The sequence below is a fragment of the Phaethon aethereus genome (genome assembly GCF_964289735.1).
Source record: "Phaethon aethereus genome assembly, chromosome: 12".
NCBI classification, from domain to species: domain Eukaryota; kingdom Metazoa; phylum Chordata; class Aves; order Phaethontiformes; family Phaethontidae; genus Phaethon; species Phaethon aethereus.
Genome location: NC_138588.1, coordinates 12,497,666 through 12,569,754, shown reverse-complemented (window position 1 = coordinate 12,569,754; position 72,089 = coordinate 12,497,666). Strand labels below are relative to the sequence as shown.

Genomic DNA, 72,089 nt, shown 5'->3' with positions numbered 1-72,089 from the left:
CCTAGTGGAGTGTGTTTGCAGGGTTGGGTCTGAGTAAGGCACATTCTCAGAAACTAAGTTTGTTCAATGTCTATGCAGAGACTCTTGCTCTCAATATAATAGTCTGCCTTCACAATACTGGCTGTAGCTATGCCTCCTATGTTGTTCTGGTTTATTTTTTAATGAAAGATAGTTTAGAAGACTGCATTAAGTTCCAAAACTTAAGTTCCCAAAAATATATATTAAGAAAAAGCTGAATTAACAACTCCTTGTAGGCTTATATGCAGGCTGCATGAGCAGGTTTGTGAAGGGTGTGTACATGCTGATCTTGCAGAGATTTACACCTGAGTGTAACCTCTCTCTCTCCTCTAGTAGTTCCAAAGAAGTGGTTGTGAACCCACAATATCAGTTAACAAACTTTTACTGTGGTTTAAGACATCACTGCTTTACTTTCCCCAGTTACCAGTCCAGTGTCAGAAATTTCGCCACGTTTATTCGGTAGAATGGTCTCCAAGACTTCTCGCTGTTTTTCCTGTAGGCTGTCATGGGTTTAAAATTACATCAGGTTTAAATGGTTTAAGCAGGTGGTTAAGCTGGCTGCCTGATTTTGCCCAGACAGCACAGGGATCCATTCTGCCAGCAGAGTTACAGGGGCAGCCACGGCTGGCAGAGGGGCAATAAAAAGCAGCTGGGCCTGGTAATAAGCATCAGCACGCAGAAGGGGATGCATGTGCCCAGCCTGAGCACCTGGTCCTGCACCAGCCCTGGTGCTGGCAGACTCCTCTGCCCAAGCAGAACCCCAGCAGCTGCCTGGGACAGGTTTGGAAGTCCTCTGGAGTATCTCATCACAGGACTGGGAACTGTGGTCTCAATCAGGAAAACTGCTCAGATCATTAATACTTCAAGTCTACGTCAGTGGGCCTTAAATGCATGTTCAAGGCTTAGCCATCTGCAGGTGGAAGGGAACATGTCCAGGGAATTTATCTAAGCCACAGGACTTTGGACTGAAGCAGCTACCGAATGCTTACATGGCCTGCTCCAGCCACTCCTTGGCGGGATGCAGTGTCTGACAAGCAGGTGGTAAAAAACAGCTTGAGGAAATTGCTGCATCTACTTTGTTAAGCGAGTATGTGTCTGAGCCCTGAATCCATCTTTCAATCAAGCTTTTAATAGGAAAATATAAACCTGAAAATTATATTTCTGAATGGGACCCGGTAAGGAATAGATGGAAACATAGGCATGGTTTAGAGTGAAATCAAAAGAAAAAATCAGAGTGCTGTAAAAAAGTCACACGGTACTTATGGAAGACATAATTTCAGCCAATTATGAAACTGTAAATTGAAGTTTGAAGCTGGACAAGTCACCTGTCTAGATTCACTTACAAGGTTGAGTCTAGCTTGAACAAAGAAAATCAACAATAAACCAAAGAAAAACCATGGTGAGACATGGATTCCAGTGTTTACATTTCTATCCATTTCACTCTCACAAAAGAGAGACTAGAAAAAAACAAATGGTAGAATACAATCTTATCTTGCTATTCCCCTTTCAGGATCAATGAGTAATACAAGCAATTAGCCAGAAATGTTTTTAAAACCTGTCAGATACATTATTTGACAAATATATTAATAAATCATGTATCTAGTCACAAACTATGTGAGCTCTAAAAGCTACCTCATCATTTTAAAAAAACTTGAAAATCTCATTTCATCCATTGATGAATCACCTGCTTGCATTAGCAATAAACTGGCACAAGCAAGACAGAGACATTTTTATTGTCACATCATATGAAGTGCATTTCAGGACACTGAATTTATCAAAGGCAAAAAAGGCATGTGTGTGTGTGTTCTGAGACAGTGGATGCACACATATAGGTTTGGGGCAATTCTCTACATCTGTGCCAGCTCCCACTCTGGTTTCTCTGCAAGGATTCTCCTTGGCATAGGGAGCTGTGGAGGCCCATAGGCACAGGGAAAGCTGAATCTCTCCTCTCGAGTGATCCCCAGACAACCTGCAGCTTATGAATTAGGAGAAGACCCACTTAGTCCTTTAGGCACCCTGAAAAAGAAACTATTATAGGTTGAACTTTACATTCTTATAAACAGCAACTTTGATCTTAAAGCGGTCAGATAGCTCCATGCAGATAGCTCATGCAAAGAACCCGTGTCACCTCTAATAACCCAAATGCATGCCTTTAGAAGAGCGCCGTTCCTCCACCCACCCAGATGGCACTCGCTGAGGTTGAGAAACACATTGCCCTCTCATTCACCTCCCTCCCTCTTGCTGTAGGCCTTGACAACAGCTGAATTTGATAAAAGTGGGAAGAACTTTAAAATTTATATTTATTTGACTGTTTGTGTAATTGAAGAGTGCTTCTCCTGCACAATTAACTGACAGCAGCTTTCAGACCTGGTGGATGCTTCATCTGGCAACTGTGTTTTGCCTCGTATACTGCTTGTGACCATGCTTTGTCACTTAATTAGGTTGAAATTGAATGAACGGATCCAATGCAATTCTCCAAGGTTATGGATTCATATCTGCGTGCTGGACTGTAGTAGCTGGTTGCTTTGCACTGCCAGGGGATGTAAATTGTGTGTTTGGTTTGGTACCTACACAGTGTGTACAGCCCTGAGCTCCTGTGTGCTCCTCAGGAAGTCCCTAGAGCTGTGGTCAAACCCAGCTTCACCAGGTACATCTCCAAAAGAAAAATTAAATTCTCAGCTCCTTGAGGTCTAAAATACAGTCATTCACAAAACATTTCTGAATCACGGTCAGCTCATGGTCCTTCTATTATCCATTGTCAGTAAGCTGATTATACTTCTGTGCTTTTTTTGCTATGTACTCAGTGACATTTGCAGATGAACTGGCTGGAAGTATGATGTTTTGGTGAGGGAGAAACAGTTCACAGAAATGCACTGAATTTCAGCTGGAAAAGATTTGGTTCTAGGAAGAAGGGAAAGAGAGGAGGAAAAAAAAAGTCCTTTATTCAAAATGAAATATCCAAAAACATTGCTTTTGGTGCAGGGCTGAGTGGGAATGCAATACTAAGCCTCAGAAGTTGCTGCAAAATGGAAGTATTGCCTGCTGGATCATTTTCTGCATTTCACAGACTGAGAATGTCAGGTCTTAGCTGAAAAAGGAACCCAAGTCGTCCCATCTTGAAGTCAAGGTACACACTCTCTCTTGCTTTCTCCTAAGCATTGTTCCTGCTCATCTCTATTAATTCACAAGAAGCCATACCGTATATTAATAGACAACTTGGCCTTGGAATTTATTTTGCGTGAGATTTTGTTATTGCCTCATAAACATAAAGCTCCCTTAAATTGTCATCAAAATACATCACCATAAAATTACTGAAGCAATAGAAGAAAAAACCTACAGCACTGCTACACCAAAATCTGCTTCAAGTATTATGCTGCTTTTCTGTGAAATTCACTGTACTTGCAGGGATCTAACAGCTTTGCCATACTCTTTCACTGTTACGGGTAGTCCGAAGGAAGCAATAACACTTTCAGCAAAAGATGATTTCATTTCCATGGGACTGTGGGCTCCAATCTAGTAGGACCATCTTAACCCTTCTTATATGCAGCCAGCACTAACTGCTGTTCTTCACTACTTTGCACCTTAAATAGACATTTATGTCTGAGTAAAGTACCTGTAATTTCTATCTGAGTAAAGCAGAGCTCTTGATTTGGAAGCACTTTCCATGGGTGTAAATGACAAGCCAAAGGAAGCAGCAAATCCAGCCCAGGAGATACCGTCAGTTCATTTCAGGGAGGAGGGGAAATGAGACTTTGATTATTGTGATCTGTACTGGCTAGATGTTAAAGGCTGTGTGACACTTTGCAGGAGAGGAAAATCCTGTTTTTGCTGAGCCACAGTGCCTTCTTTCCCACACTTGGTGCGCAACATGAAATGCACACAGGGAGCCCTGCGCATGCTGCAGGTGGGAGCATTTCCACGAGGCTTCCTGCACCTCACTTTGTGAAGGGTTTTGGGAACCTCCAAGATGTGCAGACACAGATGATGCTATAAGCACTGCAATTCTCAGTAAATAAACTGTTGGAAAATGGCAGTACCAAATTAGATGGCAATAAAGCTTTTGTTGTTTCAGTTTTATGCAGGTTTTAAGACAGAATCTGTGATGAACTGCATTGTGTATGCTTGCACCAAAATTAAGAGGGTAGCATGGCATATAAATATTTAGCATTAGACTAGTATCTTTTTCAAATTATGACTCACTAACAGAGTTTTACAGAAATTTGATTGCAATTCTACTGCATGGAGGACTCTTGCATCTGTTTCACAGATATCCACCTTTTAAATTTTATTTAATTTTTATTGATTTTTCCTGCACTTTCATAAGCAAGCATCACACATCTGAGCACACACAAAAATGATTACTTAAGTGATGATTTAAAAATAATGGATGTACATTAGCACATGAATGATTAATTCCTTTTTGTGAGTACAAGCATCTAGGCTATGGCTGAGTAAAATATTGATGGTACAAAGGAAATGAGCTGTTTCTTAATTTAGTTTTGTTCTGGTAATGTGTAACTAATGTTGTTTCCTTCTAGCAATATGCATTTAGTGATCCTTTTAAATTTTAATACCTAGTGATAGCTAAACTAATAGCTTCATGGGACATATAAGAGGGAATTTTGAAAAGATGCAGATATAGTTTACATGCATTAATTTGAGACTCTCTGTAACACGTTTGATACAAATAGGTACTATGGAAGAACCTAGATAAAGACTCCACACACAGGCTGACATTGCAGTAGAAAGCTGAGGCTGTGTTTGCACAAGATGCATTGAAAGCTGGAGATTTCATTGTCATATTAGTCTCATGAGGCTGTGGCATATGAATCCCAGTTCTTCAAGGCCTGATGCTTTTGTGGCGCACTTGAGAGCATGGGGATTTCTGAGACTAGTACAGAAGGACTGCTCTTACCACCTGATACTTGGGCATATGTTTACACTAAATGCAGGGGGACCTGAGCACTGAGACTAACCCTGTGCTGGACTCCTACAGCCCAAGTCAGAGATACCTACATCGTGGTTTCTCACTGTTCCCACAGCTGTTGGGATGTTTCTGGAAGTTTTTGCCATGACTACAGCATCCTGAGGTGTCTTCCCACATATTTGCTGGGAAATGCCAGAGCAGGGAGAAGGGCACTGAAAGACAAGCACTACTCACATGGTCCTGCCCACACCTTCATTGCAGAGCATGGCAGGCCAAGCTCACCCATCCAAAACTTAAACCTGGTGCCCGATTGAGCCGACTGGTATGGGCTCAAAATCAAATAGAAACATTTTAAATACTCTGTAGATGTGGTTGGACAGCAACGCTTGTAAGGACACAGGTTATGGTAGGGCACAGCTACAGGCTTTGACATTCTCAGATGGGAATACAACCTTGTTACTTAAGGTTGATATACCGACTGAATCACTGGCAATGCCTACCCACTGCCCATCTGTTAGAATGGCACTTTGCCCACCGACATAGTGACATGCCAGGTTTCATTTGAAGTAGGTGCCTTCTAACAATGGGTTTAGAAAGCAGCCTGTTGAAGACAGCAACTGACACGTCTTTCTTCAACTGGCTATTTTTGGAGTGGGAACACTTGCTGGCAGCAAGTGTAAAGGGCTGAAATCTGCTTCTGTTAGTCAGCTGCAGAAAAAAATCTCATTTGCTACAGTAACAGCAGGTTTGGGCTAAAAAGTAAAACGATTGCTTCCATTTGCACTTGCTGGCCTCGCATGGGTACGTTTATTGTGGCTACTTAATCCCATTTTACCAAACTGAATGGCAATTTGCAGGTGAGAAAGGAAAAAAAGGAAGAGGAACAGCATATTGCTTTTGAGACAAGAAAGGGTGCTTTTTTTGTTTAATTTTAAACCATGATCCTCTGATATTTTCCACTGCTGCAATGGATATTATATGGTAATCCTGCCAGGACATTTTATATGTGAGGAAGAGTTTGAGGGTTGGCTCCCCTGGATGACATTTGAAAAATATAGTTCACATTTTTTCCTTTGGCAACTGAAAGAAAAGAGGAATCTTCATGCAGTCACAACAAAAATCAACAGGCTTTCTGTCATCAGGTCCTTTTGAAAGGGTTTTGAAGATCCAGGGGAAAACATAGACTTTGACTCTGTCAAAAGTCCATGAAGGGGTGTAGATCAGAGAGCAAGTTAACACATGCAGTTCTCCCTGGTGACATTTTGGATACAGGGTGCCTGAAACGTGGGCAGGGTGTAAAACCACATGGCTTTAAGAGCAGCCCAGATGGCCAGCAACCCCAGGAAGACATGCACACGTGCTATCCTGATCCTTCTAGGAAAGATTTTGAATCTAAATTGTCAGCCTGACATCAGCGCCATGACATTACTGATGGGCAGGAGCGATATATGATTCACCTTGCAGACAGCTACTCATTTGGGTCTGTAGTAAGGAGTAATACGGCCTAACATCCCTCTTCTGATGTGTCCAAAGCTCACCTGAGCTTGAGTCCTGGCAATGTGAAGTGATGGGAGTCTGAGCAGACTCTGACCTGCTCTCAAAAGCACCTGTCACCTGGCTGAGCATTGGACAGTCTGTTTTCTCCCCCTTCTGCCTCTATTGTCTTCCCTCAACTCCACTCCCTTTGTCCTTGCTATGCCAGGACAAAGTGCTGTCCTACCTTATCATTAGATAAGGCACTCTGAGCCCGGGGCAGTGCAGGGAGACTTGCCAGGTGGCAGGGTGCCAGCTAAGCCTGTGCTTCACACAGCTGGGTCCCCCAAACCACATATGGAGAGTGTTTCTGTATGGTCTGGCTACACGAGGACATGGAGACCTTTCCATCCCTCTCTGCTTTAGTGTTGAGCTCTTGGCCTGATGCACATATATGGCTAACGATGACAGGGAGAGAAAGGACCAACTAGACATTCTCCGCTAGCATGCAAAGTACATATGAACAAAATAAACAATCATTGAGATTATTCTGAACACAGAAAGTTATTCGGGCAGCATCTGAAGTACTCAGATAAAACATCCAACTTTGAAACAGCTTTTGATAGGAAAGCCGAGAATAACCTGTAGTTATCTTTGGCTACTGGACAGTAGAGACTTTATTATAAAATTATTTATTTGCTATAAAATGGCTGCTGAAATCCTGGCACCTTGTTATGCAACTAGTTAAAAAAAGTCAAATCTATAAAAAGAGCTGGAAAACTTTGGCTGGAGCCACAAATACTGTTTCTTCCATTGCTTCCCAGATAGAGAACCACTTTTCCTGCCCTCCTGTTATCCACAAAGACACAGAAAAGAGGAGCTTTGTAGCTAAACGCCACAGCAGCTACAACGGTATCACTCCAAGTGGCAGAGGGAATAGAGCACCCACAGCAGTCTCTGTGCTTTGCCAAGAATGGAGATGTCATGCCTTACTTTTTTTTTGAGCCACGTCAGATAATAGTGTTGGCATTCCTACCTGTGCCTGTTTTTCCAAGTCAAGCACTGTCCAGAGGATTTAGTAATAACTTGATCACTGGCTGTTTCTTGGTTGTATATTTTTGCTGTGTTAATTCTTCCAGTATGTGCTGCAAATAGGAGATTTTGTGGGATAGAACAGATGCTACTGATAATTTATATTGCCTCAGATCTAAAGTGCTTTCTACACTTTTGACACCTGCCTCCCCTTCTAGACCAAGCTTCCTCCCTGACAGCTCCTTTGCATGACTCTTTCCTGCATGACCTGTCACAGACAATGGTATTTCCCCAGACTCCGTGGAGCTTTGCATCACTCAAGATTACTAGGCTGATATGCACAGTCATACAAGCAGCTGGCAGACTGTGATCAGTGAAACAACATGAGGGTGAAATGGGCCACCCATCTCATTGTCACCTACCGTCACCTCAAAGGTGAGAATATGTCATCTTGCACCCACCAAAGAAAAGTAGTAAGATGTGTCCCAGGATCAGTAATATGAGAGTGGCTCTCAGACATGGTGCACCATTTCAAAAGTTAATGAGGGGCAAGGAGTAGCAGTAACGCCAAAGGATCAAAGCCACCTGCACTCAATTTCACCTCTTAGTTTTGATAATATGATGTATAGAGAATAACAATTGTTTGTACTCACTCACCTTTTGTAAGTGGAAATTTTTCTTCTGCACTAACATGCAAAGCACAGAACAGAGAAAAGCAAACCTTTCAGGGATGGCTCTGTTATAGCTACTCAGTAGAAAGGATTTTTCAGCCCACAGCCAGCACACAAGAAAGAACACTGAGCTAGAAGTCACTCTTTCAAACAAACTATAATATTAGATAAGGCCATAAGTGTTGAAAAAATAATTAAAGGTATCCACCTTTGTCTAAAGAACAAAATATCCTAGGCTAAAGTCAAATACTGAGATGCCAAGGGGTATACACTAAACAGAAACTCAAGTTAACACGCCAAAGGCAGCAGCTCCTGTCATTACTGATTGTGTGTGGGCTATGAACTTTCTGTATGTGTCACAGAGGTAAGAGTAAATAGTTTGATGAGAGAATGAGAGTCTACCCTCTTGCTTGATAGGAATGCACTTTAGAAATGCAGTAAGGCTTTATTTCAGAGTTCAGGCAGATACAAATTTACAAGCAGCTTGTTTGCCTTTCTATTCTTAGTGATTACTGGTATTAACTATTTTCTAAGCACCCTCCCTACATCAGCCATGAATAATGTCTGTCTGATCCTTTACAACTGTTTTACTGTCGCCCAAATGGGGCAGGTTTTTGGCTTCTGAGTCAGTGTTAGGCTGGACAGCTGCTTAGCTGTGACAGCCCAAGGAGCTACCTCAGGCTTGCCCAAGGGAGATTCAGACTGTACTAAGTCGCATTCTTAGAGTCATATTTAAGGCCTTAATCCATGAAGTTATATTTGGTGGGACTGTGAAGGAGCAAGGTTTATGTGCGTCTGTGGATGTGTCTGTGTGAGTCTATACATGCACGCATGCCAAATTGCTTGTTTTCTGTAATACTAAAACCTCCACAACTATAAAATGTCATCAGCTGGTACCTGTGGAGTCACCTTTGTGTAGGATGTGATTGTTGGTATAAGAAGCCAAGCTGATTCATGTTGGATTTTATGGACTTTGGAATGAGTAATGTGATACTGATCTATAGATAAACTAATCTGCTGGTATTTATAACCAGTGAGCAATTGCCTCACCCCTTAACTGCAAGTTTTGGGTTGTGACAGTTACAGTAGATAGTAGCTTTACTGTAGCTCTAAGCTGTTTGGGAACCTGTATGAGTGGCTAAATTTCTAACGTAATGTTTTATTTACCTTAAAGAAAACACCAGTGTTGTCTGTGGTCATTCTTATTGATAGGGAGTAATTTTTCTTCTGGGCCAGGACATAAAACACTTAAAGTCTGAGCCCAGGGAAGTAAATAAAAAGGTAAAATTATGATCTGTTCCCATCCTACATTATCTTGTAATTTACACATAAATAACAGTGGAATAAGAGAATGTTTTCGGGCCTGTTCCTGTTCTGAAGGTCACTGGGTCTCCATAGGACAAGGGAGACTCATCACACAGAATCAATTAGGTGATCTCCTAAAATGGGACTTAAAAGTGATTTTGTGTAACAGAAGTTGCTATATATAATATAAATAGATAACATTAAGTGTCTTGTCATCTTGTGATTATATGCCATGAACAAAGATTTGTTACTAATATGTCTTTTCATCTGTCTATGCCTGAAAAAGGCAGCTCATTTTACTACTAGTGAGGAAAAACGTAGGTAAACATTGCAGATGGTGAATCTGTACTGACTGAGTAGCAGTATGACAAATGAAATTTTGGAAATTAAAATTGTAGGCTGTGAGGAAGATCGCCTATTAATCTTGGAAGTATGCCATTGAATCTAATTACAGTATTTTGTTGATATTACCTTAGGTGTTTGAAATGAATTCCCCATCAAATGATAGGTGATGTAATATACCTAACTGAAAAGCTAATCATTGTACAGAAAATGGAGTTTTCTGGCTTTCAATGACTCCTGTAGACATTTGAAGTGCTGAGGGCAGTTAGCTACCACCCTGCACCTAGCTGCAAAAGGTACTATGGCAATGCCTTCAGTTTGGCTTTTCTATTAGCTGCACTTTGCCCTGTACAGCTGTCCCTCTCTGGGATTTTTTTCACAAGATTATTGTCACATTTTACTATTGCAATGATCTCTGCAGGAAAGTACCATGGCCAGAATTGTTGGCCTGAGAGAGTTTTTTTTTCAAAGTTAAGTCTGATGGGGAGTTTACAGGAAGGACCAGTTTTACAAGACTGTGCCCACTTATGTTTATTGCTGGAATCCCTTTTATTAGCTTTGACATACAGTCATCCAGATTTCACTCTAAGCACATTTCAAGTAGTAAAATATACAGGACAGTCCATGACAAACATGGTGTCTACATCTTTTCTGTCTCTGTTGACGCAGTGTTCTCTTTACCAGCCCCACAGCCTCAGCAGAGGAGGAATTTCTGGCCTTCCACTGCCTCAGGTTCATCTGCACAGGATCCCATGTGATCCCTGCTGGCTGACCCATTCAGTATACTGCCAAAGCACTAAAAATTTTATTTGTTTTCCAATTATTTTTATTAATTACTGGCACATCTCTTCTACCTTCCCAGAGGTACATGGGGGAACTGGAGAGCCAGCATATTGAAATTCCATCGGACTTTTGCCCAAGAACTGAGTGCAGCTATTACATTTATCACTTAAATATTCAATATAGAGACAGTGTTCTGTATGCTTCTCAAGGTAAACTGATGTCAGATGATCATGGGTGGGCATGGAATAGTAGTGTGGACCTATTTCTTACACCAGACGGAAAGATAAATGACAAGAGTGGAAGCATATGCAGATGCTGATCCTGTACAGAGCCAGGATAAAGTTGCCAAGTTCAGATGCACAGCCCATCAGTGTTAGCAGAAAATTATCACTACACCTTCAAGTGACAGGCATACAACCTGAGATTTCTACACATCCCTCTAAATGAGGAGCCATATTAGAAAGATATAAAAAAGAGAGAACAATAATGTTAAATTGAAGTTTTGACAGTCAGAAATACTTTAATTAACTCTCAACACAGTACCCAAGAAGATGCTAAAAGAAAGTGTTGAAACTGTTTTGTGTCTTCCTGTATTTTATAAAATGCTAAACTCTTAAAAGCACCTTCTATAATTTTCTGACAACTAACAAGGGTGAAAAAGGGGGTTTCACATCATTTGGAAAATATGAGAAGATTATTTTCTTTCCTTTAAGCATTATAAAGAACTACACTTATGTGCTACCTGAATTGGATACTATTTACAGAGATGAAATTACGATGTCTTTTCTTAAACTTACCACTCTTTATACAGCACTTGACTTATAACCAATTATTTGCCTGTATCAAGCACAGGCTTGTTATATTAGCAATTTGCTATTTTTAGCCTATTGGTGTAAATCATGAGCAACAATGTTCTGAAATGTCTCACTTCTGACTTGCGTTGATACTGCTACAAGCTCAGGACTCAGCGAAGGAAAATGGTTGGCTCAGTTTTATTGCTTTGCCAGCCAAACACTGGGATTTTCACCTGTATTTCCCCAGGCAACAAGGTTTAGGGTGATTGAACAGGGAGAGGATCTAAATGCACTCCAGGCAGATTAAAGACCCATCTTCTTGGGATCTAAAGCATGGGGGATGGGGGTGAATAAGTGGCTACAAATAGGTCAATAACTACAGTCAGGGTTCATGAAGACTGGATGCTAAAGCCAGGAACAGTAGGCATCCATCTAACACAGATGAGCATTAGAAAACATGTAATTCTGCATTGTGCAGGCTAACAGTGGAATACCGTAATGAGCTATCAGTTTCAGTTTATGTGGCTTTAACCCTGTTCTGGTGATGAGCTGTGAAGCATTATAGCTTGAGCTTCTTGTTTTCTACATTTATGTTCTCAAAAAGCCAAAGGAGAGAATCCTTCACCAATCGATAGGGGTGAAAAGCCTGTTTTTCTTGGAAATTTTTCTACATTTATTCACATACTATACATGCCTGCCCTGCCCTGTGCAATGGCTCCCCAGATATTGAGAAGGCACAAAGGCACATAAAACCAGAGCTGTTTGAAAATAACTTTTCTAGGTTGTTAATAGAAGTGAATATTATCAAGCAGACTAATATTTACCCCTGCTATGGGAGCATTACTCATTGAACAGCACCTTAAATTGTCCAACTAATTTTATGCACTCATAATAAATAAATTCTGTTCTCTTTTATTATCAAACTTAATCACAGTCAAGGTAAGTCATAACATCCACATTTTGCAACTTAGATTTAAGGACAGAGAATATAAAAACTGTGCATGTCTACTTCATCAGAAATTATATATCAGATCCATATTAAATTACCTACCAATTCCTTTATACAGTGCCATGCAGTAGGCAGATGTCTGTATGCACTGGTGAAATGTGATGCTTTTTGGAAGAAAAAAGGAGAAAATATTTAGCTAAAATATAACGACTCTTAGGATACAATATCATCACATCCTGGCACTACTGTGATTTGACCGTCCTTCTGTAACTGACGTTTGCTGTTTTTATTGGAAATGACACAGCTTAAATGAACATGTCCTCAAAATACAAGTTTCACATTTCATTCGGAAGCCATCATGTCTGTGCATTAGTGTGCTGAGTCACTGATTCAACTGTGGCTCAGGCAGAGGGAAACTATCAATACCAGCACTTGGCATTTCCTAGGGATGTGCCGTTTGAACAAACTTTCCCGGGCAACAGTGCTCTGAAGGTGGCTTCCCAAACATGCAGACTGCCTCGCACTGTGTGCACTTGCACTTTCTTACCAAATCACTGTGTGGTTAAAGTAGTGGCTTTAATGAACAGTTGTGTTTGCTGAAATCAATTCAGCCTTGGTTATAAACCCAACGGAGGCATTCAAGCAGAATGAAATGTCTGGTTTAAACACATATTAGTTTAGTATTATCTTTAGTATTTTAATGAAGCAAAACCTCAATTTGTTGTTCTAACCAATGGTGGTTCTTTTATCTGTATGTAAATTTTGAATATTTTGCTTACATTTTCAAATTTGTGAACAAGTGTTGCTTAAGTCTGTAAAACACTTACGGGGTGAAAAGTCCTTTAGACAACAGGGATAATCCATAAGCTCCACCTATGAGATAGGGTGAGTAAGTGCCCTCATTACCATCTGGTACACAGGAACAGTCTCATGGAGCCAAAGTTGGTCCTCGGGCATTCCTGGCTCTTGGGCTGACACTCAGTCCATTTTATTGTGCCTCTGTACTTTCAGATTCTGATGATGTGTTTCTTTTACAAATCAATCATTCTAAGGGTAATTAACATTTAAAAGCCAGGTTTCTTTTAATTCCATTAGTATATTTGTGACAAGAAATGCGTTGGCAGAATCCAAAGGTTAAGAGTTACAATGAAGAACAAGTTTTAGGATACATGAAAGTTAAGGCCTAAAATAGGCTGACAATACCCCATTAATCTGCACACTATTGACACAATAGTGGTCTGTTGTGTCAATGAGGATTTAAGAAGCTTTGCAGCACATGTTACTGATAGTTTATCATATCAATGGGAACCTGCATATATTTCTGTTTAAAAACCTGTAGCTGTGTAATTCCCTTACTGCACACACATTGTAAGTGCACATACTTTAAGTCCTTACTTAAAGTGTTTTGTAGCCATGCAGCAAATTTTGAAATGGTAATGAACTACCGTATTTAAGTGTAGGTACAAGATACTAGTCTTGGCTGTACCAAAATCCTCCAAAAAGCTGTAATTCAAACTGAAACCCTTTGCCCTACAGGAATGTGATCCGATTCTCAGCATTGTGTCATCTGTCTAATTGAAGCAGAAGGAGACTTAAACCATATTAATCTCCCATCCTGATATATGGAAGCTTTGAGGCAGCTTGTGGCTGGGATGTATCGCAGGGAAGAAATGTCCCTTCCCACACACAGCCCCTCTTGGAGCAGAGGGGAGCGTGCAGCCACAGCCCAAGCAGATGCCACAGGCTGTGCCATGCTTCCCATGCCCTCGCTGCAGGGATAACCCAGCAACATTGCTGAGTAATTTCTACATGCCAGTCACAAAAAGGATGTAGCAAATGAAAATATGGGTGGCTTTTCTAGGACTGCAGTTTTTCTGGCTAGTATCACCATAAGGCATTTAAAAAGCTGAGAAGCAAATCCTCCCACATTTGTAATGCTCTGGCCTGGGTAGCTTGCACCTAGCTACCCGCACTCTATATAAATCCACACTACAGCGGGTCTGCTCCGAGGGTTTGACTTCCAGTGAAAAGGCCACAGAGCTATTCTGTGAACCGAATCCTTCTCTTTGAGGCACTCTAAGCTTTTTTGTCTTCAGGTTGCAATTTGATTCTTAACCAAGCGAGTAGTCTCTATTGCAGCATTTTCATGCACTGTGCAAATTTTTATTGTTTTCAGATTAGGGCTGTTCCTGAGAAACAGAGCATCATGTCTTTACACGTTTAACTAGGCAGCAGCTCCTGGGGTGCAACACAGCCGTGCTGCGTTTGCTGTGAGGAAGCCCACAATGATCTTGCCTTTAGCCTGTCACTGCTAGGAAACATCCGAGACAGACAGCCAAGGGCCTGAGTTGCCAAAAATGTCCTATTCCCATGGCTGGGAGATTTTGCTGGCACCATCTCTAAAGAGAATTTACTATGGGCCAAATCCTGGCACCCTTGCGTAGATGAATCAGTTCTCAAGAGGCAAGGCTCCCGCTGTGAGTGGTGTGTGCGTAAAAACCTGCAGAATCAGCCCAAAATACTGCTTGGGAGTACCAAGTGCTTGACTCCCAGAGGGGCAGGAGTGCTGTGGGGAGCGGCCCGCCCAAGAACCCACGGTGGAGGCCGTGCACAGCTGAAGGGCAGGGATTTTGGAACTGCATGTGAATGACAGAGATGTTTTCCCAGCAAAAATCTCTAAATTGTTTTTACTCAGAATTTTTGTGATTTCCCATAAAACAAGCACAGATGATAGAGTTTGGCAAGTAATCCTTTTTTTTTTTTTACTTGCAGAGGCATACAAAATACCTCATGGCACTTTAAGCCTTAATTAATTTATTTTTCGTGTGAAGAAAAATGAATTAGTGACAGCTATCTCCTAGACTCCATTTCTGGGATTAAACCCTTTGTTTCTGGAGTATCTGAAGGGATTTTGGACAGGCACTTAAAAAGATGTCATTTCAAGGACACCCCCCCACACACACGCGAAGTACTCGTCTGCAAAATTGAGTCTCATCAGCCTGCAAAATCGCATTGCTCGCAATGACTTTTTCCTTGGCGGTAGAAATGAAAATTACTCTGTTACGAAGCGAAGGTGGCGTCGGCGACGAACAAAACGCTTTCTCCATGGCTTCGCCCCAGCTGTTTACCTCCGCGGCCGCGGGGGCGGGACGGGCGCGGGGCTGGAGGCAGGGGTCGGCCTCGCCGCGGCGTTTTGGGCGGGCTGCAACTACGGGCGAAGTTTGCCGGGGCCCCGCAGCCGCGGCCGAGGCCGCTCGCTGGCCGTGGCGAGAGCGGGGCCGCGCCTGGCGCGGCCCGCGGCGGGGGAGGGCGAAGGCGGGGGCCGGGGCGGGGCTGCCCCCGCCCGCCATGGCGCGGCTGCCCGCGGAGCTCGGACGGGGCCGAGCTGTCGCCTCCTGCGGGCCGCGCTCCCGGGGGCGGTGAGAGCCGCGGCGGAGCAGCGCGGGAGGGAGGGTGAACCGAAAAGTTGGCGGCGACAGCGGCGGGGCGCGGACCGGGTGCCGCCGCGGGCGCGGTGTTTGCGCGGAGGCGGGGGGCGGAGCGAGGCCGGGCGCGGCGGGGCGGGCGGCGAGGGGTGGGCTCTGCGGGGCGCGCCTCCCCCGCGCTGGCTCGGCACCGAGCACAGTGCTGGGATGGGGCGCTCGGCGGGGGACAGCGGGTGGAGGAGGCAGCCCCGCCGGTGGGCGGCGGCCGCGGGCAGCGGCAGGTACGCGGGGCCGCGGCGGGTGCGCGGCGGCGCTGCCGCCGAGCGGAGAGGGTGGCTGCTGCGGGAACCGGTGCTGGCCGGAGCGGGGGGCACCGAAGCGGAGAGCTTCGGTTTGTCGCCAGCGATTTAAATCGCCCCGGGGCGCTTCGGGTGAGTTCGGGCTGGCGCCGGATCGGGGGCTGAGCCGACCCGGCCCCGGGGCTCGGCGCTGCCGGCGAGGCGGCGGCGCGGGCGCCCAGCGAGGCGTGATTTACGGGCTCGCCGGCAGCAGCCAGGCGCTGGGAGGAAGAGGGAGCTGTGTTTCAAGCTCCCCATCAATTATGGATGGAAACAAATACTGGAGTCAGTTCTGAATTATCCCCGTGCAGAGGCAGGGATAGCTCCACTCCGTCCTCCTCGCCTCCTGGTGAAAACAATGCTCCGCTCAGGTGCAGAGCGGAGAAACTTTTTTTTTTTAGGGGGGAGGGGGCGTTTCAGCACTGCAGAAACCGATACAGCAGCTTTCAGGGACTAACTAGGGTTTAAAGCATTCCTTAATATTTATAAGCGCTGTATGGAAATGAAAGGTTACACAGATATTTCTAGGTGGGTATTATGCCTGTGTTAAAGCGTTGTGTTGGGTTTTTTATGATTATCATTGCGTTTTATCTTGTGAGTTGAAAAAAATCTGGTAAAGTGTGCCTTAGGTTGAGGTAGTGAAAATATTGTAGTTCCAGTGGATATCACACTTTTTAGCATGAATATAGCTAGTCTTAAATTAGTGGTTTTCTGCCGGTCTTTAAGTTGTTTCTTACCTCTGGTCAAGATTATGTATGTATCGCAGGCGTTAGCCTGTGAGTAGTTTGAGCAAAATTCGGCCCTCGGTGTGTAAAGTCATTTGTATCTATCTGTGTGTATGGTTTAGAATACATTTACTTTTGAGCATAGCAGCAAGCAATGGGTGGTTCATAATGCTCACATATGGGGCAGTTGCTGTACAGATGGTATTGTAGCTTATCCATGTACACACACACACACTTTACACATGAAGTGCAGGAATTACAGCAAGCTTGCTCCAAAATACTGTTCAGCGCTCTGTAAATATATGGCGTTTTTCCCCCTGGTTACTTCCTCTGGGGATAAACATGCACCTTTATTAGGATATCTTTGTGTTTGAAGCTGTTAGTCTTTTCTTAATAATGTTTATTAATTCACTTAAATATTATGTGAAGGAACAGCTTCCCACTGTCTTAGAGGCTTTTACTGCTGGTCTGTTGCTCACACATACAAATACTTTCACAGAGAATTTTCTGAGGTTCTCGCCTTTTTCCAAGTCCAACAGGAAGCTCATTGTAAAGCTTTGCAATCACTTTCGTGGCAAAAGAGAATAGACGTTTTTCCTGCTTTATTCACACTATAAAATTCTATGCACCTCTAAAGTCTGCTTAAGTCACTATTCAGTAAATTAAGCTGTATGTAATCATGTTTAATGTAGTAAGTGACAGGCATATTTTGTTATGTTGGCAGAGATTGTATAAACATTTACTCTGGCTTAGATAAATACAAATTGCCAGTTGAGTGCTCTGATTTCTTTTCTATATAATCATGAACTTTAACACTTTTTATGTTAAGTAATATAAAGCTCAGTTGTTTTAAAAACAGGAAGAAAAAGTTTGTAGTAGGAATTTATTAGCATTCTGAATTATGTAGCTCAGATTTGTTTTCAAAAGGACAGACAAAAGAGTATAACCCAGAGGCTCTAAATTGGTTTATTTAACTGGCTTCTCGCTTTCATCTACACCTTTAGTTACAGTGAACAGCTACCTTCCTCCCTCATATCCTGAAGTCTGTCACTACCTGTTCTCATTTATGGTTGAGATGCAACAAAGATAACATCATTTTCTAAACATACTTTGTGTGATGCAGGAGTATGTGCCAGGAATACAGTGATGGCCCTATCAAAGTTCTACAAACCAGCTGTATGGCTGTGGGTTTTCCCCCTGAGCTTCTCGTGCCCTTTGAGCTGGACCATCTGAATGTTTCTACCTCTTGGTATGGCTGAACTGAGCTGAATATTAGAGCAGATACTTTAGCCCTTGGAGCCACCATAACTTTGATGTAGGCTTATGAAGAGCATGCATTTAGATAGAATGCTTAATTTTATATGCAATTAATTCTGACTAAATGGATCTTCGATCAGATCACATATCTGATGAGATATGTGAAGGTAAAGAAAAGTACGTCATGGAAGCTCACTTCAAAGCATAAATTAGGCATTTGTAATAGCATCTTCTGGTCTTATTACGGTCACATGCAGATTGCAGGTCTTGATTTTTATGGGGTTTAAATTCTTTTAAAAACATTATTGCACTTAGTACAGGATTCAGCATCCCTTGAAGTTGGGTGAAGCCCAGTTAGCTGGACAGAACCTGTATAGAAATGTTAAAATGCTTGGTTATGCTTACTTCTGAAAAAAAAAATTTGAAATATGAAGTCAAGTGGAGATGATATGTGAATATGGTCAGTTTTCATCAAGGGTCATACAAGTGATATGACAGAGACTGCTTTGGTTCTCGTCTTTCTTTGGAAGACAAAGGAAACAGTTACATCAACAGTTTACGTGCTCGTATAAGCTTATGTTGAGCTTGCTTATGTTGAGCTTACTTATGTTGCAGTCTGATATTTTTCAGGAATACACTATATGTTTGCTTTGCTTGCTGAACAGAGGAGGTGGTGGTTGGCTACATACTTGTGTGTTAAACATACCTACAATTCCAGTTAAAAAAAAAATTGTCTGTCTTTCCATGGGATAAAGTAATAATTTGCTCCACGAGTAATTAAGAAAAGATGGAGGACATACTGCTTGCATTGGGTAGTACAAGTTATTTTCAGTCTTAGCAGCTCTGTATGTAATTAAAACAGTTCAAATGTTGCTTTCGTCAAAACTGCTGTTAGAACAGATGATCTCTTTTCTTATGCATCAGATAAGCTACTGCAGTTACCATTAAAATCCATCTAAGCCATTTTATTAAGTTGTTCTGTGAATAGCTGCCAGCCTCAAGTTCAAAAGACAGTAGGTTCTGATTTGTTCCCATGTCACATGGAAGAGGTGTGCAGTGAAAATCGTATTACTGCCTTTCTGATGCTGTTTTCTGGAGCTTTGTGTGTTGTCTGCCATAGCCCACTTTCTCTCGTTGTGGCTTGACAGTAATTACAGTAGAGCTGATATCAGAAGTTGATTCAGTTTATTCAAGCAGGGAGACTGTTGAATTGTCCCACTTCCAAAGTAAAATGTTTGTGTTAACCACAGATCGAATCTGTAGTGCACATATATAACATATGAGTAGTGTTTATTTCCCTAACTTTTCTGTTCCGTTTGGCTTTTGTTAACTAACCCAGATTAGCATTTTAACAACCCCAGAGTGAACTTCTGCCATTCTCCCTGCTTGGACAGTGTGTGTAGATCATCCATCATCCTGTCCTTGGCCACAACAGGCTACTGGCTCCATAACCATTTGGAGCTACACAGAAACCATTCGACTGTGAACAGCACAGCTGGCTACAGCAATTTTTTCTTCCACACCACTGGCAGCATTGTCTGGCTATGGTAACTAAAGTTAACATCCAGAACGTGAAGTTTCTTTCGTTTTGGCACCCCTGCCCAGCCCTGCTGCAGCTTAGTGGGCACACCTGCAGGGGGGCTACAAAATGGCTGCAAGGAGTGAGGCAACCGCTGGACTCTTTCTTTTCAAGGCTCCAGTTTGGAGACAGCAACCTGTTGTTTGGAGTGGGATTACATTAACTCTGTACTTACTCGAGAGGGAGCTTGCCAGCTGAATCCTGCACTCTTTCAATTTGTAGATCAGGGTGTGCTTTGAAAGCTGCCAGCTAAAGAAACAGAACTTGCCGCTTTAACTTAGCTACGCAAATTGCCAAAGAGCACAGAAAGAAATGGAGAATTTCGGCTGTGTATTTCACACATTCTTGTAGAAGCCTTTTTAGTTCCACAACGGAAACCATGTGATTTCACAGGATCTGTGCCCAGACTCTAATACTTGCTACAGATGCTTTCCTTGGTTTGTTTTGCAGATCTATGAATGCAACAGGAAAGGAGTTGTTATAGGATTTATTGTTTTAATTCTGAGGTGTTCTGTGAATGGCAGGTAACCAGCAGGTGAATGTACTTGTGGCTCTGCGCTAATTTTACTTGTTGAGATTTTTGCATAATTTAAATAGGTCTAGCATGGGTGTCTGTCATGTGTGAGCCACAGCTTTCTTGCTGGAAGAGAACTCTTGCTTTCAAGAGCAGAGGAGGTCAAGAGGTGTTAGCAGGCAAGGGAGGGGCTGGGTGGAAGTGGAGGAGCAAAGAAGTGGTGGTGGGAGAGGAGGAGGAAGGAGCTCAAGCAAGCAAGTGACATTTGTTCTGTTCGGAATGGTTACAAACCTTGTAAATGAAATCAGTCCCTGGACAGCTTTGATTTATATTCTCACACAGCAGATTGGCCTTGGTCTGCATGACCTTGGTAACATTACAGAGGTCGTATTTACACACAGATATTCTTGCAAAAAGGTTTGTTGTTGCTGTTGTTTTTTTTTAACCATTGCATCCAAGAGCCAAATTGCAGCCCAGGTTTCTAATTTGATAGGCACTGGATAAACAAAATAAAAAGGATGGATCCTGTTCCCCACAGTGGATGGTTTAAGAGAAGAGGTGGCAGATGGATGCAGTCAGGCAGTGGCCTCTAGAAGCAGGAGGGCTGTGTTGGCCTGCATAATCCACAGCCGTGTTAGCACACAAGCCACCTAAACATAGCCGAGCTGCGTGTGTTGGGGAAAAGGGGCACACACGCTTGTAGGCATCAGAGGCAAAGGAGAGCTTTGAAGAGGGCTTGGGATGAGAATGAGGAGTTAATTGGAAGATGCATGCTGGGGGGCTCTTCAAGTGCATGAGGGACAGCGGGGAAGCAAACACAGAGGTGCTTGACTGGAAAGGTAACAAGTGAGCAGCGGGGACCAGCATCACAGACTGGCTGCCCACCGGAGGTGGGAGTGAAACCTCAGAAGAGACGAGAGGTGATCAGCTGGTCACTCAGCTCAGCTATTACTGCAATAATAGGCTTTTCTTAAGATGAGCAACATAGTTCATCTCTCTTATGCCAAATGGTTATGACAGCTGGGTCTCTGCTTTCCTGAGCAGCAGTAAGGTACCAGCTCACACTTCCATTGGGTAGGACATTCCTCAGAGCTTTATTGTGGCATGAAACAAAAGATGTTTCCCTGAAGTGCTGGTGCTGTGCTTCCCAGGCATGTTTGTAGGCACTGATGGTGAACAGTGACTGCAGCAGCTACAGCACCGACAGAAAGTGTTGCTGCCATTTCTGTGTATGTCTGTCATGACAGATGCACTTTGAGGTCAGAAGAAAATTCTCACGCTTGTATTTCAAACCCTTGTTTATATATCCCTTCACTTGGGTACACCCTTCCCATGTTGTGTGAACACTTGTGTGTCCTATCGGGCTGTGTAACCATCCGGTTGCGGGAGACTACAGTGAAGGAAAACATGTGTTTAACTTAGAGAAGTCTCAGTGTACAGTTAAGGCTACAGTATTCAAATTTTAGATGGTGTTTGAATGTAGTCCAGTGTTAGTGAGGGAGCTGCAACTCTACCTGTTATTGTAATGGTAGTTAAAAACAAGAAAGGGCTGTAAGCAGTCTGCACGTTCCCCGAGCGGTACTGCCTGGTGGGTCAGGGAGGCTCAGTGCCCTGTGGAAGCAACTTGAACCAACTGAGCTGCAAGGCAGGAGAGGGCCCTCTGACTTTCCGACAGTTGTCCAAGAGCCAGCATTGGCACCCCTTGCAAATACAGCTCTTGTGTATTGCCACCTGGAGACGACTGCCAAAGAGAAGGGTAAGGATAACAGAGGAAAAGCAGTGGTGTGAAAGCTGTCAACAGTGTGTGAACAATGTCCCCAGGTGTCTCATGAAAAGGAGTAGTATGGGGGGGAATCATCTTGCAGAGTTGAATCGTTTCTTTCAATTTGCAAACTTCTGCTCTCTGTGACAGTTTCTTTAACCCAGCATGTGTTTATCAAAGATTAACACTGAAAAGCCAGTAATTTGTTTTTGCTCAGTAAATCATGTTTTCTTCATAAAGTAAGTGCTGTGTGGATATTTTTAGTACTATATTATTTTTTTTTCCTTAATGATAACCTCAGACAAAAAATAACCAAATCCTATGCTTTGGGGATTAATCCAATTCCCTGCAAGGGTATGGATTTAATTTTTTCTGTCTTGTGTACCACTATACAGGTTTTACTGTGAGAGTGGATTATGGCTTTTCCTCCACCTAAAGCATCAGATTTTCATCCTTGCCAAAGACATAACAAGCACCACTCGTGATTGAACAGTGGTCTTACGTGGCAAACTACGCCAACACAAACCTAAGTGTATTTGGTGCAGCTGTAGAAGAAGAATAGACCTGCAGACATATATAGTGTGGGGGTCAGATATGATTATTTAGACACATTCTTACACTGGTCCAGTATTACTACTGATAACACAAGGATTTAGGGAAACATTGCACTTGTATTGGGGATCTTGGGAGGCCGGTGTGGTGGAGAGAATGGGACAGGCTATAATGTAAAGCTTTAAAGCCCTAGGTCTTATTCCCTGATTTGCCACAGATTTCCCTGTGACCTTGATTCAAACACCTGCACTGATTTGATTTTTTTTTTATTTTTTATTTTTAAAGGCCTGATCTGTGGCTTCTCAGTGGCTCACCAGTCAAAATGCCACAGTAGTATGATGCAGATATTTTCCTGCCTTACAGCGTGAATGTTATCATGAAGCGATGTAGCCCAAGTAAGACACAGAGGGGAGGGAGAGCTGGTGCCCAGCACAGCTGTGTCCTGCCCAAAAGACTGCTGAGTGTGGGCTGTGCAAGTTGTGTTTGGCCCATGGGAAGTGGGCCGTTCTGTGATGCAGAGAATTCCCCAAGCTGATGTGATGCAGTACAGGGCCATGCCCAAGCCTGGGACCCAGAGTAGGACAGCCATGGCTGCACATAGCACCATTCCTACCTCCAACCCCAAACTGGCAACAATATGAGTATAATTTACCGAACTGCATTTATATCAGTTTAATAACTTGAGCAGACTGCAGGGCAAGGAATCAGCTGGATCAAATCCTGCAGTAATATATCTGAATTTTAAATAAATAAAAATAAATTTCTTACCAGTGCCCCTCTGCATTCTTGATAAGGCAGGTACTCCCAGAAGACCCTCAGCAGAGACACCTCTCGACATACCTCTGCCCCTCCGACTGTCCCCAGGGTCTCACAGCATGAGCACCAATGCTCCCCCCTCTCCCCTGTGAATATGTATATACACACACTTACAAATAACACACTCAGAGACTACAAAAGCAGTAAATGTAATAATGTGATCCAACTGTTCAGTGCTAGGCTAGAAAGAAGTGTTTTCCTGCCATTATGTGAAAATTTAGCGTGACTGGAACAGAGTCTGCATTTGATTAGGCAATTTAAGAAATGTAAGAGACTTCATACTGTAGGGCAGTGCTGCAAAACAATTGCTCAGAACATGTTCTAAAATTGGTTTGCCTTCACCAGATTTTCATGTGTTTCTGCATGACATCTCAAATGAAAATATGAGCAGTCACGTGCAAGTGACTACATTTTGATATTATGGTAAATAAAAGCACCTGTTTAAACAATTATTCCAAATTCTGAGTAGCCTTTGAGATGAAAAAACGCAAAACCTGCCCTCTATTTGCTTTCCAGCCTGGGAAAGACATTTCATAACACATCCTTTCACTGGCATAGTTAATCTTTAATGCTTAACAAGATAATAGTAATCGTTAACTTTGAGCTTAGGCTTCCTTCAGGTTTTCATGCCTGCGTTTTGTACATGTAATTGATTGTGCCCAGGCAAGTGGCAGAGCACATGCTTTGCATATACAAATAGGTAACTGGGTGGCCAGATACCAGATTTGTCCATGCAGAAAAACCAAGACTAGTTAAAAAAACATTGTTCCCCAGCCTCTATAGGCAGTATTCCTGGGGGCAAGGCTGGCTGACTGACCGTTCCAGCCTTGAGAATGGCATGCTGATAATACCAGCGCAGCGCTTGAGATGCTCTGATGTGTTTCTTGCCAGTTGATGGTCTTCTCCTGTCTCTCCCCTTGTGTTTTCCAGCAGCCATTTACTTTCTCTTTGAAGTGAGAGCAGTGGCATACAGCAGTCCTTTTCCCCAGCAGCAGCAACTCAAGCCAGCAAGCCTCATGCTCTAGCAAGACACAGCACTTAGATACTGGAGGGATGTTTATAGCAGAGGAGAGCAGTGGGTGGGAAGAAGTGATGCTTTCTGGAGTGAGGTTGGCAGCAACATTTTCTGGGGCACAGCCTGTTGAACAGCAGATGTGCCCTCTCCACAGCACAAATGCTTTTTTATTTCAGCTGTCCTGCTTGTTGGGGCGTGTTCTTTCCCCCAGACCTCCCTTCCATTTCAAAACATCTCATTCACTTCATCCTGTAGGCAAACCCTGACCTCCTGGGCTCCAGCCAGGTCTGAAATGAGCAGCGCTTATCTTAGGGATCAGGGCCGGAGCACTGCTCAAGGTGAAGGCTGGGAGACACCAGGGCTCACAGACAGGAGACCCGGGGGTGCTGCCAGCAATTTGCTGTGGCTGTGGCGTCAGCTGGACTTGTGCAAGTTGTGCTGGAGACCTTCATTATGTCCTCACCTACAAATACTGGTTTATACCTGTCCCAGAGCTGCCTTATCAGATGATGCCTAATCATGCTGAAATGAGTGGCAGTTTTGCTATGTAAATCGTGTACTGTAGGCTTGCAGGAAGAATACTTGCTTCACTTGGGGTGCTCACCCACACTTGTAACCAACCCTCCTAGAAGGAGGAAAAGGTAATACTTTGGTCTAGGTTTTAGGCTTTTGTTTGGGCCCAAGGGGGCAGCTTGGCTGTTTCCAAACCTACATCCAAGCTTATTTATACTATTGTAAGTAATTAGATCTTCGCCATCATGGTTTAAGAGTTTGCTCGAGTTTTCAGGACAAAAGTATTTCGGACTAAAAAAAGCTATTGAAAAGCACCAGACACCTCTGACACAGCTGTGAGCTGGAGGCAGTCAGGAGTTCACCCTGATGAGCCACAGCTGCTCCCCCAGCAGGGTGGCATTGCTTTCCTTGGGTTGGGGTCAGGGCAGGGGTAGGAACTTTTGCTCCTACAGCTCCTACCAGTGCTGCCCAGGGCCAGGAATGAATGGTGGTTCAGTGCTGAGAGGGTAGAACAAACCCTGAATGTTGCTGTATTGACATTCTCTGCACCAGTCCTTGGACACTTTCACAAATAAATTTAGTATTCCCTAGGGCAGTCTCAGTTAGGCACAAGTAGTTTGAATTAATAAAATGCAGGCCTGCTAAAATGGTGAATCCAGAGTACTGCTTAAGTGAAAGTACTTTGCACTTTATCACCAATAGCTCAACCTTGGCAAACTTTCAAGGGGAGCATGTCCTGCAGGAGCTTTGTAAAACAGAATAGGTTTGACCATAGATGTGAGCTGAAACCAAAGGTTGGTTTCAGCTGGAGGACTTCTGTATCACCCTGGTAAAGGAAGGTAGTTAACATTTGCTCTCAAAAATTAACTTAAAATAAACATAATTGAAGCAATCACTTACAGTTTGCTCAGCATTTTATTTCCTTTCCTGCTGAAACTACCTTGTGTTCAAGCAAATTTTTGATCACAGGAGAATTTAGCCCTCAAAGTGCATCTAATCAACCACTAAACGCTTGCATCATTAAAAGTCCTCCTATCCATTTTGCAAGCTTTCTGTCAGCTCATTCCAGAGCAAGAGGGGTGCGCTTTCTGTAACGTTCAAAGCCTGCAAACAACTGAAGTGTAACTAGCAATACCATAAGCCAATTAAGATGAAAGCTGTGATACTCAGTGGTGAGGTTTCATCACTTTAATATTAAACTATCTTTTTTTTTTACTTAGGCATAGATCAAGAGGTGTTAATGCAGAATCCTTAAAAGAAGTCAAGTATTATCTTAAAATAACAGACCTGTTATTTGCACTTTCATGGTCGATTAATATCACAGCTCCAAATAGCCTAATTTTTTTCTTCAGAGCTGCAGATTTTAAAGTTGTTATAGAAAGTAAGGATGGCCACATACTGCAAGTCTAAATTTGAGTATACCTTTTATAGGACAGAAGCAGTTTTTCTTACCTATTTATTTGTACAAAATCATGCTGTAAGTTTCTAAAAGGGACTACAAGAATTAAGTATGTTTCTTTTATTATAACCACAAATATTTTCCTCTGTTATTTGATAATTAGCTGAAACAATCTGTCACCAAACTCCACAATGTGGATTTATCACATCATAGACAATCTGAGATTTGAATGTACAGTAAATCCCTGTGTCAGGCATTGCCTTAAGGAACTTGACTGAAGTCAGCCTTCATAAGAAGAAACACATTCATACTGGAATGCTATTTGAAAAAAAATTGAAAATCACTGCATTGATGCTGGCTGTTGTACCCTTGCTTTGGGAGGACTCACCACACTATAAAGCAATTGCATCATTGGAAAACCTATGTATAGATGTGACCTAAAATGGGAATCTAATCCCTTGCTACTCATATACTAGATACTGATAGAGATTGTTAAGGCAAATGTTGCGTTCTATGTAGAATACTTTCTGGCTTGTAAGCAAATGACTCATTATACCGATTTCACACAGCAAGACATAGAAAAAAGGACCAAGACCAAAAAAATAGAGGTAGGACAAAGAATTGTTTGCTCCCTCTCTAGAGTTCAAGCCACCAGACCCTGGGCCATGCTTATCTTATATTTTGGCTTGGATGATACAAAAATTCTGCATTTTAATGTTTTGACTACTAAAACATACTTTGGCGTGGTTCCCGCAGTGTGGGGCTCTGCTCTGGAGTTATTTTATTCCATGCACAGCAGGGATAAGGTGCTATTGTGAGTGAATATTCTGGTGTGTCCATGGTTGCCAACACGTACATTTCTACAGCAGGTCTAGGGCACCACTGAAGGTGGCCTGTGCCACATTCATATATTTTCTTCTAAATGTTTTATCTTCTGAAAAGGTTGACCTGCTTGACAAACCAAAATTCAGCAACAACCTACCTTTCTGTACTATGCACCAGTGAAGTGCAGCTCCAGCTCCTGCACCAGCACCTTACCGGCAAGCTATCCTCTCTGCAGCTGGCTCAAGAACTTCTCCCACCTGGTAGCATTTACCATCAGTAAGTAAACTCATGTGTGAATCCTTAGCCCCCTAAAGTAGAGTTAACTGCCAGCATGCCTTTTAACTTCATGAAGCCCAGAATTTGAACCATGCCCTTTTCAACTAGTGTTTTCCAACCTGCAGTTGGATTTGTACATCAAAAGATAATCCCTGAGGCCATAGTAAACAATATTTTTAACCTTTTTACACTAGTTAGTCCTTTGCATCCAAAAAAAAGGGGAGGGATGCTAAACACAAGTAAGTTCCCATTCAGAGACTAACATAACTTTTACTTGGTTGCAAGTGAAATCTGTGACTTGCTGTAGCCCAGCCAACAGATCTTTGTTGTTTGTCTTCTGGTTAAAGAGCTTTGAAGCACTGATTTAGGTACCTGCTCAGTGCCCTGAAGCCACTGTCAAAAGATGCACTGTGACCCTTACCAGGGGGCTGTCTTGAAGGCTGAGATGAGTGGAAGTTGCTGAGTGTTGCACAGGATCTGCTTTGCTCTCCGTCAGAAAGAGGAACTGAAGTCTTAGCTGTAGGCCCCGAGAAACTTGTTGTGTATTTGTGAACAAGCAGCAGTAAGGGATTTGTTTTGATTTGTTTTAACTTTTATCTTATTATTAGAGTGGTTTCATGCTCAAAATTTCAGAAGGTGCCATCTCAGAAATGCACTAGTTAGTTTATTTGCACTAATCAGTGCCCTCAGGGAGCCATTTGCATGCAGGAAGGAACAGAGGACAACAGGGATTTCCTGATCCGTCACTTGGGATTGTGGGAAACCACATCACATAAATTGACTAAGCTCAGCATATTATTAATCAATTCTGCCTGTCCCCCCTTAACATTATGGTTAACACATACCTCCAAGCACAGAGGAGATCCTTGATCTCACCTAACAGCCCGATTTTGCCCTGTGTCCGGTGGAGAAGCAAGACTATGTAGTCATTTCAGCTTTTTCATGTTCTGTGCCTGTTTCTCAGCTTTTGTTGTTGCAACCCTTTTCTCCTTTGCCTCGCCAAACTCTCCACGAGTAAACTGACTTTTAGGATATATCTTTTGTTCTGACCTATTTTGAACTTCAGCCTGGATTTGCCATTCCACACTCCTTGTCTGCACTTAGCATTTTGAGAAACATTTAGTGTGCTGAGGAGCTTTTTAAGATAGGTTTGGGGTTTTTTTTTTTTGTGAATAGAAGATTCTGCATCAGCCTGGTTTGAAGCTATTTTATGTGTTGCTTCTCTCCAGCTGGCTGAATGCCCTTTCCCTTCCCCCCTCCTCTTTTACGTGGCAGCGCACAGAAAGATGATTGATGGAGTGTCACTGGTGCGTTGTCAAAGGCTGTAGTAGATTAATGGGCAAGAAACACCAGCCTGTTCCCCTTCGTGTGTGATTGTTTGAAGGAGGGCTCATATTTTAACAGAAATGATATCCTGCTTCTCTGGATTCCCCCAATAAGGAATTGAAGGATGGGATTCGTACCTGAGATTGAGAGGCGCCAGCCACAAAGAGCCAGTTTATTACCTGGGACAACTGCCTGCCTTCCACTTCACCGAAAAGCACTCACCCTGAGGCCTGTTTCAGTCAGGCTGCTGTCCTCTTTGCTGGTGTGGATTTGTGCCACCAGTTAACATTTATACCTCTATCTCTTTGTATTTGCAGACACAACTAGTTATGGCATAGACCAAATGGCCAGAAGATTTCTGATCTCTTGCTGGCTTTTCCACCCAGCTGACACTGGTCAATTTGCCTGTGCTGCAGGGAGTGACCATGTATGACCCAAAGCAGCTCAGATCCTTTGAAAAGGCTTTTTTGGTGGTTGGCATTGGTCACAAATTCAGCCTTGATCTGTGCCTCAATTCCCCAGCTGCAAAACATGGATAGCAATATGGTAATTTCCAAACATCGCACTTGCCATGAATTGTTTCCTAGCAGAAATGCTAGGAATGCAATTTATAAGAGAAATTAATCAAAGAATGGTCTGAATCTTGGCTGGGGAAAAATAATCAGACCCAGAGTATGATTGTTTTCTGCATTTTCTTGAAGGTAGACATTGCCAGCATTTCGTAATCGGCTATTCTGGTCCAAACAGATACCTCAGCATTGTTATTTGTAGTCCCCAGTAGTGGCCTCCGTTAAAAGGTTTGACTGTGGCAAGAATTATGTCTTTCACACCAGCCTATCAGTGACTACCAGAAGCGTACACCTGGCTGTCATAAACCCCTGTTTCAAGGGCTAGATGGAGCCCATTTTTCTGATTATCCAGGGAACAGCTGTTCTTCCATGTGTATTCTTGCCTGTGGTTCTGATCTCAAGCCTGTGTCCAACCAGCTAAAAGGTGCATTTAAATGCCTCGTAAAGCAGGTATGTTTTCTTTTTGTATGTAGCTAGAAATCAGAGCTACTGTTGATTTTCTTGTAGTATTTTAACAAGCAAAATAATAGAGAAGTGTGTACTTCTTACCTGGCTGGTAAGAAGCGATTACCTGTGGTTTGCTGATCCCGTCCAGCGCTCTGTCTGCTTTTCTCTCTTGTCTTGACAAAGGTCTGTGCTTCATGCAGATGTAGACATTTTCTTTGATAGAGACTTGTGACAGGTGATGTTTAGTTTAAAAAGGTTGCTGAACAGAACTATTCCCACCTTTTATGTTCTCAGAAGTCATCTCTGAACTATATTAAGAGGTTTGGGCTTTTTTTGAGGAAGACATAAATGTAAGTTTGTTTCTGCTCTGGATGCAATCTCTAGGAAGACACATGCTGTGGTTTTACATTTAGAAACTGTTGCCTTGTTTTTAGGGAGCATGATATACCCCCTGAAATTGAAACTGAGAGAACTGATACATTCTTTGTTTACCTGCCATTTTGGTCGTTTTTTGGTTTTGTGACTGTTTTTAGGTCACAACTGTTGTGGCCAATACACAGAAAATTGCCCTTTTGTTCTCTGCAGCCATTTACAGGAGACAGACAACAGAATCTGCTTTTGTAAGGCAGGTTACATTTAAGTTTCATATTCGTTGCCCCAGTGAATTCTTCCTAGATGGGGTACTGGAAGGAAAGGGAGGAAAAAAAGAAACTTCCCAACAGATGCCCGTGCTTGATACTTGCAGAACTTCCACAGTTTGCAGGCTGTGCGCGTTTTGCAGCCAGGCCGGGGTCTCTTTGAGTCATGATGTGTGAGCCATGAACAGCCTCATCTTCTGTGCCAACTAAAGCCTACATGGCTGGGAGAGCTTCTTGCTTTTTGGCAATTTGCATTCATTTGTTCTCCAAGAAAACGAGGCTTCAGGGAGGACTTTTTAAGCACCTTACAGATGTTACTGTGCGCTGTCTCAGTGTACAGTTTATGCGCCTCCCCTTTTCTCCTTTCACTGGGACAGCAGCGGGTTGGATATTTGGGACTTGCTTTTCTTGAAAAAAAGACCAAAAAAAAGATTGTGTAACCACTAATGATTTGTTACTGTCTGGGAGCCACTGTGCTGCAGGACTGTACTCTAATGGTGCTTTCACAAGAAAGAACTAATTTGACTAACTTTATTAATTCCAGTTTGTTTTAAGTTTGCTCATTAGTAATTTAACGCAAGATGCTTCAGCTGAAGAGGCCATGTCAGGACAAGGAAGAGCAGAGGGAAAGTGCCAGGATTCATTAGTGTTTATTAACCACTGCAGTCATCAATCTTGACTAAGAGCACAGCCCATTCGTTCTGGACTGGTGGACTGAGATACATAAATATCATTAACAGTGGAAAATGCTTCTTTTCAGGTCAGTCTGTAATGGACAGGCATTCAGACAACATCCCCATCACCAAATATTATCAGCCTTTAAGTTGGTCTCCTCACAGTCCAGCCTGAGCTGACAGAGCTCAGCAGCCTTGTGGAAGGAAGAAGCCTTGCCCCCAGCCAGCCATAGTATGAATTAACAAATACAGTATTTTCATCCCCAGTAAACATTACTGAAAGGTTAAGTGTTGTTAGGAAGGGTTTTTTTAATTGCTTTTCAAATTATTAAATGATTAATACTTCTGTGCTCTGCTGGATCAGGCCTGGCACTTCGTGTTGGCAATATGTGCATCTCTCAGCAATTCTTGAAACATGAAAATGGAAAGGCTTCTTTTTTTTCTGTTTAGACAAACAGTTTAATAACGGATTTCAGCAACTGCAAGGCATTGAGCTGGTGACTCAAAGCTCTGACCTGTGAATCGGGGCTGAATGAATGCCTCCAAAAGGTTGGAGGAGGGAGTAGTACTACATTTGCCAGGGTCCTAATGAGAAATGTGACCCCTGCCCAGACCACTTGTGGTCATTAAGGATTGCATTTCACTTTGAGATGCGTTTTCTTGCATCCTATCCAAATTGCAACTTGAGCAGTTACATTCTGCTTGCTAAAATATCCCTGCGGTTTAATTGGAGAAGTTCTGTTTCCCTTCCCCTCTTAAAAGCTTTGTTGTATAATGTTATGGTGCTATCACAATATGTGCTGTATAGAGTACACACACATGCAAAAACCCACCATGAAGTTGATAGATTTCTACAGTAACAAATAGAATTAGGGGGAAAGTGGCACCTTGGGAACACAGTTCAGCATTGTGCCCCTATTTGAGCCTCTTGCCACCCTTGCAAAGCATGTGACAAGCACTGCATCACTGCAGAGGCAGCATTTTTACATTTACTTTGCAGACGTGTAAAACACTGCACAAGGCAAAGCATCAAGTGTGTGGTCCTAGACATAAGGTGTTTCACCATGACCATGATAGGCTTAGTATTGTGATGGCAGAGCCTGGAAACAAGCAATAATTTTAAAACATGGCATGGATGTTCAGACAGATTGTGTGTCATGACTTTTTGTGGATAAGATTTAGGTATTTTATGGGGAAAGGGTTTTATTGGATGACAGTCAGTGATAGAGGGGATGGAAAGAGATTGCAGTTTAATTAAAATTCTAATCCCAAGTTTGACAATTTTTCTTGCCAGGTCAGCAGCCTGCATGTTCTATTTGTGATTCCCATGAATCAAATGGGCTGACAGTCGTCAGCTTCTTCGGAAATGCCTGTAAATCCAGCTAAATATTAGCAAGCATCAATATGTTTCAGAGCAGCTTTGAGTAGGGATGCGTCACGCAGCAGTTTTCCATCAATGTACATACAGGGGCCTTTCATAAGCACCAGTTTAGTCCACTGCTGACAGTGCTCGAACACAAATGAAAAAAAACCTTCTTCTGCAGTAGGAGGTCACGTTTGTTGTCCTGTGCTGCTGAAATCTCACTGGCGTGTTCCTGTTTTCCAGGTAGTTAAACAGTGTTGCCACAAAGGTAGTACTCATCTTTCAACAGCCATGAGGCTTCCTCTGCTTTGTGCCTCCGTGATGCTAATGAGTCTGTCCCAGTGCCGAGCTGTCAGCTTCCCTGAAGATGAGGACCCTATTAATGTTGTTGACTACCACTGTAAGTAATCTGCAAATGGTGCTAACCACAAGGCAAAAAGTTTTACTCTTTTTTTTCCCTTGGGAAGTGAAAAAAAAAAAAAAAAAAGTCTTGTTTCCTTTCAAATTGAAATGTGTTTACTGGCTTTGTATCTTTAATAGAACACAATCATTTTCTTAAAAAAGCAATCAGAAATACAGCAATAACTTCAGGAAAAAGAACATTTGCTGACATTAGCCATCTTATTCGCATTTATATTCAAGACATTACTCAAGGAATTTAGTTTAAACCCTTCTACACCTAGTATATACAGCTAATCAATGCCATATATTGATTCTTTAGCTCTATAATCCTGAGTGATGGTGTAGCTCATTTTTACTTGCAGATTCAAGGCAATATCCAGTATTTAGAGGACGCCCTTCAGGCAATGAATCTCAGCACAGACTGGACTTTCAACTGATGTTGAAAATTCGAGACACACTTTATATCGCTGGCAGGTAATTTTCTTTCACTCGGTTCATTAGATTAAAAATCTTTTCTCTTCTAGTTTTGCATTTATGTGTAAAATTCATTTAGAAAAATCTGCAGAATATGATAAAAATAAGAATTGGGGGAGGAATTCCCAGAGGAATATACCGTATCTATGGCCAGTGCATGAAAATTGGATTTGAAGGCTGCAGTTACTGTAGTTATGCTAAAACCAATGATCTAATATTCTTTTTCCTCTTTCATATTACTGCCCTGATAAAAACCTCTCCTGATTATTTTAAACTTGGAGTAACACATCAGGGATGTAGGAAGTGAGGATAACACACCTGAATATTTACGGCCCAGATTAGTCTTCAACCAAATGGAAAGACAGAGATGGATAGCTGGACACTAGGTGCTATCTAAGGACTACACGAATAAAAACCAAAACCACCCCATGTTGCCCAAGACCAACCTTCTCCAATTTGTATTAAACACAGAAAAGCCATAAGCATTTCAGAGAAGTTTCTGGTCTAACAAAACACTCTAAAAATACATTTAGCTTATCAGAAGTAGGGCCAATGAATTAATGCATTTACTTGCGTCTTTTTACTCTTTGCAAACAGGGACCAAGTTTACACTGTAAATTTAAACGAAGTACCAAAATCGGACGTTACTCCAAGCAAGGTGAGTAGGTACAGGTGCTGGCAAGGGAGAGGTATTTTCTTTGGTTTTCATTTTTTTAAGATTTTTGTTGTGGAAAGGAAATCAAATGTTCTTTTCTGGTTTGATTTAACAGAAATTAACATGGAGGTCAAGGCAGCAGGACAGAGAGAACTGTGCTATGAAAGGCAAACATAAAGTAAGTTTAGCACATACATTATAGAAAAAAAACAACACTAATATTTATTATATATGTGAAGTCTGTGATTAATACATCTTATTCTCTTTTCAGGATGAATGCCATAACTTCATTAAAGTCTTTGTTCCAAGAAATGATGAGATGGTGTTTGTCTGTGGAACAAATGCATTTAACCCTATGTGCAGATACTATCGGGTAAGAATATTGAAAATGTCATTAATCTGTTACTGGTTTTGCTTGCACTAATTAGCAAATACATCCCGTGTGATTGGAGAGTGCTTCAAGGTGAAATAAAAACAGACAGAAACCAGTGTGCTGAATTAAGTTTTCTGGAAAGACAATGTTACGCTTTTGTGCCAGTGTACAAAATAGAAATGACACTATCACCCCTTTATTTTTCTTCTCTAGCTGAATACCTTAGAGTATGACGGGGAGGAAATTAGTGGTTTGGCAAGGTGCCCATTTGATGCCAGACAAACCAATGTCGCCCTCTTTGCTGGTAAGAACTTTTGCTTGTAATGAGTCTAAATGATTAATGACACCAAAGGAGCCAGAGAGCTTTTAAAGCAAGCACAGGAAAGCTAAAGGTGTCATGGTGCCCCTGCTTTTAAATTTTTTAAAGGCCCTCCAAAGGATTAGAAGCTGACCTGTTAATAAATAGGTTACAGCAATTTGGGGAAGAGTGGCAGTAAAGAAATGGGGAAGAATACAGGCTAGTCAGAATTCTGTAGATTATTAAAGGCCTCTTAATACCACGTTTTCAACTTCCGTTTTAGATGGAAAATTGTATTCGGCAACAGTAGCAGATTTCCTGGCAAGTGATGCTGTTATTTATCGCAGCATGGGGGATGGATCTGCCCTAAGAACAATAAAGTATGATTCCAAATGGATAAAAGGTAATTTGGGGGAGTATTTTCCAATACAAATGGCAAATGCAATTTCAGTGGCACAGAGAGTCAGGTAATTCACAGCCAGCGTGCTTCACACATATGCTACAATGTCAGCATATATGTGGCTTTCAGTACAGTCTGATTACAATAAGAAAGCAATTTAACAAAAATTTTGCTTTATTTGTATTAAATACAACAATGAATTAATCTGCAGTAACAAAATACCTTAGCTGAAATGCAATTCCTGTGAGGCCTTTTTACAGTCCGTGAGCCAACATTAAAGATTTCAAGTTCGTTTAAGCTCCAGTGCACCCATACTTGGACATCCTAAAGTATCTGGAAGACTGGAGCTCATGTTCGCTGGTATGGACGTGTGGAGAAGCTGCCAAGTTCACACAGTGTGGTCAGTGTCGTACATCGATTGAGCAGTTCTTCGAAGTAACCTTCTCCTTCCTTTTTCTTTAGAACCACACTTCCTCCATGCCATAGAATACGGGAACTACGTTTATTTCTTCTTCCGAGAAATTGCTGTAGAGCACAATAATTTAGGCAAGGTAGGTATCATCACAGTGAGCTGTCAGGTGTCGCCATGTGTCGTAGCAGAATAAGAGCATCGTAAATTGGCGACAGTAACAAGCACAGTTTGCAATGTGAAGTAGGGACTAGTACAAAGTTCGCACAATTTTCCCATCATAATTTATGGGGCGGGGAGGGGGAAGAGAAATAGAACAGCACATTCTTCAACCAGGAAGTTGTTTCTGTTCTCTATGGCTTGCTGTTAGGCGAGCTCGCTACAAGTATCTTTTAGTATCGCTGTGGCTTTAGTGTTGCTGTTGCCTTAACACTTGTGGCAAGTAACAGAAAATCTGAAGGGGTTTTTTGTGCTTATTAAAGAAACAAAAGAAAACAACACAAAAGAAGAGTTTCAAAGAAGTTTCTCTAATGTCCCTGGATATTGAATAATTTATTTGTGCCAGTACTGAGTGTAATACTCATGCCTCGCCACGGAAGGATATTCTATAATAAATTATTAAATCCTTTACACATGGTAAATTAAAGTCTTCAAATCTCACTAACAATACGATTTTGAAGGAAGGGAAGGGTGGGGACAAGCTGCAGACTTGCATTTGCTTGGTGATACATTAAGATGCCTCTGCGCTACAAGCTAAACACCGTTTGCTTTCATCCTTTCTGTGCAGATAAATGGCAGTTTCCTCTTAACAAAATTACCTTTGGTGTTTTATTAACAGCTCAGAAAAAAGCACTGTATTCCTTGCATCTCTCAAGCCTTTTTTTCCCCTCCCCACCCCCCCTTCACAGGCTGTGTATTCCCGTGTGGCACGCATATGCAAAAATGACATGGGGGGGTCCCAAAGGGTCCTGGAAAAACATTGGACATCCTTTCTGAAAGCTCGCCTCAACTGCTCAGTTCCTGGGGATTCATTCTTCTACTTTGATGTTCTGCAGTCTGTCACAGATATAATAGAAATCAATGGAGTCCCGACAGTTGTTGGTGTATTCACCACACAGCTTAACAGGTGAGAGATGAGCAACCTTACATCAAAGGTAGTTCTCTGGCTCTCTCTTACACTGAGGTTGGTGCCATTGTAGTATGAGTTTTTGCAACTATTTTTCTAATTTTACAGCATCCCTGGTTCAGCAGTGTGTGCTTTCAGCATGGATGACATTGAGAAAGTCTTCAAAGGGAGATTTAAAGAACAAAAGACTCCTGACTCTGTTTGGACAGCTGTACCTGAAGACAAAGTACCAAAGCCAAGGTAAAAGGTTCTTACTTGTGATGCCATAATACTGTCCTTGTAAAGAGCTGCCTTAAATCACCTGCACTCTTGAGCGTCTTGTCGGGTAAAAACTAAAGCAGAGCTTTACACTTCAGCCATAAGGATGCTCATTAGCAGGCTGCCTTCTCTTGTTGACAAAAAAACCAAGAGGAAAACTCTGTTGTTCTCCTTTCAGACCTGGCTGCTGTGCAAAACATGGCCTAGCAGAGGCTTACAAAACCTCCATTGATTTCCCAGACGAAACACTCTCTTTCATCAAGTCTCACCCTTTGATGGATTCAGCTGTTCCCTCGGTCATTGAGGAGCCCTGGTTTACCAAAACACGTGTCAGGTATGACACCGTTCAAAAATAACGCGTGTGAAAAGGAAAACAAGAAAACGTGCTGTTAATGATACGCCTTTTGGTCTCGACAGATACAGATTGACAGCAATTGCTGTAGACCATGCTGCTGGACCCTACCAAAACTACACAGTCATATTTGTTGGCTCTGAAGCAGGAGTAGTACTTAAAATCTTGGCAAAGACCAGGCCTTTTTCTCTGAATGACAGTGTATTACTGGAAGAGATTGAAGCATATAATCATGCAAAGTAAGTATTACCAGAACACCTAAGTTCTTCACCTAGTCCTTGGTACCCAGCTAAAAAAAATTATGGTAATAATTTGTATGGTATATATGGTAATAACCAACTCATTATCACGAACATCATCACTTGTTTGTCATTTCACAGTGTTCCTCATGTTGAATAACCTGAAAATATTTGGTCACTTGCCATTTTGCATGGGTTGAGTGAACAACCTAGTTCCACTCCAGTGACGTCACTGATACAGTCTTCCGCAAATAGATACACTTCCTCCTGAATATGAAATGTCAGAACTATCTGCTGCTCTTAAGAAAAAATTATGTGAGCTTGTCTTGAGGGTTTCTCAAGAGTGACCAATAATGTATAAACTACATCTAATCATTTTAAACTTGTTTATTCTGGCGGAAAGAATTTGGGAACGGAAGCATTCCAATTAGACTCTACAGGCGTCCAGTACAGGACTCCTGTTCTGCTCTGTCGAGATACTTACGCCAACTGAGAGAACAAAGAAAATGGATTTGTATTTTTTTCCTACATAGTTCAGCAAACTTGTCACCTAGCCATAAATAAGAGCCAGAAGCTGGCATTTGAAAACCCGTAGGTTTGTTTAGAAATCGCTAAGCAAGGACTAGTGAGTTACATTAATCTGTGTAAAAAAAGTCTCTTTTCAGTAGCTAAAAAGACAATAAATACATAAAAAGTTTGCAATGTAAGTAAGTGCTGCACAAAGTACTACAGTTACTAAAATAATGGCCTCCCATTATTTTTGCTGAACAGGTGTAATGCTGAGAGCGAGGAGGACAGAAGAGTCATTTCCCTTCAGCTGGACAGAGACCACCATGCCCTGTTCGTGGCATTCTCCAGCTGTGTCATTAGAATTCCTCTGAGTCGGTGTGAGCGTCACGGGTCATGTAAAAAGTACGGCCCCATTCCTGAACTCCCCCTTAAAGGAAGGGCACCAACATCTCTTGGGAAGGAAGTAAAAAATGCATGATTTTTTGGGGGTTTTTTCTCTTGCAAGGGCATGTATTGCTTCACGGGACCCATACTGTGGCTGGTTAGACCACGAGGCATGTGGAAGAGTGACACCAGGCATGCTGTAAGTACTGTTTGTCAGATTAGCCCAGCATCTCTACATATGCTTTCTAGACCACATACATAGGCTCATATCCTATGCCTGTTCCCTTGCACTCAATTAATAAATCTCCATTTTTTTTTAGGGATGGTTTTTCAGTGTACTGTATATGTAAGAACAGAATGCTAAAGTCTGACCTAATTCTGCAATCTCTAGGTGAAGACTTGCTTTCAGTGGGAGTTTTACACGTGTGTGGGAGGACAAGCAGACCTATAGGAGGAGCAGTTGGAAGCAGGAAGGCAAGAAATGGCTGCCTGCACACCTGAGCAGCTCAGAGAGGACAGTAGACAGTATCCCCTCCCAGGCATGCTCACGGCCAGGGCACAGTTAATTGCAAATATGAAAGCACAGGAGAGTAAGATTTTGCTTCCATGCTGAAGCTTGGCTGATACATATGCATACCAAGGGTATTTTGCACAAATCAAGTCTGTAATACACAGTGCATTAGCAGCTGTATCTTAAAAAGAGGCCTTTGTAGGAGGCCACTGCAAACTTTACCTAGAGTAATTGGATGGTTGTATCTATCTAAACCCAAGAGCACACTCAGTGTAGGACAAGATGACCAAGGGATTTTTTTTTTTTTTTCTATTATTTCCTGGCATAAAGCATATATAGAGAGAGTTTTAAAGCCTGGTTATAACTAACCTGTGCATTTTGTAAAACAATTTTTTGGGCCATACACTAGCTCTTGTATACATTTCCATTTGCTGCTTCCAGGAAAAAAAAAAAAAAATCACCATTTGTTTCCCTACTAATACTGTTAATTGCAGGTTCTCTTTGTTTGTTTCATACAACCACAGTGCCAGAGGATATGTACAAGATGTTGAATACGGCAACACTGCACAGCTTGGGGACTGCCATGGTAAGGCATAGTCATTGCTGCTCACTTACTTACAATGTCTCAACAGTAGTCTGTGGCCACACCTCACTATGGATGTTAAATTTGTGATGAGCTTTTCAGTAACATGATGAACACATCACCTGGTGTTACTGTGAATGTTCACAAAGCTGAGCTTTTTGGTCCTGGGTGGCAGAGTTTTGTCTTTCCTTCACCAGTTTACAACTATTTGGGGTCTACAGCAAAGTATTGAAGAATTTATTTTTTGTAACCTGTAATATTTTGGTTTTTATTTTTCATTACTCAGGTTTGAGATCTTTTGCTTTCTTTTTGTTACTTTTTACTGATTACTTGTTCCTTTAATTCTTTTAGAAATTTTGCCTACTACAGCTACACCAGATTACAAAATATTTGGCGACCCAACATCTGGTTAGTTTTTTTTAATTTTTTTGAATTAATGACCTTTACTTTCCTTCAGTTCAGCATTTTCAGCCCTTTTTTCCTTCCTTTTGCACAGTTGGCAATCCTCCATTTTTGTGCTTTTACTCATGTTCCCACTGATGGTATAGATAGTCAGACTCTTCTCACTCAGCACTTCACCCTGTGTAGCCGCATGTTAACAGCTCATTATTTATTGAGACATCTTTTATGAAAGAGCCTGATTAACATAGATGACATCTTCACTGCACGAAAGTCCACTAAGCTTTACTCTTTATACCCAGCCATGCATTTGTGAATGCCCCTATTGGTCATCTCTAGTAGATGAATGGCAGAATTTCATCATCTTCCTCCTTACCTCTCCTTTCCTCTTTTCCTCCTTTCCCAGCAAGCTTTTTGCACAAATACACATTTTAGAAAATGTGTATTTCTATATTTTTGAAATGTTTTAAGTAGTTTATGCTAATGGAAAAAATTTTAACATCACACACTGTGTAGCTGAATGAGGACTTGTGTAGACAAAGGTGACGTATTAAAAAAATCTATGCATTGTTGTCAGATGGACTTTCATATTCTTCAGTCTCCTTCAGTGATTTTTCTAATAGTGTTTTCACCACTAGCCCCTGATGTTCAGGGAGACAGGACCCAGTGCTCCTGTGTTGATTTCAACAGGAACAAGACCGAGCCCTTGTTTTCAGTCATTGCTCCCAGAACTTGCTCTCTGCTTTGAAACCAAGGGCACATTGCTGATTGATTGATTGACAAATATGAAAATAATCTATTTGTATGCGTGCAACAAGAGCAAGAACATTATTTGTGTTTTGGTTTCTGATGGTATTTGCACTTCTGTAGCTTGACAAGAAGTAATGTTTGAGAAAAATATTTTCCAGATATATTTGCCATAATGTAAGTTAGAGTCTCCCTTAGGAGAGCAAAACAAAACAGTGTTACATGGAAATGCTACCTTGCTTGTGTGAGTGTTTGTTTACTTTATCAGCTGAATTTTCAAAGTGAGTGGTATGTTAGAACACAGGTACAACTGAATCTTATCTTATTTCCAAGTGCTGAATGAGTGTGTTGTGTTTTTGAAGTACATTTCTCAGTCAGATCTCAAGCCATAGACATTCATACCTAAACCACCTACTGGGACAGTGAACACAAAATACTTGAATGTGCAAAGCAGATTTTGGATTGTAAACCAAATTTGATGTGTTTCCTCCTCATGTGCATTTTCACATAGGCTACGGGGGGTGGGTTCTGTTCAGCAAATCTACCACAAAGGAGCCAGAATCTATGCAACATTGTTCCTTAGGAACCATTACAAAGTAGAGGTTAAAAACATTCCTTTCATCCCCACCTGTAGAAATGGCTCCTTCAGCAGTTCCTGGTATATACCATAATAGCACTAATGGGGCTGATCTGGTTTCTCAGGCGTAACCTGTCATGAGCATGCGTCTTTCCAAGTAACTTCTCTTTTTTTGAAGATGTTTAAAGGGCGGCCAAGTATGTTGTCTCCAGTGAAGAATATAGCAATTAGGTACAACAAGTTGTGCTTTGCACCTCCACCAGTTAGTTAGTTGCTTTAACTTTTGCGCTGCTTTCATGTTTTACTTCTCTGGCTTTTTGGCTAGCAGCTGTTGATGTTTTAATGTATTTTTTTCGTACTTAAAGTTTTGAACCAATTGATTTTATTCAGCCCTCTGTACCTCTGCAGAGTGTAGGGGGTCACATTTTGCTCTAACTCCCATTACTGTCTCCAGCTATAGCTTAGGTGTGCCATGAAACAGTGAGGAAAGCCTGACTGTAATACACATTAATAAAAATCTGTTTGCCACCACAGACATGGAGTTCTCCTCACCTTCCATTACCACAATGGCAAGTATCCCAGTTATATCACCTAAAGTGATTGGTTCCTGGAAACCTAAAGTGACTGGCTCTCGGAAATTTGTAGTTCAAGATGACCCAAACACTTCTGATTATTCTGATCCATTATCAGGTGTCCCAAAGGGTAAGGCCTTACCAGGGAATACATTGCAGCTGAATGGAAACCTGATAGTCTCAGCATTGCCTAAGGCTTAAATGTAACAGCCATCATTGTTGGGCTATATTTTACACCCATTTCCTGTGAATATGCAGACAGTGCAATCATGTTTTTCATACCTACTTAGCCGGTGTACAAAGTGCTGCTTAGAGCTTATAATGGGAAACAGAGATAATAAGCTCAGCCTTTTATTCCTGGGGTGCTCCAACACTCCCATTAAAATCAGTGGGAGTTCTGGATGCATTTTAAAAAAATTACATTCAAGGTCTACCTGCACCTCTGGTGGTTGTTTTCAAACCAACTTTTATTGTGGGGGGTGGAAGAGGAACAGACAACAAAGCTCAGCTCCATGACAGATCCCTGTGTTAAATGGGGCATATCCCAAACTCTGCATGCCTGCGGCATGTTTCTGAAGAACATGGGACAGATCTGAGTAAGGATGTGCTGAATTTCTATTCTCTGGCTATGAGCATCTGTTTACAGACTGTCTCCATACATAGACACACACCCGGGTTTCAGCCGAACGCAAAAAGAAACATACTCTGCCTGTAATTCATCTTTCTGTAGCCATTCTTTCAGCTAAGTGAACCTTGGCAACAAAGGCAACAAAGGCTTTAATCCAGTAGGACCAGTTGCAGTCAAAGAAGGAATCGAGATGCTTCCAATCCCATAACCAAAACTTAACACAAGTCTGCATCAGTACACAGAATAGCCAGGTGACAGACAGACATGTTTGCACAACTCTGTATTTACTGAAAATCTCACCAGCCAAAAACCATTTGTGTTCTATTACCATTCACCAAAACATATCAGGTTTCCTATCAGCCATTATGGCAGTGCATTTGTCATTTTAATTTGTTGCAGTTATTTTCCGTTTTGCTTCAAATTTTTGTTATCATTTGCTCTTGGTTCTGAATCATACTTTGTGTCATAGCTATTAGTGAATGTTACTCATGTTTTCTTTCTTCTTCTGCACAGTTCCATTAAAACCTATAACCCTGAACATTAACAATGTTCAAAGGCCTTGCCTCTAACAAAAATGAATCTGTTCCTTCCCTCTTGCTCTTTCATTTTAACATCCCTTGGGAAATTTTACTTACTTACTTACTTACTTTCATTAAAAACTAACATTGTCTTAGCTGCAAGATGTCTGTGGTTGCTTTAAAAATCTCAAAGAACAAGGGGAGGTTTTTAATACACAAATAAAAAACTAATCCAATATTTGACTTCCTGGTCTGAGCAAAAGGTTTTCTAAATTTTAACCTTCTCTAATTACTTACTTACTTAACCTTGCAAGTTATTTTTCTTAATGTTATACAAGTATTTATGTTATTGACTAAAAAAAGAGAAAAATTAGTGCTCTAAGAGAATGACATAATCTTGAACTTCAAAAATTGTACATTTACATAATGCAAGGTGTGCCACTCCAAGGCTAGCAACCTGTGAATGTATTCGTTTACAAGTTTTGCCTCATACTACATCATTAATGTGGTTATAACAATGCAGGATGTACATGATACAGTTTTACACAACATTTGCATAATCCTGTCTCTCTTTTGATACTGATTTATGAGCTGGGCAGAAAATTGAGAGAGAAATCCATCCATGAGTTATTAATTGCTGTCTGGCCCAGTAGCACCTTCTAACCTCAATTTTCCAGCAGAAATCATTAATGTTAATAACATACAGGCCCCTATTTCTGAGACTTAAAGGAGATTTGGGGACAGGCTAAACCAAACGTAGTATGAGGAGAGAAGCTTTGACAAGCATTCCTCATTCATTATCAAAGAACAGGGACAGTCTTCATTTAGACTGATCAATGCTCACAGAGTCAGTCATTTTTACTTATAAAATTATTTGCAATCACCAGTGGATTGCAGGGTCCAACCGAGTTACCATAACACTAGACACAGAGCACTTACTTACTTACTTACAAATACTTAATAGACACTTCCCTGAGGGAGGCGACCTTCTTCTGAAATGTGTCAGTATGAAGTACATGTAGATTTATGATATATTGGCTGTCTTTTGCAGGTGTGAGGTGGGAAGTACAATCGGGAGAGTCCAACCAAATGGTACATATGAATGTCCTTATCACTTGTGTCTTTGCCGCTTTTGTTCTGGGAGCCTTTATTGCGGGAGTGGCTGTTTACTGTTACCGGGATATATTTGTACGGAAATCCAGAAAAATACACAAAGATGCAGAATCGGCTCAGTCCTGTACTGACTCCAGTGGGAGCTTTGCTAAACTGAATGGGCTGTTTGATAGTCCCGTCAAGGAATATCAACAAAACATTGATTCACCCAAACTTTACACAAACCTGTTGACTAGCAGAAAGGAGTTGCCACCAAACGGTGATACGAAGTCCATGATGATGGACCACAGGGGCCAGCCTCCGGAATTGGCTGCGCTTCCAACTCCTGAATCTACACCAGTTCTTCAACAAAAGACGCTGCAGGCTATGAAAAGCCAGTCGGACAAAGCGCATGGTAACCTCAATGCTTCACGAAAGGAAACCCCACTAAAAAGCCCTCAGTTTTTTCCTTCCAGTCCTCCACCCCACTCTCCTCTAAGTCATGGACATATTCCTAGTGCTATTGTTCTTCCCAATGCTACCCATGATTACAATACATCTTTCTCAAATTCTAACGCGCACAAGGTGGACAAAAAGATGCAACATATTGATCATCCACTTACAAAACCATCCAGCAAAAGAGACCACAGGAGATCTGTTGATTCCAGGAACACCCTGAATGATTTTCTGAAACACTTAAATGAAACTACTAGTAATCCCAAAGCAATTATGGGAGATATTCAAGTGGCCCACCAGACTTTGATGCTGGATCCAATGGGAAATATGTCTGAGATCCCACCTAAGGTTCCCAACAGGGAGGCATCTTTATACTCTCCTCCATCAACTCTTCCAAGAAACAGCCCCACAAAACGAGTGGACGTTCCCACCACTCCTGCAGTACCAATGACCTCTTTGGAAAGGCAGAGAGGTTATCACAAAAATTCTTCACAAAGGCATTCAATATCTGCCCTTCCTAAAAACTTAAATTCACCAAACGGTGTTTTGCTATCCAGACAGCCTAGTATTAATCGCGGAGGGTACATGCCTCCCACGGCAGGCACAAAGATGGACTACATGCAAGGGACGCCCGTCAGCGTTCACCTCCAGCCCTCCTTGTCCAGGCAAAGCAGTTACACGAGCAACGGCACGCTGCCTCGTACAGGAATAAAGAGGACACCCTCCTTAAAACCTGACGTGCCACCAAAACCCTCATTTGTTCCTCAAACAACTTCAGTCAGACCACTGAACAAATACAGTTACTAGGACATGTCTGTGCTAAAAATGAGTGCGCCGCTGACCTGTGCAGGTTGTGAGACGATGTTGTGGTAGACACATAAGACAGAGACTTACTTGCTTGTTATTAATGAGAACAAAGTGGCCAAAGAAACTGTCTTTACTTCAGCAACATCTGTGTCTTGCCACATGTAGCTATAGCAAGACTTCGTGTACTTGCTAAGAGCAAACACAAAAAAACAAAGGAAAGTGCTGGTCATTACATTTCTTTTGTTTGGAGCTAAGGAGACATGTAGCACAATGGGGTGGGGGCTACTTTACTGTTCTAAATAGCTAAAAAAAAAATGTTACTGGGGAAAAAAATCGGTAAGCAAATACTTGAAAAATGGGTTCCATTTTAGACTGCCATTAAGCGTGGTCCTTCCCATTAAATGTGAACATTTTAATATGTATGCATTCACCTTGCCTCTTGCACAAATGTCAGAAAATGGTGATGTCTCAATGAATATCTGGGTTAATAATCAATTTGCTGGAATTCAGTCTCTGGCCCAACTGTAGCATTATTATTTTTTTCTCTCCATGTGTGTGGCATTTTGTTTGTGCCACCAATAAAGCTGTGCGTGTGTGTGGATGTGCGTGTGTACTGTACACACTTGTATGTACTTAGATTCCCATTGCATCTTTTATGCTATGGAATTGTTTACATTGAGCATGACTGAACAAACAGATGACTCTGCCTTCTGCAGCCCACTGGGTTCAGTTTGGAGACAGCCAAGGATGAACTGCGCATCTCTGCCAGCCTCGATGAAATAGTCACCCCGTGAAAGAGTGCAGATATGTTTAATTCTTCATAACTGTTACGCTGCTATTGATTCAGAGCTGTGCATTTCAAGTCTAGTGCTTTGGGCTGGAACGGGGGAGTTTTACTGTGTTTCCACAGTGCCTCCATCCAATACCTGGCCACACTGTGAACTTGAGCCCCTTCTCATTGAGGGCAGCTAATAATCAATTCACTTGGTAAAGGCCTGTGTAACTAGAGGAGGTTACGTTTTTGTTGCATTTAATAATGCCCTACACGCTGACAGACTCTTGTCAATAAAAAAGAAGAAACATTAATTGGCCTGGCAGAAGCAGTCTGTGAAAACTCAACAGTAGTGCAATCAATTTGTTTTTGTTGTGTAATGTAAGGTTTTTTTCCAAAGTCATGCAGGTAATGACAATATTCTGTAAATATTATGTGTGAGTTTACCTGAATCTGTGCATTTTGTGCCTTATTCATGCAAATGATAAAAGTACTAAAAAAAAAAAAATAAATCTGTCAAGTGTTCTCACTATAGCACATATCTCCTGAGTGCCAGTTGTTAAACCTCTCAACAGCACCCAAAGGAAAAAAAAAAAAAAAAAAAAAAAAAACAAAAGATAAAAAGCAGGAATAATTAATGGTAACTAAAGGCAGCCTACAATCCAAGAAGACAGCAGCATTAAATCACCTTACCATGATAAACATTCCACTCCAGCCCTCCAAAGGATCAAACAGTTATAATGTGAAATCAAATGAGGTTTCTAGGGTAATGGAACACCTGCTAAAGTTGTGTAAGCTATTTAGTAGGTTTTACAGTATCCACTTGCAGTTGATATTCAACACAGATGGCTATTTGAGTTTGCAAATGACACACTACCACATTGTTTATTGAATATAACTATAGAAATAACTATGGCAGAGGAATATTCATGAATTAGTGGGACAAATAACTGCAGTGGGTTTCAGAGACGGTGGAGATTTATATTGTGTGTTCAAAGGGGAGAAAAGGTTAGTCCCTGAAAACTGGATCTCTGTTACAAAACAAAGGATAGTAGTCGTCATTTTTTTCTCGCAAGGCTGTAAGGGACATTTATTTCCTGAGACCTCTGGATCCAAAAACCAATTATCTCTCTTCCTAAACACTTCTGTCTTGCAACTAAAACACTACAGATTAATAACTCTTAAAAATGTACTCAGCTGTCAAAAGACACAAACTGATCTGAATTCACTTTACAAATATTAATTAATACAGACTTGTGTGAAAATGAAAGATAAATGTATGTGAACCCTGATAACCTCCTGTAACATTGTGCTGCCTTGTAGATGGTAATGTGAGTTCTCTCAGTATTTATGTTGAAATTTCTAACATTCAACCTAGTCCTTATTCTGTTAATTTAATAATAAAAGATGCTTTATCCATTTGTGCAAAGGTAAACGCAGATTGTATCTTTTTTAATGGTACGGCATAAAAAAAGTAACCCTTAAATGAAGCTGCTCTATACTATAGAGTACTTTAACATGTATAGATATCTTGTAAACTTGTATTGTGGATGTGTAAATAATACGTTCTTTGGATTTTTAACACCGCATGTAAAATCAAAATAAAATATTCCAATGTACTGAGTGTCTAGTTTCATCACTAGCGAGGCTACCTTTAGGTGCATTGTTGTTGGGATTACAATGGAAGAAGAACTCTGCTTGCCTTTAATAGCTCTGTGAAGAAGGCAGAGCCATCCTCTCATCAGCCTTACGGGACTCGCAGAGGCGGATGGCAACGCACACATGTGTCCTTCCGTTTTCATTGCAGCCACATGTTGACACACATGTTCTTGAGGGAGAGTGAGTGTCTGCAGATGACTTTCAGCCTCCTGAGTTAAAAATAAAACGTCAAAGTAACTGGCAATGCAGTTAGGGTACAGTCAGGGTTGCCCATATGACACACCAACAAGATGCACTGAATTTGAAAATACACAATATATGCCCATACGAAGCCCTTATTAGAGCCCGATCCAGGTTTCCGCTGGGCTCTGGGTCCTGCCAATCTTTCCTGTTAAGGTTAGAAAAATACCAATTTTGTGCAACTACAGTACGGTTTTGAAAGAAGATCGTGCATTCCTTCTAAAATGTAGGCTACAAAAAGGTAGAGATCATTCCTGGCAAAATTAATTGCAGACCCTACATAGCAGGACATTACTAAATACTTACCAATGCTTACTAATTTAAATTCATGTTTCAGGCAAACAGTAAAGCCCAGCAGAAATATACATGCCATATATTTAGTATGTGCCAACATCACACGTAATTTTAAAATAATCAGGGTAATTTAGTATCAGAAAACAAATACAACATATTCTTTTAATTAAAAGTTGATTTTTAGATCATGAATAACTGATTTGTTATGAGATTATGCTGTCAAGGTATACATCATTTGAAATTACTGTGCATGTTATAACAATACAATGGCACCCTAGCCATATCTTACTAAAAATATATATATTTTAAAGGGAAAAGAAACATGGTGCTAAAAAAAATCCCAAAGCTGTAATGGCTCAATAACTTTTTTCTAGTGCAGAAGCAAATTTAAATTTCTTTTCACTGGTGCGTTTTTTTCATTGGATGTCTTTATACATGAAATGAAGAGACAAGCAGATACAGCTGTCATATGCTGCAAGCCTGTGCTGCTTTCCCACTTCAAAATTAGCTATACCTGTGACCTCCAAGTGTCAGCCAGTAAGGCTGAAGGTGTTCCCTCTGTGAGGGGGCAGTACCTTTTGAAGCACACCTACTTGAATAATTTTCAGTCAGGCATTAAGGGTCATAATGATAAATTATGTCAAATAGTTATTTTGGTAACACATAAATGTGCATCTACAACACAAATGATGGAATATTTTTGTTCAGAAAATACCTGTGTCTATTCTATCTAAAAGGTGTCAAGTGACCATTTTCCACAGTTACTTGTTTTGGTCTATGTTGAACCGGCCTTCACTTAACCAGAGTGATGTGTGGCTGGGTGGGTCTAGCCAGACGCTCGTCTCTCCCGACGTGCTCTGCTAGGCAGCATGGCAGGTGCAAACACCACAGAAGTCTATGAAAACAAATATTTACTGTTTGTTAGAAAAATAAGTACAAGAAAAACTCTCCCCTTACTGACAGAGGGGGAACGTGGCAGCCAAAGGCTAAACAGCCATAACAAGCAGCTTTTAATTTCAAAATCATCAATGAAGACAAATGCTTTGTCTTTAATGATGATGCCAAAGCAGCCACCTACAGACTTCCCGTTCTGAAAGGGAACTGCAACAATAACGAAAAGCTTATCAAGAAAAGAAATATATTAAAGCAATTTCAGTTTTTCTCCTCAGATGCTCTCCTGGGCCAATTGGTTGGTTTTAAGCACCCTGAAGTCTCTCTTGAAGAGCAGTCCGTAGCTGCAGCACTAGCTGATAAGCGCATGAAGGGAGCTTGATGCTGGTGGGCAGGAACACGCTCACAAGGGGAGGTCCCAGGCCCAGAGCACAGAGTTGGCCTGAGCGCTCAGGGCTGCGGAGAGGCACGCACAGTCCTGGCGTGGGCACATGAAGGCAGAGGAGAGGCTCCTGCTCATCTCTGGCTTGCTTGGGTTTTTTTTTTAGAAAAAACGTAATTTTGAACAGAACAGAGACAAGTAAAAAAGACAAAACAAAAAAGGGCTGCAGGCCCATAGCAGTGAGATGAATGCAAGAAAACCAATTTGTAAAGCCGCGAGTAGTTACCTATACAGCTGCCAGCACAAACCTGTGGCCTTTTAAATTGGGGTCTTAAAGTAATCAGAGTAGTTACAAAAATCAGGATGCCTCTGTCTTGGTGCTGTCTTGCTAATGACTCACTCTGTGACCCTGGGAAGATTGTGCAGGGTTTATTCAGTGTAACGGATCCTCAGAAGGCAGTGTTCTTAGCTGGAGCATGTGCATTTGGTCTGTTTGTGACGTTTTCCACTTATGAAGGTTGTCTTATTTTTTCTTCTCCCTCCATGATTCTGAGCACCAGCAAGGACATTTTGTAGGTAAATACAGGGAAAGGGAAAGCTCGTCCTATCTGGGAAAGGTTAGTTAGTATTTGCAGGAGTGGAGAGCAATTGGTTGGTATTTCCCCAGGCGTCTATTAATTTCATGGGGTGGAAAAATATTTTTAAAAAATTGATCACAACAAACTACCTCATAAATGCAGCATCTGGACTTCAGCTGGGATGTGCAAGCTCCTCATATAAAAATCAGTACCAGGAGACCAGCCTACCAAGACTGTATTTGTTGTTCAAATGTCATCATAGCACCACATGTAAGAGCAAGGAACCAAAGGATTTGGGAGAAAAAAAACCACATTACATATTTAATTAGATTCAGCTTTGCTTAGAGAACTAGAGATTCTCACCTTTTTATTCAATCATACTAAAGTGCAACTGTTGTGAGGGCCTGACTCTGGACCAGCCATTGCTGCCTGCCTGCAAACATTTTTGTAGACATATTGCATTGGCCTGACACACATCTGAAATTATAATCTGTCCTGAAGTCTCGACTGAGAAACCATTTCTACTCTGCCTGAAATGAAATTTATTGGAAGCTCTGATTTTATTAGTGCATTCTGAATTCATCTGATGACCTGATTTATGGTCTGCTTGCTTGCTTTTTTCCTACAGTCACCAACTACTTTTCTGAGTTCTGCTCATTAAAATCGTAACTAGATCCAAGTCTGTGTCCTACAGTGAAGGCTGCTGACCAGAGCGGAGATGCCATATTTAGATAAAGTTTGAGAATTCCTTGGGCTGCAACAATGACGCTAGGTCCTCTCTACCAGACTGGTGCCTCTGCCCTTCCTATCAGCCAGGAAGAGTGTTGATCCAGCTCCTGTAATACTTTAAGCATAGGGAAGGAGAAGAGAATCTACCACACGGCCAAGCTGTCCTGACCATTTTCAGGAATGGTCTCTATCTGTCAACAAAAAAGGAAGTTTACTACAAGAAAACTTGAACGGCCAAAAAAAAAAACCAAAAAACAACCCCCAAACTAACCTGCACACCTCTTGGTGTCCTTGTTTTGCAAATCAGAGGCTGTTTTTCCAGGACAGAGTCCCACTGACTTGCACAGAAATGGGCAAAGAATAACAGTTCTCAGTAAAGGCCCTTCTGCAGGATCATACCTGGCTGTAATAGCCCTTTTGTAACTTTTTCCAGTAGCTGACCTTAAACATTGGCAAAGGCAGACCATGAGCTCACTGGTTTGCTTCTGTAGCTGTATGACAGCCTATAACATGTCTGCTCCTGCACAGAAATGGATGGCTGCCTAGTAAGAGAACAAAGGTGGCAACTGGCTTTTACTTTGGGTCACTTTAAGCACAGGCTTATTTCTCAAATCATTGATTCACAATAGTGGCCCCACATGAGGAAAAAAAAAAATCAAAAGTAGCTCAGAGCAGATGAATCATAAAAGCAATGCACAAGCTAGCTGTACCTTCCCTTTCTGTGCAATGAATATCCATCTGATTACTCTGATTTCCTCAGGAATACATGTTGGTCAATTAACAGCTTGAGATTTTTTTTGTTACGGACTAATGGCAAATTTTTGTAATCAGGCCATGCTGTATAACCGTGAATGGCTATTAGTCACAGGTTGTTGTGCCTGGCCAACGATTAGGTGAGCAAGAAGCACTTCCAATATTAATGCTGTCTGTGAGAATTGATTTCTGTGAAAGCTTGTGCATGCAGCTCTGACATTCAGTCTCTGTCACTGTTAGCGTGGGTGAAATACGGACTCCATCGAATGAGATGGCAGAGCTGCATGGGGCCAGGCCTTCACTCTCAATCATTCAGACGTTCCCAGAAAGCAAATGCTAAGGAGGTGTGAGCAAGGCCAAAGCAAAACAGGATGCACATCTGCAGGAAAGCATTTGCTGTAACACAGCCCCCAACATCATCTCTGGCCACATTTGTTTGATAAGGAGATCAAGGCTTCAGAGTAAGAAAAATGCCTCTGTGGGAACCGTCTGCTTTTTTTGTGTTTTGGAAGGTCTTCCAGCAGGCACTGCAATGGGAGCTGAACAGGCTTGCTTAGGCCAGCTGACATTTTGTGCCTGGAGTCCTCTTGTCATTCCTGGACCACAGTACATGTGGTTGTAAGTTTGCCTGGTTTCAAATTCACTGCAAAAGCCCATCATATATTACACTCAACTGGAAGGTAAGGCGCCAAACACCAAGCTGCCAGGCACAAGAGAAAAGCGATATAAAGGCACCCACTGAGCACATTGAGACTACCCCGTGGGGAGCTGCTTGTGCTAATGGAAGCAGAAGAGGGTGTTTTGTGGTGTGTATTTCACTTCTATTGGTAACACTCAAGTAAAGGGTATCAAAATATCAAAATCACAGAATCGCAGAATGGTTGAAGTTGGAAGGGACTTCTGGAGAGCATGTGGTCCAAGCCCCTTGCTCAAGCAGGGCCACCTAGAGCTACTCAAGCATTCACGAAATCACTGAGCTGAATTAGGACCGTGAACTGAAAGACACTAAAAATGATTACTCATCCTTAAAATCCTTTCTCAGAGAACTTTCAGATTAAGCAGGTCTTTCTGCATAAAGGTGAAGTCTTCCTTCTACCCAAACAGAGGTGAGTTTGGATATCCAACTACTATTTTTATTGCAGCACTTTTTTCTCTTTGACAAGCATGGAGTGCACATCTCAAATAGTCCTTCACTGTTCAGATCCCAGAGGGTTATCAGCTGATCCTAACGCACAATGTACCACTCTCCATGCGAGTCTTTCATCTAAAGTGACATCATGATCAAAGGCGAGGTTACACAGAGTGCAACACACTGTGCGAAAGTCACATGGTGTTTCAGAGCTGCTTCATTACTGGGATGGATAGTTCAGAAAGGACTTGAAAATGACACTTTACTATACATGATATGTTCCATACTGCAAGCATTCCCTGCTAGCTCCTGCTGCTTCAGTTAAACTGCAGTACTTGGTAAAAGGCTGTTTTTTCTCTTACACAGGAACAAAACTCCAGGTAGAATTTCTCCCTACTTGAGTGGTGTGTCTCAAGAGGCTCTAACTACATAAAATATTCCAGGCCAGGAGGGACAAAATATCACATAGGACACAAAGCAAGATCAGTTGCCAAAAATACACTTTTTGTTATATTTCAGGCTAAAGCCCCTTAGGAACCTGTCATCTCAATTGGGGGCAGGGGAGAAAATGTTTGCCCTGAAAGTGGTTGACAGAATGGACAGCTTTATGATGTTGGCTTCTAATAAAATCTTGCAGAAATGCCACACAGCTAACAACATCAGCAGTTTCTATCTAAATCCAGTACTGGATTATTTTGTACTCTTCCTTGTGTTCTCTAAAACATAGTTTCACTTGTTCTGCACAGGACAAAACTAACCTGTCTTGAAGCCTCACTTCGGTATTTCAGTGCTCATTTGTTTTTTCATAAAGTCCTTTCAATGAAGGCTTCTCCTGTCGCTGGCTGCTGCTTCACAGGATATTCTAGCCCCACTTCCCGCTGCTTCAGATGCAAGTTCAAGTCAGGCTCAAAGGAGCCCAGCTTCAAAAAGTCAGACTGCACCTTTGTTATGCCACCTCATCTCACTTCCAAGCTTGTCATAGCATGAATGACAAGACAGAACCTTCTCCAGGATGGTTCTATATTAGCTCTTTCCTATCAAGCATGGGGTCCTCCATCCCATCAATGTAACTTGGGTGTTGATATTTGTACCTCTGAAAATTCTCCCTGATCTCCATCAAACACCCATAAGTAGCTTGTCCATAACAGGGTCAGGGAGAGCAGTGGGGAGACAGACTCACACCAAACCAGGTATCTCAAAGCAAGTCTGGAAAACCAACAGAAACCAGCAGGAGATACATGTCTAAATACCACTCATGCCTTCGAAAATCCTCTTAGCTGTTAGGCCCATTTAATCCTTGCTCTCTGTTCAGATATTATCAAAGATGCCAGCTATGATGTGTATCATTCACCCTGTAGGCACAGGGAAGAACCATGGCATCTCTGGAAAGCATACCAAATCCCCTAATTCCAACCCAAAGAAGCTACAGACACTGACTAGCTAATACCTCATGATGAATACAGCGCTTCAACCAATAACCACAGACCTATGAGGTCCCTGATACCTTATTTAAGTATTTCTGAACTATCCAAAGTTGCAGAATGTGTTTTCACTTTGGGGGGGGTTATTTTCCTAGCTGGGTTGCTTTGCTGTTACAGTGGTTGTTTTAAAATAAAGCAATTTTGGAATACTAGTAAGTCTATGTGGATTTTTTTCCCCAAGAATATTACAAAAGTTGACATTAAATGTACTATCCTGAACTCAGTTTCTGTCTGATTTAATAAATTTATGCCAGCCAACCAGCAATATTTTTTTTAATTAACCCTGGAGGTTAAATGGAAGTTTACTAAAATCAGAATATGTTAAATGAATAATTTCTCTTGGCTTCTTTCAGGAAGTCTCTCTCTTACCGCAATAATCAGTTCAGCTGCAAAGGTATCAATAAGGTCTTTGAATTCAATGAGTAGAAGGCATACATTAAAAAGTTGTTAATAAACCTGCAAAAGGTACTACAGACTATTACGGGGGTTTTTTGACACTAAATCTATCTGCTAAAAATTCTTGAGAAAAGGTTACTGTCCATAAACTAACATTGCCAAACGGAGTAATTTCTTAGCGTTGCTTGAAAATATTTCCTGGCATTTATCCACAGAGACAAATTCTCATTACAGGAGAAACCAGACTTTTAATCCTAAAACAAAAAATACCTTTGTGAGCCAACCATTGTTGGGTCTTCCCATCCCATAAATGGACAAAGCAAGTTATCATTTCCTAGACTACAAAAATCCCAGTTAAGAGTCCTCCCCTTCTCCCAACCTAACAGCTCACCACGTACGGTACGCACAGCCCCGGATACACTGCACACACTTCTTCGCCACTTTTGTAAAGGGAGGTGTCTCCACATAGCCGCAGGACTGGTCACTTAAGACAGTGCAGCACAGGTTATGCATGTGAGCAAAGGCTAAATTCAAGGTGATTTAGTGTCAGTCTCGCTGAAGTACATGGAACAGTATAAAACCCTCCAGTTATATCCTCTTTTTGGCTGTAATTACATTGATAGTTTTACATCATTAAATATAGCCATCATCATACTTCTATCAATCGCTCAAGCCAAATGTGCACACTCATAAAGAAAAGGAGCGAGCTTTTAAGAGAGTCAAACTGTAACAAGAACTCAATGACAGCGTCCATGGCAGTGCACCAGAGCTTAGCTGCACAGCTCCCAGTGGGGCAGCAGGTGTTTTTACATCCATCACAAGGAGGCAGAGCTAATGTGCTAGAAGAATTTCATGCTGCAGAATCCTCTCCATGGATTTAAACCCTCAGAGAGAAATGTCTGGGTTTATTCCCGTGATACTTCTGTAGAACAGAAATCACCTGGCAAATTACTTCTGGTCATGTTTGGCAGCGACAACTCTTTGGCAGAACTGAACTCACAGTCTCCGAGTTTTCCTCAGCGGCCCCATTTTGTTCTTGTTAAGTAAACAAGACTAGCACTCAGAAAAGTGCTCAAAGTAAAGCGCTTTATATTAGGTGCCTGACTGAAATAAGCATTTCAATTAGATTCATTAAGGAAGTTATTACTTGTTAATTGAATAGCAACAGACTGCTAAGGATCACTTATTGAGGTCTAATAAGTATGTAAGAGCGAAATCTACTCTTCATGTAATTCCATCAGCAATAAACTGGTGTAATTAGCTTCTTACTAACAAACTTAAATTGTGGGGAATGTTGAGGCAGATAATTGGCACTTAAGAAGATACCTTTAGTAAGTTAGTGCAGTATCAATTAAAATACTTATGAAATGTCAGTTTAAACTCAACAAATAGTTGATACCAATGGGCTGTGGGTTACTTGGTTAAATGCTATTTAAATGCTTAAATTTTCATATTCAGAAAAAATAAAACAAGTCCTCTCACTGCTCTTTTCAAAAATTATTACATATGCCTCATTTCCAGGTGTACAGCCTATGGATTACCTGCAACAACCATCAGCAAAGACGCTGGGGTGCTGGCTATGCACGCTCACACATGTGGATGATTCAAGGACTTGTTTGCCCAGGCTGCTGTCTGCTCTGGAGCCTGCTTGCCTCTGACCCCTCACTCCCTCACACCATGTGCAGGTTATTTAGCAACTTATTTTCACAGAATTGTACTTCTAAAGGAGTGTGAGTCATCTGAGGACCTGCTAATCCCTACTCCTTGCACTTCAGCAGACAACCACCACAGGACCTCCACCCCCTTTCCAGTTTGATCAAATGAAGGTTCATACCTCATGACTGTGAAGTCCCATTTTATACATGAAGAATCTGAGGCACCAAAGCCATAACTTTTGCTCAAAAGTGACTCAGAAAGTTCACAGTAACTCTGGGATCAAGTGCCTCCCCAGGAGCTGGTACATATGATACCTTGATGTGCCATCTGGACTCGATAACCAACTTGAGCTGACAGAACCAGGTAAACATCAGTAATTGTCTGGTCAGGACAAGCAGCAACAGAACTGACCTTCACGACTCTAGTCCTGTGATCTTATCACAGCTCCGTCTCTTCCTCCAAATATTCTCCAGGTGTTCTTGAAAGGCTTTGCCTCCCTGTTTGAAATCAAAATCCCTCTGCTCTTTTTGACTTAATGTGCAGATTGGCTGCAGGAAATGAAACATTTTGCAATGGCACAGAGCTTACGGAGGACTTCTAGTTGTATGCAAAGCCTGAGCCTTCGTGCCCAGGAGAGGCCTTGGGAGCAGCGGTAGGAGAGGAAGGTAAGAAACCCACACTTCAGGGAGCGGAGCCAGCCCTTGGTGGCAGAGTGGATGGACTGGAGCTTCAGTGAAGGTGTTTGGAGAGGAGGCAGAGGCATGGAGGGTGGGATGCTGCCAGGGCAGAAACCAGGCAGGAGAACTGAGGGCAGCAGGCGAGAGTCCCCAGCTGGACACACTAGGCAGTGGGGCATACACAGCAGAAGGGAAGGGAAATACAGGGCTGGGGTCTGAGCCTGGATGAGAAGGACAGGAGGCCCAGGAAGTGGAAAGCTATTCGCAAGGGTATCTGTGCAAACCAATTTTAGAAATTTCTATTTTAAAACAGGTTCACCCCTCCCCCTTCCCTACAGACAGAAACACACACTGATCCATCATGTGGAAATACTTCAGACTCATCTATTTAAAAAAATTGACAGCATATCCCTGTCAGCTAGGAGTGTGATTTTTTTTTCAGCTATGCCAGCAAAAGCCCTAATGTAGAGACAGCTGTAATATGAGCAAAAGGGGGAAAAAAGTTTCTTTTTGCCAATACAGCTTCTTTTGCTCAGGCAACTGATACATGCTATATTTTTTGCAGGCTTTTTCCTAGTGTAAGCTTCTGCACTCTGAGTGACTGCACTGTCAATGCAGCTATGCACTAGGTTCAAAAAAGGTGTCTACAAGGCCTTAAATTGCATTGGAGAAATGACAGCACCTAGTACTGTGAAATCCTGTCAGTGCCTGGAGCTCGTAGGTATGGATGCAATAAAAATACAAAATAATAATGAATTCCGAGCCTATCTTTCCCAAACTCTGGAGTAACAGCAGCCAAATCCTTCTCGATTCCCCAACCTTTCTAACCTGCAGCCTTGCAGGTGATCAATGTCTGCTTAAAGTAAATAATATCTCAAAACTTAGAGCTGGCTCAGTGTCCAGAAAGCCCTGTGAAGTTGAGAAGTATGGGAAGGACTTTTCTGTTCTGTATGAAGGGAACAAAACTTGAGCATTTGGGGGAAAAGGCAATCTCAAATAATAAATAATGCAGAAACTCCAACATACCTTTTAAAGCTTCAGTTCCCCTGTAATTTAATGTTTGAAATACTATGCTATTCTTTCAGAAGCCTTTTCTCTCTCCACTGCTGATGATGGTCTGTCTTCTTAGACACTTGAATAATGTCTGTCTTCCTCATGTAACATCTTCTTTGACTACTCCTCATGCATAGTAATGCTAATAATCTTGCAGCTTTCAGCAACATTTTTCTTCCTTTAAATGAATGCCTGGTTTTATGCAGGGCTGCTTTGTTCCGCACCTTGCCTCCTGCATGCCTCTTGCACTGCACAGTGTACCTGTGTACATACAAATGTCTAATTTACTGCTGCCCATTATGAGCTGTTCATGTTCCATTTAGCAGCACTGCAGAAGAATCAGACTAATTGATTACCTATATTGTATAAATTGTAGCAAAGCATAAATGATGCAGTCAAGATTAGCTTGCTATTATGTTGAGTATTGTACAAATATATATGTAAGCATAATCCCTCCCAAAAGAACTTATACCATCATTAACTAGGGACCTTTTGCATGTGAAATGGACTTGATACCTGGCAAATTATACAGAGGATAATACTATGTGCACTCATGTAGAAGGATATATTTTATACTACTTGACCACCACAGAGTTTTACAGTTCTTTCCTCAGAGAAGATGAATTCAGATTCTATCACTTCCTAAACGTAATAATGTAAATATGGACAACGGATAAGTATTAAGCTCATTTGTCAAGGGGAACTAGGCAATTCATCTCAGGTCATGAAGCAAGAATAGATGAGAAATGCAAATAGAATCCAAAATTTAACTGTTAGTCCAGTCCTATAACCGGTAGGGAGCACACTAATGTGCTTTGTGCTTCTAAGTTATTTTTAAGCACCTTCTCAGTCATCATTAAATGTTAAAAGGATCTTGTATCTTTTGGAAAGGGTGCAGTTAAGGATCTTGGCTGTTTCCAAAGCTTCCTGAAATAGAAATCCTCACGTGTAAATGGCCAATATAGGATTTCAAATGCATTTTATATAAATAATTCTGGTAGGAACCCTGGACTAAAATCATTCTGATGGCTTTGATACAAGTGCACAGTTGGTCTATGAGCTTGCAGTGACTGCAAAGAGTAATCACATTAATCTGGACGCTATTCCAACGGCAGCTGACAAAGAAATTAACACCAAACTAGTCAGCGCAGGCCCCTCCTGCTTATTTACCCGGTCTTCGTGCTGCACTTAATACTATCGCTATAAAATCCATAGAGGATTCTTCTGCTTAAATACAGTCTTGAAACAAAGTCATATGCTGCATTCTCAGAGTCACACACTAGTAAACATAAGAAGCAAATTATGAGCAAGAGCTTAGAATAAAGGTGAAACATGCAGACACCTTCAGAACACTGAACGTAATTACAGCAAACGCCATCATTCGCTTTTCCTTTGAATTGATGTTAACAAGTGAAGCATTTTACTTGTCTTTGTTTATGGGGAGAACATAAATACTGCATAAACTACATCTTCTTGCCAACTAAGCTTTGTCTACAGGATGGCAGCTTGTTCTAACTCTGTTTATACTTCCAAGGAGTTGAAAGCTCAGTGGTTGAGCAGGAACAATTTGGGATGCTACACAAACGTGAAATGTACTTTTCATTAAATAAGTACTTGAGAAAACCTTAAATGTCTCAGCCTGAGATTGCCCAAAGATCTGCAGCACCGGTCAACAGGATCTATCTTCAACAAGTATTTCATGAAACACCTGAAGTGCTGTTGGAGCCTACATCCTAGTCTATATAGCAGCTTCCTAAGGGATTTAGAGCCACCTTTCCCCGGTAAAGAAAGATGGTAATAGACACCTAGGAAGACGATCACAAAAGTACTCAGGTCTTTCTCAGGTGCTAATGCACTACTAGGCAATCCAGCAATGCCCTGCCTAGGCTTTCTATATGTTCCAGCTTCCTTTTGCCCACAGAAGCCCCTCTTGCTCGCGTGCTGAGCAGCTGCTCAGAGCCCTGCAGGCTCCCTTCAATGAGCCAGGTGCCCCATACCTTGGTGTTGTAACAACAAACCTCCCAGTCCTGAGATCCTGGTAGAGCCTTCCTGTCATGGGTTTATCATACTCCAGAAAATACAGCTTAGATAGGCAGTGCTGTATTAACGCTTACAGTGCCTAAGAGCTTCGCAGGGCCACACAGCTATTTTGGGGAAAATTTATACACGAAAACTTGAAGATGTCCCTGAATGCCAGCACAGCTACAGCACTAGGGTGGGCTCCTTGTGGATATTCTTGCAGAGCAAACACTGAGTGATGTTGCAGGGGAAGTATCTTGCAGTAAGTATTGTGTGCTATTCAGTGGGGACAGAAAAAAGTCCTGTCCTTAAGCTCCCACCAGGCAAGCATAGGGACTTTTCCCAGTTCAGCGTGAGCTGATCTAAACTTAACTGTTTCAATCTGCCTATGATGGGCTGGTTCTGCCTCCAAAGCTATAAGCTGGCTGGAAACCCATTGTTAGGGCCTATGAATTGAGAGGAAACTGGAACAGTTTTCTGCAAAGCCAGAGCCTGGCTTGTGAAAGAAATTACAGCATAATATCAAAATGTATCTTTCAGTCAGCCCAAGAATGATATGCCCTGGGTATTTCTTCCTTGCTTGAACACCCCAATTCTGATTTCTCATTTCACATGGAAGCAAAACAAGAAAATGATATGCCTAAGTGTGGTTGCTCTCTCTAAACTGGGCTGTGCTCCATAGATTACTGAATGAAATATTAGCATCAAGTACCACCATGCAGTGTGCAACATCTGGAAAAAAGTTATAGAGCAATTTTCATTATTTTTATAGGAGAAGAGAAAACTGCAAATGGTAGAAGGTATAAAAGGGAATTCTAACAGATTGTACGTTGTCAAGGACTCTCTTTCCAGCTGTGGCAAATGTGATAATAAAACACACAATCACCTCGAAGCTCAAACATCAGCAGAAACAAGGCAGCCCCTATGGAGATCTTCCATGCAAGATGGGCTTTCAAAATGGAAGTTTCCCCACAGGTAAGAAGCAGTCTGGATGCTTTGGAGAAAGTCTGAAAACATTTAAAGGATCAAGGTATAGCCTTGAGTGAGATATTCCTTTGTTTGTGCATTAAATAAAAGAGAGAGCAGACACTTATAAGAATATCCTCGATAAGCATATATTCTTAGGAGAAAAAAGTGAAGATGATTAGAAAGCAAAAACAAGGGAGACAGGAGGAATTCTAGGGACAAAATGTTCTTGACTGGCTATGGAGAAAAAAAATAAAGAGCTGCAAAACAGCAGCCCTGTTATTTGCAAACACGTACCAAGGAGGCTGAGAATAGATCCAATGACAGCTGCAGCCTAATTGATAGGAGACTCGCCTAACAGGTTGTCAGACTGCTGCGTGGCTTCAGTCCAGGCCACGTTGCTGGAGGCTCAATGTTAGAAACACTGACAAATATTTACTAAAAATAAATAAAAAATATTCCAGGGCAAAAGGAAATATGGCTCCAAGTGACTACTTGCAAAATTGCATTAGATCTCTAGGAAAGAGGAAAGTAAGCGGCAAAATGTGTGAGTCCCCCCAGGGCCTGCAGGACAGACGCAGGCAGCCTGCCAAGGCACTCCAGGATTGTGCTGCCTGTCAGGAGCATTGGCTCTGGGTGTGCTGAGAGCAGACCTCCACAGAGGCAACGAAAATAACTACCAGATCAGCAAAGAGCACAATCAAGGAGTTGACTAGCTGCAAAAGAAATTTATGTTTGATGTAGAGAGATGGATCTGCTTAATGGTAGGAAGGAAATCATAGGGGCAACTCTTCTTCTACTTACCAGGAAAAGGATGTATGGGTTCCTTGGCTAGTGGGGATGGGAAGCACTGTAAGAGAGTTGAAAATGGCTTAGGTACAGCCCTCAGCCCATCCCATGCAACACGCTCACAGCCGGAGTCTCGCATTTGAGGATTCTTTGAATGTATTCAGCTACATGCTAGGACAGAAAGCTTGAAAGAATCTTTGAACTTGAGCTCCCAAGTCAGCAATGCATCCAAGCAAGCTGCGGAGCAGACAGGTGAACAAGAAAGCACTAAAGCAGAGGGAGCGGGGGGAAAGAGAGAAGCCACATGGATGGAAGCCTGTTAGGACTGTGAAAGCTGCTCTCTTTGAAGGAGATCCAACCTTGGTAAAGCTGAGGCTCTACGTGGGAGGGAAACAATCTTCTGAAGATAACACCTAGGGCAGGAATATTACTGTGCATGCATGCACAGAGGGACCTTGAGCCATGGGTACACAGTCCCTCTGGATTTACTAGCACTACTAAACAGACAAGTAAAGTTGATGCCTGAAGAGAGCCTTTCCACAGCAAGGGGATCAGAGCAGCGAAGAACAGCGCTGGCTGAGCAGCCTGTCTTCAGCTGCTCTCCAGCTCTCCTCGTTGGCTTGGGGTTACTGCACTTGACACTTCTCTGTCAATCTCTTTATGATCCCTGAAAAAAAACTCAGAGGGCACTTTTCCTCCACAGCAATATACAGAAGTCTAACATAGGGCCACCATGAAAATTAATGGAGCAGCCACATGGCTAACAACTCTCTAGGGTACTTTTAATATATGCTCCTCAGCACTTAGCAAACCCATGGGTAGCTAGAGGAGAAACAGAAAATTACTCGCAAGCCAGGGCATGAGGGGAGTTCACCACAGCCAAGGGTGCTGCTACATGAGTGAGCCACTGTCAGAAATGGGTTTCAGAAGTAGGTTTCTGCAGCATTCTCTGAAATCTCAGCCTGCTCGTCACAATTGCCCCCTGAAAAGCAACTATTAGCAGACACTTCTTTATTAGGTGAGTTCAGCAACATGGTTTCCAGTACAGGGAAATAGGGAATAACAAAAAAAGAAATTCAGAGCATGAAACAAAAAGTTACCAATAAAGGGAGCCAAACTTCTCAAGAGGCTCGTGCTTGGTGGATGCATGTGTACATACAAATATCTAGTTTTTGCATGCAGACAGATCAGAAGTCTTTCTGATAATTACAGTAGGAGGTGACCCTATTTCCAAGCTTTATAACCAAGCACCTCTGGATTGTGCACATTCTGAGAGTATTAAATTAAGAAAATTAAATCACTCAAAAGTCTGCTACACATTCACAGCCCCAGATCTGGCTTAAAATATTAGTTACCCCACCTCCTATTAACTGTAATGAAAACCCAACCCCTGGACTATGGGGAGCGTAAAATCCTGTTCAAAGTTAACCTTCTGCTTCATAAGGCCCAGTACTCAAAACGGTTCAAGGTGCTGTGTCGGAGAAAAGGCTGTAGACAGAACCACTATTTTTGTATTGTTTATGAAATAAATTCCCTGAAGAGTATGCTTGCATTGCATTACTGCAAGAGTAGAATTACTGCTTGTGCTGGAAACTAAGCATTTCAATTTTTCGTACAGAGATTTTTTACCCCCTATAAAAGACCTCGATCCAGATTGGGTGAAATTTAGAAGCATGATCCCCTAATTGACTTTAATAGAAACAGGATTGAGCTCTATAATCAGCTTTTATTTAAGGCAGACATCCTCTTATGTACCGTGTTTTTGTAACTTCACTAGACCTTAGAAAGTGTTAACCTGTTTTGAATTCACAACACTACTCCTTAAATAGTGGACTCTCACCCCAGAGACTAAGGACACTGAAACGCTGACCTCTTGCATCCAGTGGTTTTGATCATGAGTTTGCATCCCAGAACTGCAGGTCAGGTTTAGATCTCAGCTCAGTATATGAGCACATAGTAGGAGTGAGGAGTTATTTTCTAGGGCACGAGTCAAATGCTCCACGCTGATAGAGAAAATGGTATGGTTACTGAATGTAAAGGAGTTGCTACTTCTTTACAGCCAGCCCACTACAGCAGAAACCTCAGTAGAAAATAATGTAGAATCAGTTTCTTACTGAGCACACCACTGAAAGACCTTGCTTATTGACAGGGAGCAAGAGATGGGAGATAGCAGAGCACAGGAATATTCAAATGCAGTTTGGGGTTTTACAACAAAAACAACTTTCTGCTTTTGAATGGAACAAACTGTAGTTAATGTGTTTCCCCAGAGAGCAAAATCAGAATTTTTGAAATGCCATAAATTATTCATAATTGCATCTGCGTCAACCCAAGAAGCCCATCTAGCCACAGTGCTCAAAATTCAGAAATGGGTTGAGCATGTCAGAAGGGGATCCAAAGCACCGCACACCAAACTACCATAGTGAACATCAAGCAAAGAAGTGCACATTTGAAGCTTCATCCCTTGTTGGAGCATAAATCCTGGGCAAAGGCTGCAGGCATCTTTAGCAGGGCTTCAGCACCCAAAATGGCACAGCCACATTCTGAATAGTTACTTGAATTTTCAGCCACTCACCTGGGCTCTGCTATGCTGCAACCAACCAGCATTTGATTCACCTTTCAGGTAAAGAAAAGTAGTTCCTACTCGGGTCTCATTACAATGGTTTATAATTCATTTATAACTTGAATTCAAATGATTTGAGTTTCAGTTACCATTATTCAAGGCTGACATACAGCAGGCATTGGGACCATAGGTCAAGCCCATTTCTTGACCATTCCCGATGTTCCCCAACATAGCAACAGAATTGCTCAAGAACACCCTCTTTGCAATTTGAGATCTGCAATCACCAACTGTGTTCCTTTAGCAGGGTCATGCTTTTCCTTCTGCTACAACACTAAAACTCATCTCTGTGGGATACTATCCAGGGCAAGACTGTGCAAAGAACTCCCCAGAGCCACAGTGCCTTGGCACCATCCGTGCCAAGCATATTTCTAGCATTACAACCAAATCCCACCACAGATGACAAGAGCAACAACAAAAAAAACCCCAATTCCCTACTATAAAAACCCTACACAGCCCTCTGTAGTCCAAGTGACTGTTGTGGGGAGGTAATACATGATACATTTAACTGGTTGTGGCAGGTAATGATTTCAGGCACTACTTGGAGGTACATGGAGGAAGGGTAAGAAAGTAATAGAGCACTGCTACCATATCCTACAACATCACTAGCACAATACTCTACCTCTGTCCTTTAGCATTTTTAGGATCAATTCCTCAAGACCAATTCCTTACTAAAGAAAACTGACCTCAAAAACAAGCCCAAATCAAGTCCCCACTTACCATCATAAATATTTCCAGGTACACACACTTTCTTCTGCCAAAGAGGAAGAAACTCTGTACTCCTAAGGACACCAGAGGAAGAGCCCCAGCTGCAGCCCCGACTGCCAGGCACTCCTACCAGCAAGCCACCCTCTCTTCACACCACTGCAATGGCCTCAAAGAAGATACCGGTCAGTGCTAGATCAGAGCCTTTCTTCATTCATCTACAGTCCTGTATGCAAAAGTTGTATTAAGGATTAAAATTAAGTTGTATTTGTTATTGTATTAAGTTGTATTAAAAGTTGTGTTAAAGATTAAAAGTTGTATTAAGATTAAAAGTTGTATACTGCCCATCAATATTTTGGCACTAACTGCAGGGCTGGAGTTAAAGAGCTTTTGTTTGGCTGCTGTTCACTCTCCAATTAACGGCTTTGTTAATCGCGTGAATAACAGTTGTTTTGTCAAGAAACATTTTTTAACCTCTGTCAGTTCAAAAAAAGACTTTGCTAATCCTCAAAGCCATGGAGAACAGACAGGTCACAACCATTTCAGGCAAATCTTTTATACTTTAATGTTATCAGGAAGTAATGCTTTACCTGAATTAGGCAGTATTGGAACTCTTGCTGTTCAAAATGTTCAGCTAGGAACTATCTTGCTCACAGGTGCTGCAAAACCAGAAATTACAGGTTAGTTGCAAAATTGCAAGTGCCACATAGGAAGATACTTATTAAGCATATGTGCTAAACATAATTTTGTACAACTTAGGTCTTAAAAGACACACATAACAGCCCATTAATGACCAAGTTGTTACTGTTATTATTTACTGAAAGCAAACACTGTGCTATGACACAAAGGGAGATAAAATGTACTCCTTGCCCCAGTGAGTTACCAAGATTCAATCATTTGGCTTCACTGAAGAACTCAAAGGGGCTAATGAAAAAATGACTGATACTTGCTGGAGACCATGTATGGAAGAAATCAGTGGCAAACAGTGCCTTGGGAAGTTGTAAGGCTGAAAAAACAGATGTAACAATGATCTTTCTGGTGTAACCTTCAATGCATAGTAATTGTAACCAGTTAGACTTAACCTGGTAACAAAGACAAGGTACTGACAAAACAACAAGCCTGAAACTTTGTAAGAAGACAGACAAGTCCTTGCCAGTCTGCCTGGTCCAGCTTACTACGTTTTAACCACCACACCTGTCAGCCTTTGTGATGGCCCAGGTCGGCTGACTTTGAGAACAGTGCTCATGACTTAGGCAAACATTAGATTGTAGGAGAAGAGCAGTAATAACCACAGTCACCTAGTTCACAACAGGATCACCAGCTATTGCTTTTGCTTGGCCCTGTTTTGTCAGGATCATCATATAGAGGAACAGCACAGAGGGTTAGCAAAGAAAAGATGACCAAGAAATTGAGGTCCCTTCTGCATGGCCGTGGCAAAGTTCTCTGCCCCTACACGTGTTTTAGCCCCCATTGGCAAACAAGGGCCAGCCAGAAGGAGAAAGTGCTGTGTGATAACCAAGTAAGCAAACAATCATTTTTGCTTCCAGAAGGAAGCATATTGTAACATACCCGCTTTAACATACGAAGTTTAATTTTGTTTCAAATGTTTATGTTTTTTTCACTGTCTAGCATAACAATACAATTATGGATCACCACTTTACCACATTAATACATTCCATCATTCTAGATTACAGCCGTAACTTATTATGTATAGTATGACATAATGTATTCAGTCATAACTCTCTGAAAATTACTATATTTCCCAGAAAGATTCCCAAAGAACAAAAACCTGTTTATTATTGAAATTATTTTCTCCACATGTGTCAATTCACTTAATCCTGTATACAATTCAGCAAGCTTTAATCCTTCTGCATATTTCCACCTCAGCAATATCACCCTTTTATCTACTGCATTTGCTCTTAATAGAAATTTCCCCCTGTGGTTCATTTATATTCAAGAGACTATTCAGGTCACCCAGTGCAAATATTTTTGGATCACTGGCGATGTCATTGTCCAGAATCACATTCACTCTATTTCCTCCATTCCCAGAATGAATTTACTATGTATGGGATGCTGAAAAAAGCTCTTGTTCTCATTCATCTCATATTTAACTGAAGAAGAAAAACAGAAAATAAATTAAGTCTGATTTGCATGAAACTGTGCATTCTGTATCCTAGTGTTGAACAAGAGCACACAGACATTCTTTGAGTTCTGTCATGTCTAGTTTCTATATTTAATTTGCCTCCTTGTCACCTTCTGTTGAATTTAGGGAATGATACACTAAGGTTTCCATAACTTAATATTCACCACTTTATCTGGCTACTAACCCCAATCCTAATAATACTACCTTCCTTCTATCTGCAGATGCTGCATTCATCTCTCTCAGTAATGACAATCCTTAACAGCCAAATCCAACTTAACCTGTTGAAAAATCCACAGAAAGAGCCAGAGGAGGGAAACGCATCCTCCCTGTCGGCTTCCAGCTGAGAGCAGCGCTGCATTTGTGTTTTACAGCTCCTGCTTCACACAGAGGACATCGTGCCCCTTTGCTCTCGGGGGCACTTTGATCCCCCAGGCTGAGCAGTGCCTTCCTCAGCCACTTCCAAACTCTGCTACAGAGATAGCCCCAGACAAGCCTGTCTCCAGGAGCTGCCAAGTGACAGATCAAAGCCAGAAAATTGCCGTTGTTTCTAACGCTCTTCCTGCATTTAACACTTTGCACTCTCTCCTCCAGGCACCGAGAGGCCTCTCTTGCTCCTCTAAGTAAAACCTGGAGCCTGAAGTCCTGTGAGTGGGAGAGGCAGCACCAAGCAGACCCCTAAGGGCCCAACAATCAGATGATGTGCCAAGTTATATGAAATTAGCTCCCTTGATTCTCTTAAAAGAGACAAAGGAAATGAAAGACAAGCTCAAAGCAAGGCCATGTGTACCCCCTATTCCTTATCTGGCCCATTCTAGACATTATTTACAGCAGCACTGGAAGCGCTGGAGCCTGCCTTTTAGAGCTCACTGAAGAAGTCAGCGGGAACTTTTCCAATGACTCTGTGGCCTCTCTGAAAATTGCTGAGTCTGCGCTCCTTTAAGGCTGCAGTGAGAGTGGTGGGACACAAGCTAAACTGAAACTGCTGTTAAGGGAGATGGCGAGACAAGGACACCTAACTATCCTCAAAGCTGAGAAAATAATAATTAAAAAAACCCAGCAAAAACCTTTTCAAGCAGTTTTTTCAACTTTAAAGAGCAGCTGCAGTTGGAGTGGTGCCAACTGTGCAGACTTACTCAGCAGACACAGGCTGAACATCACAATAGCTTTGGGTATTGATGGTTTTAAGACCTGAGGAGTTGGAGGGTAGTCAGTGTTGCGTTTTCCAGCCCTTTAACCCTCAAGATGCTGCTGTATTTTCAGAACCCTGGTTTTGGGATTGGTTCATGGTCCCAAGCATGGGCTGAGGAATACCTATTGCCTCAAGAAGCACAGTTTAATCCTAGTACAGCCAGCTTACCTCTTCATCTTGCACAGACACATAACTTGAACACCACGCAATTCATTGAGCATAGGCTGTTCAGACAGAGCATTAAAAATTGAGTAGAATGGCTTTACAGCATTTTTCTAAGTGTAGTAATTTGCTACAGCAGTCCTGGGCTAAACACTCCCGTTCTCTCTCTTCCTTTGTAACATGCTGGATGAGATGGTTGCAGTTACTGCCATGTGGCAAATTTCTGTGACCTATCAGGATGAAAACAGCTGTATAAAGGTAAAATGACAGATAATCACAAATGCCTGCAATCTTCAGATAAAGGCAACACACAGAATAATACAACTTGCTTAAATAATATGATTGTGATTTAAAAATGCAGCTTCTTTTCACCTGATGCTGCTATTCAGATGGACAAACCTTATTCAAAGGCAATCTGTTCTTTGTGGGTCCATGTGTGTCCATGTTTTTGTTTCAAAAATACCTTGCTGTGCTTGAGTATCCTGATTTCACATCTCCTGGACTGAAAGAGGGGTTGCCTGGCACCACTGTTACCCCGGTGTGAGCGAGAATCCTCAAAAAGGACCATACAGGAGGAGCAGCACTGCAAGCCCTGCAGCTAGCACAGCCTTTAGACACAGAGGGATTTCAGGGACATGTTAATTAAGTCACTCTAACCAAGGGTAGAATAACATGATGCTGTGCTCTCACCCAAAGCCTCTTCCACCTTACCGAACCAGGTGTCACTAGCTCAAGTCTGGTGTGGGCTTCAGTGAACAGTTTGATATATGTTTTCCTACTGCAGTCAGACAAACAGGAATAGTATTTCCTGTATCATTTCCTCAGCTTAGAATATGGTGTGGAAACTTCAGCTGCTTTTCCTGATATGTAGGGAGGAGACAGCCATGGAGGGGAATATCTAGAGAGCTGGTAGAAATACAGTAAGAGAAAATAAAAGCAAGAGCAGAGCAAAGAAAGCAGGTGTCCAGGCCAAAAGAAGACTGAATGTCACAAACTTGCAAAGACAATGGTCAATAAACTGAATCAGGTACTGTAAGAGTCACTGAAAGGAGAGCAGAAATGTGTTTTAAAACAGTTTTGTGTGGTTCACACATGTGATGCAAGGCTGTAAAAGAAGAGAGTCTTCTACAGGTGGCCTTATTTCCTGACTCCAACGGAACCAGCAGACCTCTTCTGGATAGGGCAGCAAGGAAGCAAAGAGGTTAGTAGAGGCTGAACAAAGCAAAAGGGCGGGTGTTGGAAGGGAAGGAGATGGGTGAGGAGCGGCATATTATTTTGTAGAGCAATACACTACTTTGCTGGGTCACAGCCAGCCTCTGAATGCACCTTAAACTCTTATTTCTCATTTTCTCCCAGCTGGATAGATAATTGCCTATGGAATTATATTATTCATTTTTATGCCTATGATCTCCAATGCCAGCACAAGGAGTGCTGTTAGAAAAAGCTATGTCTCACCATAGACTACAGGAACAGAATAGGACCCCCTTCCCCTCCTGTATTTGAGATCAGTCTCTAAGAAAAGAACAGGAAACATCAGGAATTCCCAAGGATCGATGGCGTAAGATACTCCTATGGTTTTGGGAATATATATTGTATTCCTTCCTCAAGCCTTTCACACACAGCCTGATTTATTAGTCTTAGTCAGCATTCTGTCTTGTAGACCTGCCAGAAAAGCACAGTGGGATGAAACATCTGGTAAATTTGCTCAAATTCTGTTATGAAATATCTTCAATTCAAGTTTCAATGAAAAGTAAACAAGCCATTGTCTTTAAAAAGTGATTTGCTTTGTTGTCAGAAAACACTGGCAATCAGCAGTAGGCATTAGTCCTCTTTTCAGGGCTGTCAAGGGAGAATAGCTGCAATTGTGAACCACTCTGGGACAGGTAGAAGATCATGCCTATCACTGCTGGTTCAGTGAAATTTAACTTGGTCACCAATGTCTGCTGTCTCATTGCCACGCAGTGACATTTGCTTACATGTTAAGAGCACCCAGGGGATGCATAAAGAGCATGGGACACAGCAGGCTCGCATCTCCCCTGCAAGGCAGAGTGCTGCAGAGATGCCCAGTTCAGTCAGCGCTGAAGTGACTGCAGATCTGCATGCAGTTTAGCAATATATAGGTACAAGCCTTCTCAGAGCCAGCTTGGGGATTTCTAACACAGCACAGCATGGTGCCTTGCAGATGTTACCACGTGAGAAAATGCAAACTGTGGTGGTAAATAGGTACAGCCTGTCAAGCTACAGTCAAGAAAAGGAGGTACTTAACAAACGTTCTGTATTGTATTTCTCCATGCTGGCTTCACACCTATGCAAATCCATTGGCCCAAAAGTCCCACATTTTCCTTCCGTGCAGGGCAGGGGCCATTATTTCAGTCTCTAAATTGGAACACCACCTATAGAGAAGCTACTCCAAGATTCTGCAAGTGAATTCCAGCCCTCCTCAATCACTTGGGCTGTTTATGGAGAGAGGTGAATGTCCCCCACCGAAGGACTCTTCAGTGGTAGTTTGATTTCTACAGAAAGACAAATTCTTCTCTTACAATCAGCAGCTTTAATAAGTGGATGTGCTGCAGAAAAAGAATCTATTGGTGGGTCAAACTACAGCACTTGACTGTATTCATCCATGGGGGATACTTTTTAATTGGTGAGGAGCCCTTATAGAGCCATCTGACTTTCCTACATACCTGTGGTACATGGTATATTTGAAATAGATATAGCTAGAAAAGGACAGATCAAAAAGACAGTGAACACAATATAGACCATTTCAGAAAACAGAACTGCACTAAGAACTAGTCCATCTGTAAAGGAGCAGATACATGCATTTAGGGCAGGTTGTGCACTGAATGATGGTATAGCAGAGAATATGCTTATCTGTCCAATCCACACAACACGCTGTCTACAGTCAACACATTCCTACGTGCACTGGCATGAGCCATTTGAAACTGATTTTCCATTTGTGCCAGTTCTCATGTTACACCATGCCAGGCTGCTGGAGCTTGGGCACCGAATGAGGCAAATCCCTGCCACCCTCTTTGGCTCAGGGTGACTTCAGGACAACACAAAGTACTTGGAGCAAAACAAGATACGACATAAAGTGAAAAAAACCAAACCAATTAGAAGTGCCATCAGAGCTGGAATTTCTCTGGGAATGTGTGATACAACTGGAGAAGGTTTAAGAAGTACTGCAGATAGTAATGTGGCTGCCAAAAGGAGAGCAACTGTCAGAGCAGGGAACTTTCTTTGGGCCAGGGCTAGTCCTGAAGAAGATGACATTTTTTGCAGTTTTTATTTAATCTGGGCAAAGAAGGCTGAGTAGGAAGAGGTAATACAGAGACAGGAGCAGAGCTGCAACCACAAAAGATTAAAATGTCTGAGACACATGTTTAGAAACAGAGCCTGAAAAAGAGGCTTCTGGCAACAGAGAGAACTTTTAGACCAATCTAAAGGTACCAGTCTCAGTTATAAGGGGCACTTCTGAAAAAGCCATTTGAACCTGCCAAGCAGAGGAGGTCAATCAGTCCAGACCAGAACTGGTACGGACAGGACAGTCCTCGTCTGTTGCAGGCAGGAGAGAGAATATACCATGAAAAAAAGAGACTGGAAGCAGAAAGGTACAAGGAACTCATAGCTGGAGCTGACTAAAAACCAGCACATCAACCTATGGACGGTGCCTATCTATCATTTGGAGAAGAGGCACAAGAATGTCAAGGAGCTCATTTGAACGAGATCACA

At 41.9% G+C, this 72,089-nt stretch overlaps 1 protein-coding gene across 5 annotated transcripts; it reads left to right on the top strand.

The window, feature by feature from the left end:
- Positions 1-32,413: 32,413 nt before the first annotated feature.
- Positions 32,414-45,077, top strand: SEMA6D (semaphorin 6D; the record flags this gene model as incomplete). 5 transcript variants are annotated; one of them, XM_082005155.1, is made up of 18 exons in its annotated part: positions 32,414-32,707; positions 33,072-33,183; positions 33,781-33,841; positions 33,954-34,016; positions 34,110-34,211; positions 34,425-34,515; positions 34,793-34,912; positions 35,372-35,460; positions 36,227-36,444; positions 36,553-36,684; positions 36,881-37,036; positions 37,120-37,293; positions 38,065-38,205; positions 38,309-38,386; positions 39,223-39,284; positions 39,633-39,689; positions 41,539-41,706; positions 43,774-45,077. In XM_082005155.1, exons 1-18 carry the CDS (start codon positions 32,599-32,601, stop codon positions 45,075-45,077), a joined length of 3,237 nt encoding a protein of 1,078 aa, XP_081861281.1. In that variant the 5' UTR covers positions 32,414-32,598. The 5 variants fall into 5 exon arrangements, with proteins under 5 accessions (XP_081861281.1, XP_081861280.1, XP_081861282.1 ...); XM_082005154.1 differs by having other exon boundaries at positions 39,193-39,284; XM_082005156.1 differs by lacking the exon at positions 41,539-41,706.
- Positions 45,078-72,089: the final 27,012 nt, after the last annotated feature.